The sequence below is a fragment of the Hyperolius riggenbachi genome, chromosome 4 (assembly GCF_040937935.1).
Source record: "Hyperolius riggenbachi isolate aHypRig1 chromosome 4, aHypRig1.pri, whole genome shotgun sequence".
Taxonomy (NCBI): Eukaryota; Metazoa; Chordata; class Amphibia; order Anura; family Hyperoliidae; genus Hyperolius; species Hyperolius riggenbachi.
This window is the reverse complement of record NC_090649.1, coordinates 440,555,348-440,627,436: the sequence shown is the minus strand read 5'-3', so window position 1 is coordinate 440,627,436 and position 72,089 is coordinate 440,555,348. Positions and strand designations below refer to the sequence as shown.

Genomic DNA, 72,089 nt, shown 5'->3' with positions numbered 1-72,089 from the left:
TTCTTTTGTTTTTTACTGAGCTTTCCCTCTAGGATATTCTGTTTTTTTCTGCTGGTGTTTGTTGCCGCTCCTCTTCTTTATCCTCAACCTGAAACCTCACTTTTTTATTTGTCTTTTTCTTTCCTCCAGCTGTTTCTTTGTGTGGCTTTGGTTCAGTGGTTTTCTGAACAGGAGTGTTTTTACGCTCCCTTTTAACCATCTCTGTCTGCTGGACAGAGATCTGATCTTTCTTCTATCTTTTGTGCCCTCTTTCATCTTCCTCGTCAGTTCCTCGCTCTACACCAGGCTCCATTCTCCTGGCTCTCCTTGTATGAGCGATCGCAGTATGTCAACCAGCATAAGGTCCATCTCTAGGCCTTTGGGGACACCTGCTTTTTCCTTTTCTTTGTTTTAAATCTGCGGTTTCATCCCTCACAGATTTGATCATGGTGTCAATCTTGTTCAGTTTTGATCGGCATCAGAGGCTGTAAAAAAATGATAAATAGATCACATTATAGAACATTGAATATGCTGAATGCAAATAGAGTAAGGACATTTATAGAGCAAGAGTGTGACTCAGCCAAGTAATTAATCAGTGCAAACTAATTTTATTTTTCAATTTTTTGTTTGTTTTTATCTTTCAATCCCAGTGGCCAAAATCTATGATGGCAAAACAGCAAAGATCTGAGGCAGATCCCTTGCAGATATATGACAGTGAATAACTGTAGGTTTATAAATTGTCTGGGTTTATAAAGGGGGTTGTGTACCCAGGGCTAGTGACTATAGATACTTACTAGGTGCGGCACCAGTAGCAGCATCCAATAATCAATCCAATTAACAGACCGACTGCCAGGATTATGATGGTGGCCAAAAGCCATGTTGGAATTTCTATAAAAGAAGGAAAGAGAAAGAATTATGAGCAGAGATGATCACACTGGGTCTGTAGAAAATTGCTTTGACACCCCTTGTCACAAGAAGGCACAGCTGTCTTCTAATGTAACAAAATATTACCTGCTTCCAGAACTTCCTCCACTTTTGGCAAATCCATTGCAGAATCTGAAAAATAAGCAGAAAACATTATTAATGACAGATAGGCTAATAAGCGTGTTTCCATGATATATATTTACAATTTTTATTAACAAGAACATTCATTAAGGAAATGTATTCTGGTCAGAGCCAGTATGTAGTCACAGTCTGGAGGGCAGAATATCGTTGGTCAGAGATTGATGACCATTTGTAGTTTCAGGCTTATTGGGAATCGTTCTCCTCAAGCTTCTTGAGCTTTGCTCCGAGCGTCTTCTTTTGTTTTTTACTGAGCTTTCCCTCTAGGATATTCTGTTTTTTTCTGCTGGTGTTTGTTGCCGCTCCACTTCTTTATCCTCAACCTGAAACCTCACTTTTTTATTTGTCTTTTTCTTTCCTCCAGCTGTTTCTTTGTGTGGCTTTGGTTCAGTGGTTTTCTGAACAGGAGTGTTTTTACGCTCCCTTTTAACCATCTCTGTCTGCTGGACAGAGATCTGATCTTTCTTCTATCTTTTGTGCCCTCTTTCATCTTCCTCGTCAGTTCCTCGCTCTACACCAGGCTCCATTCTCCTGGCTCTCCTTGTATGAGCGATCGCAGTATGTCAACCAGCATAAGGTCCATCTCTAGGCCTTTGGGGACACCTGCTTTTTCCTTTTCTTTGTTTTAAATCTGCGGTTTCATCCCTCACAGATTTGATCATGGTGTCAATCTTGTTCAGTTTTGATCGGCATCAGAGGCTGTAAAAAAATGATAAATAGATCACATTATAGAACATTGAATATGCTGAATGCAAATAGAGTAAGGACATTTATAGAGCAAGAGTGTGACTCAGCCAAGTAATTAATCAGTGCAAACTAATTTTATTTTTCAATTTTTTGTTTGTTTTTATCTTTCAATCCCAGTGGCCAAAATCTATGATGGCAAAACAGCAAAGATCTGAGGCAGATCCCTTGCAGATATATGACAGTGAATAACTGTAGGTTTATAAATTGTCTGGGTTTATAAAGGGGGTTGTGTACCCAGGGCTAGTGACTATAGATACTTACTAGGTGCGGCACCAGTAGCAGCATCCAATAATCAATCCAATTAACAGACCGACTGCCAGGATTATGATGGTGGCCAAAAGCCATGTTGGAATTTCTATAAAAGAAGGAAAGAGAAAGAATTATGAGCAGAGATGATCACACTGGGTCTGTAGAAAATTGCTTTGACACCCCTTGTCACAAGAAGGCACAGCTGTCTTCTAATGTAACAAAATATTACCTGCTTCCAGAACTTCCTCCACTTTTGGCAAATCCATTGCAGAATCTGAAAAATAAGCAGAAAACATTATTAATGACAGATAGGCTAATAAGCGTGTTTCCATGATATATATTTACAATTTTTATTAACAAGAACATTCATTAAGGAAATGTATTCTGGTCAGAGCCAGTATGTAGTCACAGTCTGGAGGGCAGAATATCGTTGGTCAGAGATTGATGACCATTTGTAGTTTCAGGCTTATTGGGAATCGTTCTCCTGAAGCTTCTTGAGCTTTGCTCCGAGCGTCTTCTTTTGTTTTTTACTGAGCTTTCCCTCTAGGATATTCTGTTTTTTTCTGCTGGTGTTTGTTGCCGCTCCTCTTCTTTATCCTCAACCTGAAACCTCACTTTTTTATTTGTCTTTTTCTTTCCTCCAGCTGTTTCTTTGTGTGGCTTTGGTTCAGTGGTTTTCTGAACAGGAGTGTTTTTACGCTCCCTTTTAACCATCTCTGTCTGCTGGACAGAGATCTGATCTTTCTTCTATCTTTTGTGCCCTCTTTCATCTTCCTCGTCAGTTCCTCGCTCTACACCAGGCTCCATTCTCCTGGCTCTCCTTGTATGAGCGATCGCAGTATGTCAACCAGCATAAGGTCCATCTCTAGGCCTTTGGGGACACCTGCTTTTTCCTTTTCTTTGTTTTAAATCTGCGGTTTCATCCCTCACAGATTTGATCATGGTGTCAATCTTGTTCAGTTTTGATCGGCATCAGAGGCTGTAAAAAAATGATAAATAGATCACATTATAGAACATTGAATATGCTGAATGCAAATAGAGTAAGGACATTTATAGAGCAAGAGTGTGACTCAGCCAAGTAATTAATCAGTGCAAACTAATTTTATTTTTCAATTTTTTGTTTGTTTTTATCTTTCAATCCCTGTGGCCAAAATCTATGATGGCAAAACAGCAAAGATGTGAGGCAGATCCCTTGCAGATATATGACAGTGAATAAAGGTGGCCATACACTGGCCCGATTTGCGCCCGTTTTGACAGCAGAATCGATCACTGGGATCGAATTTGCTGCCAATCGTTCGCGCTACACGCCGAATTTCGATCCATTCCGACCGATCCCGTCAATCGCGCCGTGCGGAAAATAACCGTCGATCGCCCGCGGGTAAAGAGCGCATCGCTAGCGGCATTCGAGTGTCTGACGACCGACGCAATAGAGCTGCAATACATTACCTGCTCCGCCGGCGCGACTCCCGGGTCTCCGCTCTTCTTCTCCGCTCTGGTCTGGTCTCCGGCTTGCTTCCCTTCTTCCTGTCCCGGCAGGAAGTTTAAACAGTATAGGGCGCTCTACTGTTTAAATTTCCCCCAGACAGGAAGAAGGGAAGCATGCCGGAGACCAGACCAGAGCGGAGACCCGGGAGTCGCGCCGGCGGAGCAGGTAATGTATGCGGGCGGGGGGAGCGGCGGCAGTACCACAGATTGTGAACGGTTTCAGGCTGAAATCGGTTCACAATCTGTTTGCAGTAAAGGTAGCCATGCGATCCCTCTCTGATCAGATTCGACCAGATAGGGATCTGTCTGTTGGTCGAATCTGATGGCAAATCGACCAGTGTATGGCTACCTTAACTGTAGGTTTATAAATTGGGTTTATAAAGGGGGTTGTATACCCAGGGCTAGTGACTATAGATACTTACTAGGTGCGGCACCAGTAGCCGCATCCAATAATCCAATTAACAGACCGACTGCCAGGATTACGATGGTGGCCAAAAGCCATGTTGGAATTTCTGTAAAAGAAGGAAAGAGAAAGAATTATGAGCAGAGATGATCACACTGGGTCTGTAGAAAAATGCTTTGTCACAAGAAGGCACAGCTGTCTTCTAATGTAACAAAATATTACCTGCTTCCAGAACTTCTTCCACGTTTGGCTAATCCATTGCAGAATCTGAAAAATAAGCAGTAAACATTATTAATGACAGATAGGCTAATAAGTGTGTTTCCATGATATATATTTATAATTTTTATTATATTATTATAATTTCATAACCCTTTGCAACCTTTCATTTATATTTAAAATCATTTTTATTGTATTATATTTTTTTCCTATTATATTATTCATCTAGTAATCATCCATCTTATCATAAAGCTAAATGGGGTTCTTCAGTAGTATTTAATATTTTCATCTGTAATACATATATGCATAATTAATAATTGTTTTTCCACATTAATATGAATTTAAGTTTATAATAACTAATTTTGTACTTTGTATGCAAAATAATGTGTAACCAAAAATAGATTCACCTTCCTAAGATCTTTTTTCTATACTTAGATCCTTATATAACTCTTTGGCGCCCTCCTGTGGCCGCAAACTATAAGTTACTTAAAGGGGAACTGAAGAGAGAGGTATATGGAGGCTGTCATGTTTATTTCCTTTTAGACAATACCAGTTGCCTGGCAGCCCTGCTGATCCTCTGCCTCTAATACTATTAGCCATAGCCCCTGAACAAGCATGCAGCAGATCAGGTGCTTCAGTGGTTCAGACTTATAAGTCTGATCTGACAAGACTAGCTGCATGCTTGTTTCTGGTTTTAATCAGATACTACTGCAGAGAAATAGACCAGCAGGGCTGCCAGGCAACTGGTATTGATTAAAAGTAAATAAACATGACAGCCTCCATATACCTCTCTCTTCAGTTCCCCTTTAAGAATGGACAAAGACTATCACACCTGCCCATAACAAATATGGCTAGCGCGTTCTCAGACGTTATGCGTGATGACGTCGGAGCACCGCCCAAGGACAGCGGCATTCTGCCTCCCTGCAATTGCTCATTAGTTTACTTAAAGGGACACTTAAAGAGAACCCGAGGTGTGTTTAAAGAATGTTATCTGCATACAGAGGCTGGATCTGCCTATACAGCCCAGCCTCTGTTGCTATCCCAAACCCCACTAAGGTCCCCCTGCACTCTGCAATCCCTCATAAATCACAGCCGTACTGTGAGGCTGTGTTTACATCTGTAGTGTCAGTCTCAGCTGCTCCCCCGCCTCCTGCATAGCTCCGGTCCCTGCCCCCGTCCCTTCCCTCCAATCAGGAGGGAGGGAAGGGATGCAGGCGGGGACTGGAGCTCTGCAGGAGGCGGGGAGAGCAGCAGACTGACACTATAGAGATAAACACAGCCAGCTCTGACAAGCTGTTTGTCAGCAGCGTGGCTGTGATTTATGGAGGGATTGCAGAGTGCAGGGTTTTTTATGAAGAGAGCGACCGAGTTCAGGATTCCTGGGTAACCTGAGTGGAGTCGGGTTTTTTAAAATATTCCACGTGCCTGAAGTGGTCGGTTGCCCCCTGGTGCAACCCACCTTTGTGAGTACCTTTTTACAGAAGTATTTTTCTATACTCAATACTCGTGACATACTGCACCATTTGGACTCCCGTTTGTCTTTATTTTTTCTATCTAGTATTATATATAGGCACAGATTTCTTAGCACCCTAGACTTTGCCCTCCATGAACCTACAAACCCCCACTGAACAGCATCAGAAGTGTGCTGGCTGGCCCAGCTGTCCCCTCTCCCCTACTTCCCCTGCCCATTGTAGGTAGCTACAGGTGCCCCTTAGCATTAGGTAGCCAGTGCTATCCTCAGTATTAAATAGCTAGTGGTACCTCTGACTAAACCGAGAACTCGTCAGTGAAATGCCAATAGCAAGGTGAGGGTAACCTCTCATCTACACTCTGCTCAGGATTCTGCAAGGGGAAAGAGGGTTGGAGGCACCAGGCCTGTAGTCATGTACCTACAGTGCCTTATGGTAAATCCGGCCCTGTAGGCAACAGCATAATAACCTTTACAGAACAAAACATTTATTTGTTGCAGCCCACAGAACTGCAATAAATCTGCAGTTCATGGAAGCAGATAGAGGGTTAACATCCTGTGTTTACAAATTAGATTAGGCTGCTGAGATTCCTGTGCTGACACAGCTAAGAGCTAATATTACAATTGTGATTATTGGCAGCTGAGGGCGAATTAGATTGGCCCTTCACTCTAAACACAAACAGGGTGGATTAGTCTGTGTTTTCCTTGTGTCCTGTGCATAAATTCAGGTCCACTTTAAGGCAAACGCGAAGTGACAAAAATTTCCATACCCCTCACTTTCACTGGCCTCGCCTTTGTGGTTTGGCTATGCCTCCCATCCACTACTTAAAGTGAATCTCCATCGACAAAATAAACATCCTTCAGCGCTGCTGTAATAAAAAGATATATTAACCAGCGGAGTCTCGTCCCATGAAGCCATCCCGATGACCCCGCATCACTCCAGTTCCGGCACCTGGCCACGCCTCCCCTCTCTCCCCAGAGAAAAAATGCCCGGCTATTTACTGCAGTAAGTAGTGGGAGTTTTCTCTCTGAGGCGAGAGGGGAGGTGTGGCCACGCACCGGAATTGGAGTGATGCGGGGTCTTCGGGACGGCTTCATGGGACGAGACTCCGCAGGTAAACATAACTTTTTATTACTGCAGTGCTGAAGGATTTTTATTTTATGGATGGAGATTCACTTTAAGTGGAAGCTGAAGGACTCATGCTCCATCAAGTGTGCGCACCCTTGCATAAAACATTCCTGGCCGCCTACAGCTGCTGCTCACAGCCATTTAGGAGCACAATCTTAGAGGGTATTTGAAATGGATGGAGAACGCACACCGTTCTGATCAGATCCATTTGGAGCGGTGATCAGGAACCACAACTTGAGCACAGAAGGGAGACATGGGTGAGCTGCCACACATTACGTGGACACATAGGAAACCTTGTGGCCCTTTTATAAAGTTTGGATTGCCCTGTAACTCTTTAACTGTTTCTGGACAATTAAGATTGAAATCTACGCCGTTTGTAGCTGCTTATTCCAGCCAGGTCCGTACATTTCAGTCATCCCTGCGGCACAGTCTAGTCAATCTCGCTGCTGTTCATGTCACTGCACCTGCCCGCTCTGCTGCCATGCTGTTATTCCTAGGAGCCAATCACGGTACAAAATAGGGAGGGTTCTAGTCTTAAAGGGGCCAGCGATGTCTGGTCTAAAATAGATTAAATAAAATTTGGGAGATTTACCATACCTACCTAAGAGGGAAGCCTCTGGATTCTATAAAGGCTTCCCGCAGGGTTCTCCAGACCCCCGTTGCCCTTACAGGCCCCCAAAGATTCTACTACTCTTCAAGCACTAGTTTGACAGAAGTAGGTGATATCTTCCAGGCCAGAGCTGTCTGGTCTGAAAGAGGTTAAATAAAATAATTCAGCTGCAACTACCTTCTCCTAGGGGTCTCTCCTGTACACCCCTGAGAGAAAGCAGTTATTTTAGTCACTCAGCATCTCCATTTTACCCCCCACCACACACTGGCAGAGAGTCTTCAGGACCAAGTGGCAGAGATTGGATGGCTGTCGTGTAGAATGGGAGGCGGACCCGACTCTGGAGGGGGTAGGCTAAGTAGCATAATCAGGATCATCCAGGACCGCTGTGCCTGTATGCAAGTGTAGAAGAAGAGAAATGACACTGGTAGAAGCACAGGAGGGGTCCCCAAGGAGAGGGAGGGGAGGAATGAAACTAAAAGTTTGGACCCATCTCCCAATAGCCATAAGATGTATACCTAGCACTGTGCCTACTGGATCAGGCCTCCTTCCACCACGATTGCAGGTCTGCAAGGGTGATTGTTTCACCAGTGATTCAGATGCATTGATCAATGGAAAAAGTTAATTTGACTTTTCAATACCATTGTACTGAGTAAACTTACTTCAATTGTGTCATTCTGTCTTGAGTGACCACCTTTTAAAGCAAACCTGTGAGGTTTAAATCTCATCAGTTTAGATACATCTCATCAGCTTAGATACCTACCTACTGAAGGGAAAGCCGCTGGATCCTCCTCTGCCAGGCCGATCAAAGCTGGTAAACCCGGAGTGCAGCTGCACTGCACCTGCACAATAGCATGTAGCTGCTTGGGTTCTGGTGGAAAAAGCCAATCCTGATCAGGTCCGTGCTACTGCACAGGCAGCCCGCATCTGAACAGTAAAATTAACTTCTTCTGCCTGGCTTTTTGTGCCAGAGCCTGAGCAGGTCAGTGATACTGGGCGTTCACGAGCAGTCGACAAGTGGTTGTCAGCAGTTTTCAGAGTGACCCAGTGGAGGAACGCCAAGAAGGAGTAGTATGGGGGAATGCTCTAGATCATCCAGAGGTTACCCTCTAACTAGGTAATCACCCAAATTTGGCACTTTTTTCCCCTGGTTTCCTTTAAAGCAAATCTTTGACTTCAGGGTAAAAAAGTTAGATACTCACCTAAGGCTTTCCATGTCCTCCTTTAGACCACCGCCCAGGGCCCTCTGAAAGTTTGTGGCTCTGCTCCCATGTGTGGACAAAGCAAGAAACTTTGAATCAGGATGATGCCATTTATTGGCTAACTTAGAAGAAAAGCAATAAGCTTTCGGCATTTCCTTCATCCAACTTATTCCTGAATGAATAAACTTACTTCAATTATGTTGTTCTGTTTTGAGGAATCAGTCTGAGTAAGGCTTCATTGTTGAAAGCTTACTGCTTTTCTTCAAAGTTATCCAATAATTGGTATCATCCTGATTCAAAACTTCTTGCTTTTACTGATGGCTAACATGGTACAACACTCTACTGCTTCATCTGTGGACAAGCGAGGCCACTCTGCACAGGCGCTCATACATGGACAGAGCACAGCCACACAAACATATACAACAAGCCCTTGTCAAATAGATTCAGAAGACCCCAGTGCTGGAATGGTGAGCTTGAGGGGACGGAAGAAGCCTCTGGATCTCTACTGAGGTAAGTATTTACCCTAGGCACTTTTTCCCCTACAGATGCTCCTCTGACTGGCACAATCACGGGACACTGAATATGCACTGTTCTGGCCATGCACCCCGATTCTGCCCTTGTTGCTGGGAGCATTTTACACATGTGCAGTTGGCTGTGACTGAGCTTGTGCCCATGGCCGGCACCCAGCTGGATTGTGTACTGCACTGCAGGAGAATGGAGGAGATCGGGAGGACAACGATAAAGCAGATGGGACTACAGTGGGGCTGTAGTCCGTACTTAATGCCAAGCACTTTTGGGCACTCCAGCTGAAAAATTAGTGTGGCCATGCACCAGAATGCAGGTGTGACCATGGGTGGAGCCAAATTTACATGAACATAACAGTGGTCTAAGAGGCCTGCCCAGCAAAATGTTGGATGAAGCTCCCCTCTCCATTAATGCAAACCCCACCCACGAAAAAGTAAAAAAATGTAGAATTACCTGGCTTCTGTGCTGGCTGGTCTGGCTTACTGCTGAGTCAGCCCTCCATAGCATGCCCTGGCCTTAAAATGGACCCCTTCCCATGCTCCGATGGGCCTCCTATTGAGGCACCACAACTCCCAGCATGCCCCCATAGAAGAACCACAGCTCTCTGCATGCCCCCATAAAGCTATCACAGCAGCTAGCATGGCATCACAGAACCCAATATGCCCACATAGAGGTACCATAGCACCCTGCATACCAGTTATTGCCATAGATGTGGTGCCATGCTAGGTGCTATGGTGTCATGCTGGGCGCTATGGTGCCTTTATGGGGCTTGCAGGGTGCTGTAATGCCATGCTCTGGTGCCTCTGTGGGGCATGCTGGGTACTATGTGGTGCCCTGCTGAGTGCTGTGGTGCCTCTACTCTGCCTGGGGGACATCTGGGGCACCGCAGAATAGATCTGGGGTATGTGCCACTGATCTTTGATGCTAGCAATGTCTCTGGTGCCAAATCACGTATTACTACGCAAGAACAGGCCCAGCGGCACCCATCCTTGATGCTCTGTGCACAAGTCAATGCATAGTGCCCATGCACGGCAGCGCGATCAAGGACGCACGCTGCCAGGCCAGCAATTGTGCAGCATTTCGCAACCTGCCACAATGTATGGAGGCATTTACGAGGGAACGGCGGACAGTGGGGAGAGCAGTGGGCATGAGGACTGCTGCCCATACATGCCTGCTCCCTCTATTTATGTATGGGGTATCCTTTAGGCCCCTTTTACACTTGCAGGTTCAGTTTAAAAATGGACTAATAAATATAAAACCAGGTTTAAATTGATTGGGCAATTTTCAAACAGCATATATTTGTATACAAATGTGCATACATTTTCATCAACCTGGAAATATTTGCATCTCATTGATCATCCCTAGTTAAACCTGCTTTGTATTACCCTATATTACTACAAGGGGCCTCAAAAGCAATGGAAGACTATGGAGACTTTCACACTTATTGTAGTCCGTCGGAAGTATCTGATACGTCGCAAGAGTTACAGCACGATACCGCAAACTCCGACGCACATGCACAGACCAGCGGGAATCCCAGTGACGTACATCCTGCCCAGCATGGGGTATGTCACAGAACGGGAAGCAGCACTATGCAAATGACCCTGTTGGCACACTCTGCTGCAGGGTCATCTGATCGCAAAAAATAAGTGTAAAACTGGCTTGAAAGGACTTCCGAGTCAAGTAAAAAAATGCAGTTTTACTTACCTGATACTTCTTCAAGTGTCCCACTGGCAGCCTCTAAGGACCCCAAGGAGTTGGCGTCTTCTGCGCATGTGCGGGTGTGTGCCTGTCCCGCGGCGTCTTCTGCGCATGTGCGGGTGTGTGCCTGTCCCGCGTAAGAAATGGCAGTATTTGTATTTGTATAGCGCCTTTCTCCTGTCGGACTCAAAGCGCTTGCGAGGCAGCCACTAGAGCGCACTCAGTAGGCAGTAGCAGTGTTAGGGAGTCTTGCCCAATGAACTCCTTACTGAATTACTGGCTTACTGAACAGGCAGAGCCAAGATTCGAACCCTCGTCTCCCGTGTCAGAGGCAGAGCCCTTAACCAGTACACCATCCAGCCACCATCCAGCCACTTGTAAGAACAAGCCAATGTCAATGGGATCATACTGTGCACAGGCACTGAATGTTCCTAATGACGGCCACATTCTTGGTCGTACGTGCCCACACAGAAAACAGACGGGGTCGGCGATCCTTAGGGGCAGCCAGCGGGACAACGAAGATGACTGAACCGCAGTGAGGGACCCAAATACTTCTAAGGGCTGGAAGAAACACCAGGTAAGTAAAACTGCATCTCCTAACTCACATCGGAAGTTACAGGTTTTAAAGAGAATCTGTAAGGAAAAAAAGATGGAGTACTTACCTCGGGAGGGGCAAGCCTCTGGATCCTAATGAGTCATTCCTGTCCTCCTGTGTAGCCCTAATCCAGCGCTGGCCCCCCAAAATCTGCCAAGCTTGTCGGTGGATGCACATGAGCGCCTGCTAGAGTTGCAACGGTATGAAATTCCACAGTATGATAACTGTCTAAAAAATACCATGGTATGACGGTATTACAATATTATACAATTAATTGGACCCGGGGCCCACCGTACATTAAATAATGTGCCCCCCACCCCAGTGTGGGGAGCTCCACTCCCTTGGCATATATATGATTAAGCCACCGGGAGATTTGGGGCACCGGGTAAAACTGTAAAAAGATTCACCCTGCTCTTGCAAAAGTCCTAGTGGAGTTAGAGATCGGTGTAGCCAGTAGTAGGAGGCCGCAGCATAGGCAGCCAGGGATAGGTGTAGCCAGTGGTAGGTGGCCGCAGCATAGGCAGCCAGGGATAGGTGTAGCCAGTAATAGGTGGTTGCAGCATAGGTAGCCAGGGATAGGTGTAGCCAGTAGTAGGAGGCCGCAGCATAGGTAGCCAGGGATAGGTGTACCCAGTAATAGGTGGTCGCAGCATAGGTAGCCAGGGATAGGTGTAGCTAGTAGTAGGTGGCCACAACATAGGTAGCCAGGACAGGTGCCTGCTGTATACAGAGCCGAGGGGGAAGGGGGGACGCGGTGGCGGATATAAAGAAATACTTGCCAGTGGGCCCTGCATGTGCGTACTGGCTTCATTCTTCTTCCTGTTCTTGTGTTCCGTCTCCTTGTAACAGTGTCCAGGTTACATCGCAGCAGGAGCGCGTTTATGACAGGTGCACACATGCGCAGTAAGCGATACACAACAGGACTGACAGCGGGACCCAGGAGAAGACCGGAGCTGCAGCGAGAGACATGTGGCCTCTAGGGGCTGGGAAAAGCCCAAGGCAAGTAAACCTATATACACTTTAATCACCTCAGATATCCTTTGAGGCTAAAGGTAGCCATACACTGGTCGATTTGCCATTGGATCGTCCAGCTGACAGATCCCTATCTGATCGAATCTGATCAGAGAGGGATCGTATGGCTGCCTTTACTGCAAACAGATTGCAGTAAATCACAATCTGTTGAGCTGCTCCTGCCGCCTGTCTCCCCCCCCCCCCCCCTATACATTACCTGAAGCTGGCTCCGGGTCCTCTTCTCCGCGCTGCACCCCGCACCGCATCCCAGCGTACACTGTGTCACTCCGTGACCAGGAAGTTCAAATAGAGCGCCCTCTATTTGAACTTCCTGGTCACTGCAGTGACACAGGAAGCGCTGGGATGAAGCAGGAACAAAGCGGTGCAGCGCGGAGAAGATGCCCGGGAGCCAGCGTCAGGTAATGTATACCTGATCGGCCACCGCTAGCGACGCGCTCCCTACCCGCGCTCCCTACCCGCGGGCGATCGCCGGTCAGCTGACATTTCCACCACTTCTCATTGGTCCAGCACTTAGGGGAGGCGCTGGAGAGCGCTCTAGTATATATACTGGGTGCTGGTCATTTCTCTGGTGTCTGGCGTTGCGATCACTACGTGGTAGCACTCACACCTTGTCAGTATCTGTGTTCTAGCATAGTTTCCAAAGGTGTTGATGATCAAGGAGCTCACACCTTAGCTCTAGGAATATTGAACTGTATTATTTGTTATGACCTTCTGCCTGCCTGACTATCCCTCTGAACTCTGATTCTGTACCTTGCTATATCTGATACTCCGTTGCCAAACCCTGCCTGTTTATTGGACTCCGTATCTGTCCCCTGAATCTGTACTTTATCTGTCTGTGTGTGTACGACCTGGCTTGCCCGACCTCGAGAACTGGCCTTCCTGTTAGAGACAGTTCCCAGACCTGTTAGTGACACCCTCTCTCTGGTGTCACTCTCGCTCTGTCCTTCCCACGTCTTGTCTAGCTCCTCCCCCGGGAGAATCTAGGCTAGTGGAAGGAACATCCTCCTGTGCAGTATTCCTTACTGCTGCTGTACCTATTCCAGAGGTACAGCCCTCAAAGTGTTACTGTTACACCAAACACTCACTTCTCACTCAGGTGTCCAGAGGTTAGAGATATATCTGATTATCGGTGATACTGCAGATCACCAATAATCTGGTATATATCTGCATTCTCGGTGATACTGCAGATCACCGGTAATCAGACCCTCTGTGTTACACCGATCGTTACAGAACGCCAGACCAAAATGCAAATGGACGCACACACCGACCGTCTGGGTGCACTTGCCACTTCGGTGGAAAACATCAACCAAGTGCTGGGTAGTCACAAGACGATGATGGACGCCTTGTCTGGTTCGTTACAAACCCTCCAGACGGCAGTGGATGAGGTGCGATCCCCTCCTAGCTCTGACATGCCTGTACCTGAGAAATTTTCTGGTCACAGATCTGACTTCCGAAATTTTAGAAGTAGAGTGTTATCTTACTTTGAGTTGAGACCCCGATCTTCTGGAACTGTGGCCCAGAGGGTCACATTCATTAAGACTTTGTTAACAGGCGATTCTCAGACGTGGGCGTACAGTTTGCCCACCGGAGACTTAGCCCTCACCGCAGTGGATTAATTTTTTAAAGCTATGGCAGTAATTTACAACGACCCAGACCTTGCTGCGACTTCTGAGTGGAAGCTCAAGCTTTTGCGTCAAGGCAAGGGTAAGGTCGAGGACTACGCAGCAGAATTTAGGAGGTGGTCAGTTTCAGCCAGGTGGGACACCTATGCCCTCTTAGATTGTTTCTTATCGGGGTTATCAGATGAGGTCTCCAATCTCATGTTAAGTCTGCCTGAACCAAAGACAGTCGATGAGGCCATTTCATCGGCCATTCGAGTCGACCGCAGGCTGCGCTATCAGAAACAGACCCGGGGTAGTAGTCATGTAAGAATGGTGTCCTACGCTGCGCCTCCAGTAACTCCACCTCCTCCCGTCTCGCCTCCACCCGAACCAATGCAAATTGGTCGGTCGAAACTATCTCAAGTGGAGCGAAGACGTAGGATGTCTGAGCAGCTGTGTCTTTACTGTGCAGAGGGGGGTCATAGAGTACGTAATTGTCCTAATAATTCGGGAAGCGCTACCACCTAGGAGTTGTAGGGGGTAACACCCTAGGCGCACGACTTTTACCCCTAGAAGATAAACGGTTATTTCTTCCCTGTACTGTTATGTGGGAAGATAAAACCGAGGATTCTGAGGCCTTTGTTGATTCAGGCTCTGCAGCGAATTTTATGGACTTCGAATTTGCAAAGAAACTGGGTATTCCGCTCACCCCTGTAAAACCACCCATTCAGGTTACGGCAGTAGATGATTCCCCCCTGCAGGGTAATCATCCGCTGTCTCAGACACCAGAGGTGGAAGTCACTATAGGGGTGCTACATAAGGAGAAATTGCAGATTTTTGTTTTACACATGACCACCTCCACAATCATCCTTGGCATGCCATGGTTGCACCTTCACTCCCCACAGATCAATTGGGCCACTGGGCAGCTAACTAGCTGGTCAACTCATTGTTTCCAGCAGTGTTTAGGGAAGGTGACATTGGGTCAGACCAGGATTCAGTTGGAGGGTGTACCAGTACAATATTCCGAATATTCTGATGTGTTCTGTCCCAAGGCTGCTGATAAGTTACCTCCACATCGCCCGTTTGATTGCCCCATCGATCTCCGATCTGGTTGCATGCCCCCTAGGGGTCATCTTTACAATTTGTCTGGGCCAGAGAAATTGGCCATGCAGGAGTACATTCGTGAGAATTTAGCCAAGGGGTTCATCGCCCCTCTCGGTCGCCCGCTGGCGCAGGGTTCTTTTTCGTTAAGAAAAAAGACTGAGGCCTGCGACCATGCATTGATTACCGGGGCCTGAATAAAATCACGGTAAAGAATCGCTATCCTTTGCCCCTGATAGATGACCTGTTTACACAAGTTACCGACGCTAAGATCTTTTCAAAATTGGATTTACGGGGTGCATACAACCTGGTGCAGATTAGAAAGGGCGATGAATGGAAGACGGCCTTTAACACGCCTGACAGGCATTACGAGTACTTAGTGATGCCCTTCGGGCTGTGTAACGCCCCGGCCGTCTTCCAAGAACTCATTAACGAGGTATTCAGGGAGGTGTTGGGCAAATTCGTGTTAGTATACCTAGATGATATACTTATTTTTTCAAACAACCTCTCTGAGCACAGGACACACGTCCAGTTTGTATTGGACAAACTAAGACAAAACATGCTTTACACTAAATTGGAGAAGTGCATCTTCGAGGTAACATCTGTCGCCTTTTTAGGGTACATAATTTCCACATCGGGCCTGTCTATGGATCCTGCCAAGGTCTCTGCTGTGCTGGAATGGCCTCAACCAGTGGGGTTAAAATCTCTTCAGAGATTTTTAGGCTTTGCCAATTACTCTAGAAGGTTCATAAAGGGGTACTCCACTGTCATTGCACCCCTCACCAGTCTCACTAAAAAAGGGGCAGATACTACCCACTGGTCTCCAGAAGCGCTGCAGGCATTCTCCACTTTGAAAGACTTGTTTTGCTCTGCACCCATCCTAAGACACGTTGACACTTCTTACCCCTTTATTGTTGAGGTGGACGCCTCGGTGGTCGGGGTAGGGGCTGTGCTGTCTCAGCGGTCAGGGTTGCAGGGTAGATTGCACCCATGTGCCTATTTTTCTCATAGGTTCTCTCCGGCAGAGAGAAACTACGACATAGGCAACAGGGAGCTCCTGGCCATCAAGTTGGCCTTTGAAGAATGGCGTCACTGGTTGGAAGGCGCAGAACATACGATTACAGTTTACACTGATCACAAACATTTGGAATACATCGAGGGAGCTAAGAGATTAAGCCCCCGTCAGGCTCGATGGTCATTGTTCTTCTCGAGGTTCAGATTTATAATTACGTACACGCCAGGTAGCAAAAACGTTAAGGCAGATGCCCTGTCCAGATGCTTTGAGCCGGAGACAGCACAGCCCTCCACCCCAGAGACCATTGTCCCACAGAAACTGGTACTAGCAACAACTGAGACATGGGAAGACTGGACGGAGATGTTAGGGTCCTTTCAGCAGGACGTCCCGGAGGGGAAGCCTGATGGGGTTATGTTTATACCATTGCCATTCCGTCTTCAGATTTTACAGATGTTCCACTCACACAAAAATGCGGAACACGCTGGATCTTGTTGCCAGGTGCGCTTGGTGGCCCTCTCTGGCAACAGATTGCAAGGAGTATGTTAGAGAGTGTGCGGTGTGTGCAAAAAGTAAGCCCTCCCGGCTGGCACCTGTGGGGACGTTGCAGCCCTTGCCAACCCCGAGTGAGCCGTGGACCCACTTGTCCATGGATTTTGTGGGTGAGCTTCCCAGGTCTGAGGGCATGTCGGTCATTTGGGTGGTAGTCGACCGCTTTAGTAAAATGGCCCATTTTGTGCCCTTGAAGGGACTCCCCTCGGCCCAGGAGTTGGCCGATATGTTCATCATCCACGTTTTCCGATTGCATGGCATTCCGGAAAACATAGTGTCAGATCGGGGAGTCCAATTTGTTTCGAGATTTTGGAGGGCATTTTGTCACCAAATGGGCATGGAACTGTCATTTTCGTCGGGCTACCACCCACAGACCAATGGTCAGACGGAGAGAGTCAACCAATCATTGGAGCAGTTTTTGAGGTGTTCCGTTGCAGAGGCGCAAAATGATTGGGTCAAGTTTTTGCCCTTCGCAGAATTTGCGCACAATAATTTGAAAAGTTCTTCCTCGGGATTTTGTCCATTTCAGATAGTGACTGGGAAGCTGCCTAAATTCTTCCCGTTGCCAGTCGCCTCCACTCCGTTTCCAGCTCTGGAGGCCTGGCAAAAGTCATTTAAGGACGTGTGGTGGATCGTGAAAAATAATTTGGAGAAGGCGTTTCAAAGTCTGAAAGGTCAAGCTGACAAAAAACGTTCCTTAGAGTGGAAGTTTCAACCAGGAGATTTAGTCTGGGTGTCCACACGTCACTTGACCTTGAAACAGCCTTCAGCCAAGTTGGGGCCCAGGTTTGTGGGTCCGTTCCCAGTAACTAGAAAGATCAACAATGTTACTTATGCCATCGATCTTCCTGCCAGTATGCGTGGCGTAAGATCCTTTCATGTGTCTCTGGTTTAACCAGCAGTCCATGTGGGTCCTACTCCTCCTCCTCCTGTGATGATAGATGACCAACCTGAGTACGAAGTAGAGAAAATTTTAGACTCTCGCATAGTTCAGAACTCAGTACAATATCTGGTTCATTGGAAAGGGTATGGTATTGAGGAGAGATCATGGGTACATGAATGTCGCATGCATGCTGACAAATTAAGAAGGGAGTTTCACGCGTTGCATCCTGAGAAGCCTGGTAGGAGCTGTCCGGAGTCTACTCCTCGGGGGGGGGGGGGGGAGGGGGGGGGTACTGTGAAGAAACACGGAAAAGCCGCCGCGAGTACTCAAAGTGAGGCGGCTGTTTCCGCGTCCAACATGCCGGCTGGCATTGCGGAACGCGGAAAAATCGCCGCGTCTGACGTGGCGGTTTGCGCGCATAGGCCTGCTACTGACAGTCTGACCAAATGCGGGGAGGCCGCCGCATGTACTGATAGCGGTGCGGCCAACCTCGCGTGCAGGCCAGCAGAGACATTGCAAAACTTGACTGGTGTGGCTGGGACTGATAGTCCACACAGGTTCAGAATGAAGCTGGGCCTATATGGCAGGGCCTATATGACAGTCAGAAGAAGGTCAGCTGACCAAGCCGGTCAGCTGACATTTCCACCACTTCTCATTGGTCCAGCACTTAGGGGAGGCGCTGGAGAGCGCTCTAGTATATATACTGGGTGCTGGTCATTTCTCTGGTGTCTGGCGTTGCGATCACTACGTGGTAGCACTCAGACCTTGTCAGTATCTGTGTTCTAGCATAGTTTCCAAAGGTGTTGATGATCAAGGAGCTCACACCTTAGCTCTAGGAATATTGAACTGTATTATTTGTTATGACCTTCTGCCTGCCTGACTATCCCTCTGAACTCTGATTCTGTACCTTGCTATATCTGATACTCCGTTGCCAAACCCTGCCTGTTTATTGGACTCCGTATCCGTCCCCTGAATCTGTACTTTATCTGTCTGTGTGTGTACGACCTGGCTTGCCCGACCTCGAGAACTGGCCTTCCTGTTAGAGGCAGTTCCCAGACCTGTTAGTGACACCCTCTCTCTGGTGTCACTCTCGCTCTGTCCTTCCCACGTCTTGTCTAGCTCCTCCCCCGGGAGAATCTAGGCTAGTGGAAGGAACATCCTCCTGTGCAGTATTCCTTACTGCTGCTGTACCTATTCCAGAGGTACAGCCCTCAAAGTGTTACTGTTACACCAAACACTCACTTCTCACTCAGGTGTCCAGAGGTTAGAGATATATCTGATTATCGGTGATACTGCAGATCACCAATAATCTGGAATATATCTGCATTCTCGGTGATACTGCAGATCACCAGTAATCAGACCCTCTCTGTGTTACACCGATCGTTACATCTTTATTACACGACCAAAAACCATTTACAGGTATACACCTCTAAAGGACCAATTCACAGACAGTATTAAAATCTATTTCTGCGCAGAAAATCGTACATTAAAAGCCGAGGAGCCATCCCGCATACCCCATAGATCAATGCTCTAGGCTTGTGTGCATGGAGTCTGTCAAAAGGACTCTTATGCTCCATGCACGCAAGCCCAGTCTGCCCACCTGTCACACAGCACCTCACACCATACATACGACAGCTGCCTCCCCCTAATGGGGATAAATCCTTAGTGTTAGAAAAGCTGCAGCAAGCAAGCATTAGTCGGTTAGAGGGGATGCAATTCAATATGCTTATGGACTGTTAGATGAAGCAATGTCATTCAGGCATCATTCTCCTGTTTTATCATATTTTGCATGCATCAATAAATATATACTTGCAATAACCCAGCGATGTGGAATATTCCAGTCCGGCTTGGCATATCTTCTCCCCTCCAAGTGCCTTTGGTCTATTCCACTATGGCAGCAGATGTCCAGCTCCTATATCCCCACAGTGGGGTCTAGGCCAGCCTTAAAGAGACACTGAAGCGAGACTAAATCTCGCTTCAGCTCTCATATATAGCAGGGGCACGTGTGCCCCTGCTAAAACACCGCTATCCCGCGGCTAAACGGGGGTCCCTTCACCCCCAACCCACCCCCCACAAACCTTGGTCGGAAAGTTGGTCGTAGAATAGGGCTTCCTGGAGGCAAGGGCTAACGGCTGCAGCCCTGCCTCCAGTCGCGTCTATCAGACGCGCATCGCCGCCTCTCCCCCGCCCCTCTCAGTGAAGGAAGACTGAGAGGGGCGGGGGTGAGGCGGAGATGCGCGCTGACAGACGCGCGTGGGGCAGGGCTGCGGCGGTTAGCCCTGCCCCAACCAGGAAGCGCTCCCCCGCATTACGGAGGGGATTTGGGGGGACAGGGACCCCCGTTAAGCCGCGGGATAGCGGCGTTTTAGCAGGGGCACACGTGCCCCTGCTAGCTATGAGGTCTGAAGCGAGATCTATTCTCGCTTCAGACTCTCTTTAATCACTTCCATACTCCATGTGTGGGGAGGGTAAATCCTGGATGTTCGCATCCACATGCAGGGAAACCCGAATGTGCAGATGTCACACTCCGCCTGAACTTGGCATAGAGCGGCTAGTGCACGCTGACTGGCTGCGTCAGCATGTACACATCCGCATGCCGGGCACCCCGAGTTGGCAGTAGTTACACTCCGCCTGAGCCTAGCGGAAAGCAGCTAGCGGAGGCCGACTAGCTCTGTCAGCGTGGGCAGTGGGGACGCTGGATACACGTGGTGCGGCGACTGGCTCCTCCCACCGACACGTTTCACGTCACATGACACTTCAGGGCGTGGCTACGGGGCACTGTGTTCGCTTCTTTATAGGAGGAATGAGTCCCTTCCTCGTATGACTCACCAGCCTCCCTGGTGATGTAATTTCTTGTTCACTTGAACAAAACTTTATTGCTCCGACAATCTCTTATTAGAGTCCACATAGAATGCAGTCATTTCTTTCGGATATTAATTTACCTCCTCTCACATAATTAACCTCTTCTACTATTTCATAATTCTTTTTTGCCAAACGATGATCTATATTATTCGCAAATTAACTTATAAAGCTACAAAAATCATCTTTTGCTCCACTCTAATGCCATCTAGTGGATATTTCCATTACTACCATAGTATATTTTCCATTTCAAGTTACTTTCCCCTATTTCATTCACGCTTCCAGTCATACTCCCTACTGGTACCCTCTTATCAAGTTCACCACAATTCTAAAGCGTAGATATTATTAGGGGGTTAGCTACTTGTTAGATCTTTTTGTCATCTTTATTATTCTTTTTAATGTTAATGATTATAATGCTTTTCTTTTTTTGCGGCCACTCTTTAAATACATATCTTATTTGAAGTCCTTTTTGATATTTCATTTGTAGGCTATCTGACATAAAAAGGGGGTTAGATTCAGGTCAGAGTTAAAACCATTTGGTTCAACAGTATTCAACCTATAGATCCACATGGATTCTTTGCCTAAAAGCACATCATCGAAATATCCCCTCCTTTCTGAGAGATTCAGCTTATATATAGCTTTCACCTTTGTGCCCCTCAATGAGGCCCCGTGCTGCTCTCTATAATGCTTATATAATGGCATTTCTACTTCCCCCTCTTCAATCTCTCTAAAATGTTCCAAAATTCTTGATTTAAGAGCTCTTTTAGTTTTGCCTACATACTTCAAATTACATGGACAGTCGTTTACATAGACTGCTCTTTCTCTATCACAGTTCATAAATCCATTAATTTTATATGTACGATCTCCATATGTGTCTGAACATTTTAGTTTTATCCACGTATGGGCACATTTTACATTTGCCACACCTAAACATGCCCCTACCTGATCCACTCCTCAACTACTCACTTACTGCCCTTGTAGGTTTAAATTCGCTCCTCACTAGTCTGTCTTTTAAGTTGGGTGCCGTTTTGCCGTTAACATTGGCCGTGGTCCCACTATTCTATCAAGCTCAGGGCTCGCCCTCAGGATACCCCAATTTTTATCGAGGAGCAGTCTCAATTCTTCCCAATGAGCGCCATAGGGAGTGATTATCCTCAGATTACTCTCCTTGGGGCTATCATGCATTGGCTTGGATGACAATAGGTCAATTCTTGCATTGTTCCATGCTTTTTTAATTGCAGATTTCAGAATTCTATGCGAGTATCCCCGCTCTCTGAATCTAGAGTACATCTCCCTCGACTCATTCCAAAACTGTTCGTCAGTTGAACAATTCCTGAGAATACGCAGGAATTGACTATATGGAATAGATCGTATTAGGGCAGAGGGATGATGGCTGGCAGCATGAAGGACACTGTTCCCCGCCGTTGGGTTCCGATAGGTGGAGGTGGCGATTCTTCCTCTCCCAATGTTAGTTTGAGGTCAAGGAACGACATTTCCACATCACTTACAGTATATGTGAGACGGATATTACGCTTATTACCATTTAATTTTTGTATATAATTTGAGAGTTCACGCTCCGTGCCCCTCCACACTACCAGCACATCATCTATAAAACGAAGCCAGAGGGCGACATGCGCCCCGAAATCCGGGTCCGGGTAGACATCCTGCCTCTCCCAGAACCCGAGATGCAGACATGCATATGCCGGGGCACATGCCGCCCCCATCGACGTTCCCCTGACCTGTTTATAATATCTGCCATTGAACTTAAAACAATTCAACTTTAGCAACAGACTCAGTGCCAGTAAAAGCATGTCATTATGTTCAGCTGCCTCATGGCAGCTTTCCTCCAAAAAGAAATCAACTGCCCTGAGCCCCTCCTCGTTTGGGATCGACGTGTACAAAGACTCCACATCGATCCCCACAAGGAGGGACCCAGGGGGGACAAGGAATCCATCTAGGACCTTAAGAACGCCCCTACTATCCTTTACATAAGATGGAAGTTGCATAACCAGTGGTTTTAGTTTTTCATCAATCAGTCTGCCTAGTCTTTCACAGGGTCCCCCACACCCTGATACAATGGGGCGGCCCGGAGGACTTATATATGGTCGGTACCATGGTATATGGTCGGTACATTATAATTCGTGACAAGAAGGGAATAAAGTATACGGTCGGTACATTATAATTCGTGACCAGCAGGGAATAAAGTATATGGTCGGTACATTATAATTCGTGACCACCAGTCCTCCATGCTGCCAGGCATCATCCCCCTGCCCTAATACGATCTATTCCATATAGTCAATTCCTGCGTATTCTCAGGAATTGTTCAACTGACGAACAGTTTTGGAATGAGTCGAGGGAGATGTACTCTAGATTCAGAGAGCGGGGATACTCGCTTAGAATTCTGAAATCTGCAATTAAAAAAGCATAGAACAATGCAAGAATTGACCTATTGTCATCCAAGCCAATGCATGATAGCCCCAAGGAGAGTAATCTGAGGATAATCACTCCCTATTGCACTCATTGGGAAGAATTGAGACAGCTCCTCGATAAACATTGGGATATCCTAAGGGCGAGCCCTGAGATTGATAGAATAGTGGGACCACGGCCAATGTTGACGGCAAAACGGGCACCCAACTTAAGACAGACTAGTGAGGAGCGAATTTAAACCTATCTGTGATAGAGAAAGAGTAGTCTATGTAAACGAATGTCCATGTAATTTGAAGTATGTAGGCAAAACTAAAAGAGATCTTAAATCAAGAATTTTGGAACATTTTAGAGAGATTGAAGAGGGGGAAGTAGAAATGCCATTATATAAGCATTATAGAGAGCAGCACGGAGCCTCATTGAGGGGCACAAAGGTGAAAGCTATATATAAGCTGAATCTCTCAGAAAGGAGGGGATATTTCGATGATGTGCTTTTAGGCAAAGAATCCACGTGGATCTATAGGTTGAATACTGTTGAACCAAATGGTTTTAACTCTGACCTGAATCTAACCCCCTTTTTACGTCAGCCTACAAATGAAATATCAAAAAGGACTTCAAATAAGATATGTATTTAAAGAGTGGCCGCAAAAAAAGAAAAGCATTATAATCATTAACATTAAAAAGAATAATAAAGATGACAAAAAGATCTAACAAGTAGCTAACCCCTAATAATATCTACGCTTCAGAATTGTGGTGAACTTGATAAGAGGGTACCAGTAGGCAGGGCTGTGGAGTCGGAGTCGTGGAGTCGGGCAATTTTGGGTGCCTGGAGTCGGAGTCGGGAGAAAATGCACAGACTCCGACTCCGACTCCTAATGAATTTGTAACTGTAATTAAAATAGAAAATATGATAAAATGTTCTATTTCTCAGATAATAGTCATTAAAAATAATGTATATATACAGTAATAGCTGTGCTTAGTCCACAAACATGAAATAAACCAATCAAAATTAGTTACTTGTGCTGCTTCAATAAAGCAGTCCCCGTATTTTTAAGGTCAGATATACATATCTGATTGTGACTGTATATATGATGTGTACACAGGAATCTCTTATATATACTAAATAACATCTATGCTGTAAGAATAAAGCCTGATGTGTAGCTGTGTCACTAATAGAGATGGTCAACGAGATGGAAATAATTCTGCACTGATGCTGATTTATGCAAATGTATGCACTCTCTTTGCTGATGTAATCAAATAATTTGATATGTTGTTAAAATTTGGTTTGGTGACTACAAATTAAAGGGTACCTGAGACGGATGAAAAGTAAAGTTTTATACATAACTGGGGCTTCCTCCAGCCCCCTTCAGGCTAATCAGTCCCTCGCTTTCCTCCACCACCCGGATCTTCTGATATAAGTCCTGGTAATTCAGCCAGTCAGCGCTGTCCGGCCGCATGCCGCTCCCACAGCCAGGAACATTCTGCACCTGCGCAATAGTGCTGCACAGGTGTAGTATGCTCCTGGCGGCGGAGTGTGTGCATGCGCACTACGCCCGACTGGCTCAAGTACCTGGACTCATAGCAGAAGATCCAGGTGGTGGAGGAGGACAACGAGGGACTGATTATCCTGAAGGCGGCTGGAGGAAGCCCCAGGTATGTATAAAACTTAAATTTCATCTGTCTCAGGTTTACTTTGTTACACAGTAGTACTATACTCTACATATGCACTCCCCACAGAGCTGCAGGGAATCCACTGAGAATGCTGTGCACATTGAACACAGAGGTGTTGTCTGTTTACAATCTCCTCATTCCCCTGCAGAGTACCTGCACATCATTCTTACATGTACCCACACTTACATTGCCTAGGGCCTGATAGATGTTCTTTGTTCCGGTTTGTACCTTTTACAAGTACACTTACCAAGGACTAGTTTTAGTCTAAAGGGAATAAATATAGTAGTCTACATATCCTTCTCACTTCAGTTGTCTTGTAAAATTCCTAAGCGTTGGCAGTTAAGAGACGAATTTCATGTTACATACTTTTAATCAACAAAATTGTAATATGCAAATTAGAGGAGTCGGAGTCGAGGAGTCGGAGTCGGTGGAATCCTAAACTGAGGAGTCGGAGTCGGTGGATTTTTGGACCGACTCCACAGCCCTGCCAGTAGGGAGTATGACTGGAAGCGTGAATGAAATAGGGGAAAGTAACTTGAAATGGAAAATATACTATGGTAGTAATGGAAATATCCACTAGATGGCATTAAAGTGGAGCAAAAGATGATTTTTGTAGCTTTATAAGTTAATTTGCGAATAATATATATCATCTTTTGGCAAAAAGAATTATGAAATAGTAGAAGAGGTTAATTATGTGAGAGGAGGTAAATTAATATCCGAAAGAAATTACTGCCTTCTATGTGGACTCTAATAAGAGATTGTCGGAGCAATAAAGTTTTGTTCAAGTGAACAAGAAATGACATCACCAGGGAGGCTGGTGAGTCATACCAGGAAGGGACTCACTCGTCCTATAAAAAATCCAACACAGTGCCCCGTAGCCACGCCCTGAAGAAGCATCATGTGACGCGAAAAGCGTCGGTGGGAGGAGGCGGTCGCCGCACCACGTGTATCCAGCGTCCCCACTGCCCACGCTGACAGAGCCAGTCAGCGTCCACTAGCCGCTTTCCACCAGGCTCAGGCGGAGTGTAACTGCTGCCAACTCGGGGTGCCCGGCATGCGGATGTGTATGTGTACATGCTGACACAGCCAGTCAGCGTGCACTAGCCGCTCTATGCCAAGTTCAGGCGGAGTGTGACGTCTGCACATTCGGGTTTCCCTGCATGCGGACATCCAGGATTTACCCTCGCTACACATGGAGTATGGAAGTGATTAAGGCTGGCCTAGGAGGGGATATAGGAGCTGGACATCTGCTGCCATAGTGGAATAGACCGAAGGCACTTGGAGGGGAGAAGATATGCCAAGCCGGACTGGAATATTCCACATCGCTGGGTTATTGCAAGTATATCTTTATTGATGCATGCAAAATATGATAAAACAGGAGAATGATGCCTGAATGACATTGCTTCATCTAACAGTCCATAAGCATAATGAATTACATCCCCTCTAACCGACTAATGCTTGCTTGCTGCAGCTTTTCTAACACTAAGGATTTATCCCCATTAGGGGGAGGCAGCTGTCGTATGTATGGTGCTGTGTGACAGGTGGGCAGACTGGGCTTGCGTGCATGGAGCATAAGAGTCCTTTTGACAGACTCCATGCACACAAGCCTAGAGCATTGATCTATGGGGTATGCGGGATGGCTCCTCGGCTTTTAATGTACTATTTTCTGCGCAGAAATAGATTTTAATACGGTCTGTGACTTGGTCCTTTAGAGGTGTATACCTGTAAATGGTTTTTGATTGTGTAATAAAGACTTATATTTTTGACTGAGATGTAATAGGTGTATATGGCCAATTTGTGCATTTTTCTATTTCACTTGTCATCCTTGCCTCTCAGTGGGCCCTTGCCACTGGCAGATGGTGTACTGATAGTGGGCCCTCGCCACGATCAGCTGTTTATTATCATTGATCTGTTTCTAATCGGCTCTGTGTGTGAATGTCTGTCCTCACAAAGTCTGTAATCAGACTATTTAAGTATTGCTCATTGCTACATCTGCACTGAGCAATCTCCATTTGACATCTGTGGGACATTCAGAGGTGTTAATTCTCTGTGCTCCACAGCTCCTCCTGCTGGCTGGTCTGTTCCTCCACAGGTGCATTTGCACCATAACTGGGGTCCTCTGTCTGAGCGCTTGTGGAAGGTCCCCTCAGTGTCAGCGTACACGTGCGCTGACTGTGGAGATTATTCCCCTATCGTTACACTGCCATTCTGTTAATGGCATAGGCCTTAAACCTGGTACAGTTAATCATTGGGTGAATGGAGTTCAAATTCAGAAAAGGGGAGGGGCCAAAAACAGCCACTCAGTGGTTCACATTCAGAAAAGAGGAGAAGCCATAAATATCCAAACAGTTGGTTTGATTGATTTTAGCCATTCTTGTATTGATGACCACAAAGTTTGTAAACTTTGCAAAATCACTGGGTGACTGGGACCAATATTCTGGAAAGTGTGTGGCTCCTACAATCCAATCAAAATTTACCTATTGATTTCCAAGAAGAATGTTTAATTTTTTGTTATTCTTCCACTGTTATTGGTAGAGGTTTCAAACCTGGTACAGTTGATCATTGGGGTTCAAATTCAGAAAAGTGGCACAAACAGCCTATCACATATTTTTGATTTCAGCAATTCTTACTCTGTTAATGGCAGGGTTCTCAAACTTGGCACAGTTGGTCACTGGGTAGCTGGAATTAATATTCAGGAAAGTGGGTGGAGCCTAGAACTGCCAGTCAAAATTTACCTTTTGATTTTCAAGGGGAATATTTAAATTGATGCCATTCTTCCACTGTTAATGGTAAAGGCCTCAAACCTGGTACTTTATTTACAGTCAGTCATTCCTACTTATAAAAGGCATTTACAGAAAAACATATTGATAGTTGTCCTTTAATTCTGCGATGGAAGATAATTGTATGCAAATGTGTACAACGTGAAGCAGGATCAGTCAGATACAGCAGATGGTCCATTTTATATCTTGATAAATGTTCATAAAATAAACATAAAAACTGCATGAACTCAGAATTCTTAGCATCTCATTAAGTAGCCGGACCGAGTTGCATTTCCTCTGCTGGGATCTGATTGGTGTTTGTGGGGAAATAACTTTTTTCTTATGCTGGGAAATTTTTCATGCTCAACGCCACTAATCATTCAATTCTGTACCTTTTTGTTTTCACAGAGGTGAAGAAGATGTGGATCCGGGTGTGACTTCTGCTCCACCCCCACCATCTGGCGGTAAGTATCAAATGTCATCCTTCATTAACTTCGTTGGCCTTTTGGACGTACAGTATATATCCAAAAGGCCGCATTTGTGCTCCCACGCACTCCTGGGGACCGATTGCGCGCACACACGCTGCCGGGCCGTGGTTCGTTAGCCAGGGAATCAATGAATCGGGATATGGTGCCCTATCATTGATCCCTTTCCCCGGCAGAAAAAGCGACAGCTTCTCTCGGAAGTCTCGCTCTTTCTGCCTCTTACGTCCCTCTAAGCGTACATGTTATGCTTAGAGTGACGTTTTGTAAACAAACTCATTGTTGCCATCTTGTGGCCAAATAGTAAAACTACATCTACATTTACAAAAAAAAAATATAACACACATATTTACATTAAAAAATTACGATTTACATCTCACCCTTCCAAAAATACCCAAATAAAATGTTTAATAAAAAAACATTACAATAAGAAAAAGTAAATATTAACCTAAGGGTCTAAACTTTTTAAATATCCTCATAAAGATGAAATATTTTTTTTTTTTTTTTTTCATTATAAGCTTGTAAATAGTGATGGATGCAAAACGGAAAAAGTGCACTTTTATTTCCAAATAAAATATTGTCGCCATACATTGTGATAGGGACATAATTTAAATGTTGTAATACCCAGGACTATTAGGCAAATACAATACGTGGGTTTTAATTATGGAGTCATGTATTATTTTAAAACTATAATGGCCGAAAACTGAGAAATAATTATTTTTTTCAGTTTTCCTTTTTAAAATGCATTTACAGTAAAGTAGCTCTTAGCAAAATGTACCACCCAAAGAAAGCCTAATTGGTGGCAGAAAAAAACAAGATATAGATCAGTTCATTGTGATAAGTAGTGATAAAGTTATAGGCGAATTAATGGGAGGTGAAAATTGCTTGGATGCATAAAGTGAAACACGACTGGAGGCTGAAGTGGATAAGCTAAATACATTTACCTGCTAGGGCCTTTTCCAAAAGCAATGATTTGTGATCAGATTTTGATGGCCCGCATCGCAAAACACTAGGGGGTTGATTCACTAAGCTGCACTGCTACAGCAGCCCAATCACAACAGCCAGTGTTAATTATTCTCAACGTAACCTATGCAGTCATGGCGTGCGCTACTAAATTATGCTCTGCTCTTATAGTTTAACAAGCAATGAGCCCTAGCGGGTCCAGTGGCTTCAAAGAACGATATTCCTGCACTGTGATTGGCCCAGTAGGCAGCACTTTGAAGCCACTGAACCCGCCGGGTCTCCACGCTTGTTAAACTTTCTGAGCAGAACATAATTTAGCAGCGCATGCTATGACTGCACAGCGTGCGCTGAGAATTATTACTACGCACTGTTGTCATGAGGCTGCGCTGCTATAGCAGAGCAGCTTATTAAATCAACCCCTAGGTACATGGAAACAGTTTCCATCAGTGTGATTCATTTTCAACCGGATTTTTGCTCATCGCAATCATAGAAAGTATATCCTGTTGATTTCTGAAAGCAGGAGAGAAGAGACAGTGGAAGAATACAGTGGAACCAGTGTCTGCAGCCATCTTTAGGCTCTGCCCCTGTTCCCACACACACACTCATGAGCCCAGAGACACACACATGCCTCCTACACACAATCCCACAAGAGTAGCCATATTTAGCCTTTGCATCCACCCCCACACACTTACAGGTCCTGAGACCCTCATGCTCCACCTATCCACACTTCGATGAGAAGCGCCGCCCACCATAAAGGATCAAGTCACATTCTGTAGAGAGAGAAAAACCTGTTCCCTGCACCTGCCATCAACCCACAATACATCAATAGTCACACAACCTGCTCCCTATGCCCTGCCATCAACCCACTGTATACTATACATCAATAGACACAAAACCTGCTCCCTGTGCCTATTATCAACCCACAGTACACTCTACATCAATCAGCGCCGGAGCAAGGCCCTCCAGCACCCAAGGCTGAGACACCAAAGTGCGCCTCTCCCACATCGGCCGTCACACACTGCTTGTTATTAGACTAAAAGGCTCCCTAGGGCCCCCGACCCCCATTCAACACCTTAAGCTCTAGTTATCTGGCTTGCAGTCACTGCCATGTATTCTCTTTTCTTATTTCACGTTGCTTCAAACACAATAGGGAACTGATAGCTGAGTGAGTTGTGCACCCCCCCCTACACTGCGCCCTGAGGATGGAGCCTCTCTCGCCTCTACCCTGACATCAATAGTCACAAAACCTGCTCCCTGTGCCCTTTCATCAACCCACAGCATACTATACATCAAAAGTCACAAAACGTACAGTGTATAGCAGAAATTTTAGAAATTTTAAGATATTGCCTATAACAATATTTTTATCATTTCTTTATCTGAAATAGAATAATAAATATATTTAAATAACGGTAATAAAATTTCAATATATCGTCTATAATAATAAAAATGAAACTATATTTACAGTCGTAATAGGCATAGTAAAGCATTGGTGTAAACATTATCAAAACACTAATTCTTAAAACTAAAAATTTCGGTTGGATGGGCCCGGCGCCTGCTATTTATTGGGCACCCAAATTTCTTCTTTGGTGCCCAATAGCATACATTTTGCATTAGCGCCTATGGGGCACCTAAATAGTACATTAGCCCCAGGCCGTCAATTTCCTGATTCCACATTGCACACCCCTGCACTGTACACTTTCCTATTGCTACACCCTGTTTTATCCTCTGACTTTCATTGTGCCCAATATACACCAATCTGCTAGTAAAATATATAAAGTATAGGAAAATCGCATAGCGATCATGCCACTCTGTGAGTTTTTCATGCTCTGGCAATTTTAAATATTTTCCTGTCTTTTTTCTCTTGCGGCAAATGCACCGTGATCGCTCCATAAACCTGGAATCGCTGCACTAGAAATAAAGAGGGATTTTCCATTTTTTTAGAAAACTGCTCTGAAAGCTCTGATTGACTGTTGTAGTGAATCTGTGATAAAAATAAGCAAAGTAAATATAATTAAGGTTTTATACCATGGATATCCATCCTGGGGATGAGTTGCTCCCTAAAACTGGGGGTACATCTGGCTATCTTCTCTGGGGAGCGGGCTAGCTAATATTTTGGGCACATCTGGCTTTCTCTAACCATTCAAGTGTATGGCCTTGAAATGAGAGACTCCATGCTCCTCCTCCTGATGAAACACAATCAGCAAGAAGTTTAAAAGACCCCACCTACCCCCCTGCCTTCAGTATTCTTGTGTTTCCGGCCTACCAGGAGACACAGTCAGCATCCAGATAGTCTGGATATTGAGTTATACAGGTACCTGATTTATGGAACACTTTCCTTTCTTGGCCTGTGATCAGGCGTTGGGAGAGTGATTCCAAGCCTGTATGTAACTAAATATCTGTTTGGCTACTGAGGGCCGTGCGTGCATGAGAGAAGGACTTACGTTACATGCAGCACGGCGTTCGCCTCCTGGAGATTCCATGCGGATGCCATTGCGGAGGAACAGGCGTACAGGGCGGAAGCAGAGTGACGTAGCGCGCGCGCGTAATTTTATGCATCCAGGAGGTGAGGCTGTGTAAGTCTCAGGCTTACCTTATAAGGAAAATGCCTCAGACTCCAGCAGGGAAGTGACACGCTTAAAAAAGCACGGCTTCCGGCGCCGCCCCCCCGCACGCAGAGCTATGGAGCAGGAGACTGGTGTGGAGGCTGCAGGCAACATGAGCACTCCATCAGGCAGCGCTGCGGTGGTAAAGTATAATGCTGCTATTATGGGGACATGATGTTTTGCACACTTTAATGTTTTTTTGTTTTAAGAGGCAAGCAAAGCGTAGGTGTTGATGTCAGTTTATGTCTCTTTGTTTCCTTTAAAGGCCAAAGCTGATAGCAAGGCTAGAAGTAAACGATGTCCAAACTGCCAGACAAAGTTGGATCCAGCATGGCCAAAAAATTTGTGTAAAATGCGCAGATAAGATAATGTCTTCTGAGTCAATGATAATGGTTAAAAGGAACCAGAGATGAACGATTCGCACAAAATAAACATATCAGCTTGTAAAGAATAAATGCTGTACCTGATTATTTCGCCACTCTGGTGTGCCTTTTTGAGTGTTTTTTTATCCATTATTGCTCCAGGAAATATCCAATATGGCCGCCGGCTCATACCTGTTCTGCTTCCGGGTTATGAGTTGTTCTGGATGTGCTGTCTAGCCTCTGAGACTATAGACAAGCAGGGCTGCTGCAGCCTTTCATCTGTCTGCTTTCAACTATTATTCTGGTATGCTGTGTTGCTGCCTGTAGGAAGTGTCTCTCATAGAAATGAAACTGCAGACAGTAGATAATGACAGGCTGCACACTGCACACAGAAACACTGTTTCAGAGCTTCTTTCTCGGCAGCAGCAGCCCCTCCCATGTCAACAGCTCTGAGTAAGGAAATCTGATCCAGGAGGTGGCAGGCTTGGGCTTGAAAAGACTCCACAGAAGAGTGACTCAGCTATAATGATTCCAGGTCAAACCTCGACTGAATAGTCAGTGGATTCTTATCACAGTTGATAACAGATAGATTAGACTGAGAAGAATAAAACTAAAAGCAGGGTAGGTGTTTACTGTCATGTTCCCACTGATAAATGTAATAAAATACATGAGGGTGCTTCGTCTCTGGTTCTCTTTAAGGAGTTCATTGAAGCAATGAGACAGAAAATCAGAGGAGAACTGAGGAATTTAAAAGAAAGTCAATCTCAATCATCTGTGCAATACGAAGGTCAGGAAGTTCCTGGCCCTTCTAATGTAAATATTCCGCCACCTCCTATAAATATAGAAGAAGAGGAGGAGGAGGAGGAAGAAGAGGGGGAGGAAGAGATAGTAGTTGAATCCATAGAGGAGAAAGACTCGGGAGAAGAGTCAGAGACGGATAGTATTAAAATAAGGACACCGAAATTCATGTTTGCACCAGAGGAGACACGGGAGCTGTTAAAAGCAGTATATACTACAGAGGACATTAGAGGATACGACACAGACCTCTAAACAAGACAGAGTGTATGGCGGTCTCATTCAACAACAAAGCAGAGCATTCCCAGTACACCAGTCATTAAAGGAAATTATTTTAACTCAGTGGAAAGAGCCCAAGCGCAGGTTGTTCATACCAAAGTCAGCCAAACGCAAATTCCCCTTTAACCTGCTGGGCGGTCTGGACGAGCTCAGCTCGTCCAGTACCGCTGGAGCCTGCCGCTCAGGCCCTGCTGGGCCGATTTGGCTCAAATAAAAAGCAGCACATGCAGCCGGCACTTTGCCAGCCGCGTGTGCTACCTGATCGCCGCTGCAGCGCGGCGATCCGCCGCATGCATCGGCGAAAGAGGGTCCCCCCAGCCGCCTGAGCCCAGCGTAGCCGGAACAAAAAGTTCCGGCCAGCGCTAAGAGCTGGATCGGAGGCGGCTGACGTCCATGACGTCACTCCGCTCGTAAGCGAAACATGGAAGGCCGCTCATTGCGGCCTTCCGTGTTACTCCTGGTCGTCGGAGGCGATCAGAAGAACGCATCCGGAGCGCCCTCTAGTGGGCTTTCATGCAGCCAACTTTCAGTTGGCTGCATGAAATAGTTTTTTTTTTATTAAAAAAAAAAAAACCCTCCCTCAGCCTCCCTGGCGATCTCAATAGAACGCCAGGGAGGTTAAAGAAGAGGAGCAAAGCAAATGGATTAAATGTCCAAAGTTAGGCGCCTCATTAGCAAAGTATTTAAAGCAACCAGACTTGCCTTTTGAGGACACAGGGACATTGAAAGACCCGATGGATAAAAAAATAGAAGCATTAATAAAAAAAAGGCGTGGGAGTCAGCAGCTTTTGATTTTAAAACAAATCTGTCGGCTACATGCATCTCTAGCAATCTTAAGATATGGCTTGAAAATTTAATAGAAAAGGTAGTGTCAAAAGAGCCACTAGAGTCATATTCAGCATCAATTCCAGTGTTGTTCAAGGCAATTTCTTTCCTGGCTGATGCAACAGCACAATCCATTAGGATTACAGTGCGCACAACCGCATTATTAAATTCGGCACGGAGGGCAGTTTGGTTAAAGGCTTGGGAGAGAGACCTGACCTCAAAAAATAAATTATGCTCTCTCCCATTTGAAGGGGGTCTGCTATTCGGCCCGGAGCTGGAAAATATATTAAAACGGTCAGCGGAGAGGGGGAAGCAGTTCCCATATAGAAAGAGAAAAACCTTTTTTACTAAAACTTTTTAGCAGAAAAGAGAGAAAGGAGAACAGCGGAAAGCTACTCCCTTCCAGAGGAAATGGTTTCCCAAAGGTAGAGGGGGGGGGGGGGGGGCTTTGTCCTTGGGAAATCCGATGATCCAAAATCTTCCAAGTGACGTGGAAGTGGGAGGAAGATTGAGATATTTTTTGAAGGAATGGGAAAAGATTCACCCGGACATTTTTGTTCTAAACATTATAAAAGAGGGCTATCGCCTGGAATTTTCTGTTCTACCCCCAGACTGATTTTTTTCTCAATCCCCTCCCAAAGGATATGGAAAAGGCAATAGGGATGAGAGCCATGATCTCATCTCTATTGTCAATAAGTGATCGTAGAGGTTCTGCTACAGGAAAGAAACTGGGTTTTATTCTCATATTTTTTTGATAAAAAAGCCGACCGGCAAATTCCGTTTCATTTTGAATTTAAAGAAACTATATCCATTTTTGAGATACAAAAGGTTCCGAATGGAAAGTATTTATTCGGTTCGACAGATTCTAAATAAGGGGGACTTTTTCATAAACCTAGATTTACAGGATGCCTACCTACATGTACCAATCTGGGAGAAGCATCAAAAATATTTGAGGTTCGCAGTAAAGGTGGGCGCACAAACAAAACATTTTCAGTTTGTAGCCCTCCCTTTTGGAATAGCCTCGGCACCCCGAATATTCACAAAAGTTGTGTCAGAGATTGTGGCCCCTCTAAGACTACAGGGAATCGCACTAATTCCTTACCTGGACGATCTTTTGATACAGGCGCAACACTATCTGATTATTATCTTTTGATACATGCCCAGTCAAAGGAGGTGCTAGAAAAACACAGGGAAATAGTAATTCAGACGTTTTCCAGGCTAGGCTGGCTCATAAATTTGCAAAAATCTAATCTGGAACCAAGTCAGCAGATAAGGTTTTTGGGACACCAGATAGATTCAGCCCAAAGGAAAATTTGTCTCCCTCAGGACAAAAGAGAAAGGCTAATAGAAACAGCAGCACAAGTAAAGGAACAAAACACAGTGACGATACGCCAGGTCATGAGACTGGTAGGGATGATGACATCAGCCATTCCAGGGGTAACATGGGCCCAGTTACACAGCAGGAGATTGCAGAATTTTCTCCTAGAGAGATGGGACAAAACACAAGTCTCTCGACACGCAGTTATCAGTGACAGACGAGGTAAAAATGTCATTAGAGTGGTGGATGCAGGACAGCAACCTGCAACAGGGCAGGCTATGGTCGCAGCAGGAGGTAGTAAAAATAACGACGGACACGAGCAACACAGGTTGGGTAGCGATATGCGGCTCACGGCAGATCCAGGGGATATGGAGCAGAGAACAACAATTGCAGTCTTCAAATGCAAAAGAGATGAAAGCAGTACAGTTGGCATTACAAACATTTCAACAGCAGATTCAGGGCAGAGAGCTGCTTGTGTTATCAGACAATATAACCACAGTTTCTTACATAAACAAACAGGGGGGAACGAGAGTACAAAATCTGTTGAACATAAGTATGGAGAGGCTCGAATGGGTAGAAAAAAGAGCGATATCGATATCAGCAGTTTACCTAAAGGGCAGTTTGAATATAGAAGCCGATTACCTCAGCCGGAATCTAATAGAACAGTCAGAATGGGCTCTAAATCAAGAGGTGTTTGAGCAGATTCAGAGCAGATGGACAAAAGCGGAGGTAGACTTGTTTGCAACTCCAAAGAACAAAAAATTAGAAACGTTCATGTCTCTGTGCAAAGACGGCCACACAGCAGCCATAGATGCACTATCTTAGCCCTGGCAATACCAAACAGTGTATGCATTTCCACCAATACAACTGATAGCAAGGACAATAAGAAAGTGGGAAGAAGAAAATGTAAACATGATTCTAGTGGCACCGTGGTGGCCCAAGAGAGTGTGGTTCAGCCATCTATGGATGAAGTCAGGAGGGCAATTCATCAAACTCCCAGACAGGAGAGACCTACTACTTCAGGGTCCCATATGTCACCCAAATCAAGGAATGTTCAAATACACCGCCTGGTATCTGAGGAAGAGGTCCTAAGATCTAAGGGCTTATCGGAAAAAGTAATACAGACCCTCGTCAAATGTAGAAAACCGGTGACGCAAAAAATATACAGTAAGATGTGGAAGGCGTATTTAGTATGGTGTACAAAGAAAAATAGAGTCTCAGATTCTATTAAGGACATTTTAGATTTTCTCCAAGATGGAGTAGAAATGGGCCTCGCAGTAAGTACATTAAGGGTACAGTGCAGAGCATTATCTTTTTGTTTTTTTGGATAGACAGTTGGCTAGAGTCACATTAATCAAAGATTTTTTTAAAGGACATACGAGGCCCAGTATAGAAAAAAAAAATAAAAAAAGTTAGCTACCTGGATCAGCTTGTAAGGCACGGAGGACGCCGTCCGCGCCCTCCGTGCCTTTCTGCCTGGTCCCCGCCGCTGAACAGCCCCCCGAACGGTCCCCGACCAAGTTGGCCGCTGGAGCTGGCCGCGGCTGTGCAGTCCGCATAGCCGCGAGTGCAGGCCAACCCCCCGATCCACGCTACTGTTACGTGGATCGGGGGGTTGGCCTTAGAGCTGCGCAGCCGCACTCGCGGCTATGCGGACTGCGCAGCCGCGGCCAGCTCCAGTGGCCATCTTGGTACAGGCTGGGGAGCCCGACCCGGGCCGCGCGGTCGGGGACCGTTCGGGGGGCTGTTCAGCGGCGGGGACCAGGCGGAAGGGCGCGGACGGCGTCCTCCGTGCCTTACAAGCTGATCCAGGTAGCTAACTTTTTTTATTTTTTTTTTCTATACTGGGCCTCGTAAGACCTTTAAGGCCATTGAAAGGTCAAGACCAATTAAATTGAAACTGGCACCACAGTGGGATTTACCTTTAGTGTTACAGATGTTGATGGACAAACCATATGAACCGATAGAAGAATTAGATATCGGAAGACTGACACTCAAAGCTTTATTTTTAACGGCAATTACCACAGCAAAAAGAGTGAGTGATTTACAGGCTTTGTCCGTTAAGGAGCTGTTTTTAAGAATTTTTGAAGATAAAATAATTCTATTGCCTGATCCTAACTTCCTCCCAAAGGTGGTTTCGCAATTCCATAGAACTCAGCAGATCGTATTACCTTCATTCTGTAAAAACCCATCCAATGAAAAAGAGAAGAAGTATAGTTGCTTAGATGTTAGAAGAACTATTCTTCAGTATCTCGAAAGGACAAGGGAGTTTAGGAAATCAAGTCATCTCTTTGTGGTATATACAGGGCCCAATAAAGGCATTCAAGCCTCAAAAACAACACTGGCAAGGTGGATAAGGAAAGTTATAGGTGAGGCATATCAAATAAAAGGCTAGGAAGCGCCTCAAAAAAATACAGCTCATTCCTCAAGGGCAATGGCTACTTCATGGTCAGAGAAAGCAGGGGCATCACTTCAGCAGATATGCCAAGCAGCCACTTGGAAAACCCCGACGACATTTATGAGGCACTACAGAATAGATGTTTTATCGGGGCAAGACATGACCTTTGGGCGCAAGGTGTTGCAGGCAGCAGTCCCTCCCTGATGTAAGTTGAGATTACTTGTCTGTCTCTCATTTCAAGGCCATACACTTGAATGGTTAGAGAAAGTCCATTCTGAGCAACTTTCACCTCCCATTCATTTGCCAATAACTTTAGCACTACTCATCACAATGAATTGATCTATATCTTGTTTTTTTCCGCCACCAATTAGGCTTTCTGTGGGTGAGAATTAATTTATTCTAAATCCATTTTAACAGGAATATTAAGAAAGAAATGGAAAAAAATAATTATTGCTCAGCTTTTGGCCATTATAGTTTATTAATACATGCCACCATAATTAAAACCTATGTACTTTATTTACCAATTTGTCCTGCTTATTACACCATTTAAATTATGTCCCTATCACAATGTATGGCGCCGATATTTAATTTGGAAATAAAGGTGCATTTTTTCAATTTGCGTCCATCACTATTTAGAAGCTCATAATTTTAATAAATCATATTGATATACTCATTTGACATGAATATTTAAAAAGTTCAGACCCTTAGGTAACTATTTATGTTTTTTTTTTTTTTTTTATTATTGTAATTTTTCATTTTATTTTTTATTAAAACTTGTATGTGGGTATTTTTGGTGTGGGAGGTAAATAGAGGATTTTAAATGTTTGAAAATGTATTTATTCAATTCTAAGTGTTTTTTGGTGTAGTTTGCTATTTGGCCACAAGATGGCCACAGTCAAAAAGTCCTGGGAGCGATCGATCTCTCTCCCAGGAAGAAGTATGAAGACAGGGAACTTTTTGATCTCAGAAAAGCCGCAGCGTCTGAAGAGACGCTGTCGGCTTTTCTCCGGGGGGGTGGGGGGGATGTCCGATCAGTGAAAGGGATTTATAATCCCTTTCATTGATCGCTGAGCTAACGGCCAGCAGCAGGGGCGCGCATGGGGGGGCCGCGGGAGCGCACGCAGCCTAACTGGACGAAAATTTTCATCCAGTTAGGCTGAAGTGGTTAATATTGTTTATAGGGCATTCCTCAAGCCAAATGCTTTTTTGTTTTAATACTCTAATTCCCTATAAACTAAACAAGCCTCGTCCACAGCTTTTCAGAGTGCTTTAGCATTTTCAGAGAGTAGCAAGGGCTTATGGGGATCTCAGTATGGGCAGGAGGAGGGGGAGGCTGAGTGCTGGAGATGCAGATTAGCTTGCCTGTGTGTAATGTTTACAAACATAGCTGCTGTCATTGTTTCACAGGAAGTAATAATCCTATTCTGTTGAAGTTGTTTGCAGCTAGATTTGCTATGTAAACTATCTAAACTTTAGATAAGATAGATAGACAAGTTATTTGTTATAGTCAGTTTTTCATCTCGGATCCGCTCCCAGTGACCGTCTGTACATCCAGGCCGGAACATCTTCCTGAATCCCTCAACATTCTGGCCCCTTACTATTGATGTAACGTCACTCCACCTGTAACATGGAAACACTAATCCGCTAATTAGCTTGCACTAATAATGTTTTCTTCTTGTTTTTCAGGTTCTGCAATGGATTTGCCAGAAGTTGAGGAAATTCTGGAAAGTTTGCACTAAAAATGTTTTCTGCTTGTTTTTCAGGTTCTGCAATGCATTTGCCAGAAGTTGAGGAAATTCTGGAAAGCTTGCACTAATAATGTTTTCTGCTTGTATTTCAGATTCTGCAATGGATTTGCCAGGAGGTGAGGAAATTCTGGAAGCAGGTAATATTTTGTTACATTAGAGGACAGCCGTGCCTTCTTCTCCTTCTTGTAACGAGGTGTGAAAGCATTTTTCTACAGACCCAGTGTGATCATCTCTGCTCATAATTCTTTCTCTTTTCTTCTTTTCAGAAATTCCAACATGGCTTTTAGCCATCATCATAATCCTGGCAGTCGGCCTTTTAATTGGATTGATTATTGGAGGCTGCTACTGTTGCTGCACCTAGTAAGTTTCTATAATCACTAGCCCTGAGTACACAACCCATTCCCTCAGCTGTAATAGTAAAGAGGGTGAGTGGCAGTTTAGACACGACCCCTCCCAGAAGGCTTCCATGATGCATTGTCCAGCCTCTAGAGGGAGGTAGGGAGTGGTTAGAATGTGCTAACACGTTGTGGTGTAGTCTTTAAGTTTTGAGGACTCCACCCCAGCTTCACTCACTCCTCCTCCCCCCTCCCCTCCACCTCCTCCCCCACAACTTTACTCCCCTACTCCAGCCCTACCCCTCTTCCACCCCAGCTGCACTCACTCCCGAACTTCACTCACTCTCCCGTTTCATCTTTTACTGCCACAGTATACTTTAAATAATTTTTCCCCAAACAATAGTCATCATGTTGGACAATGCAGTACAGTGTACATCCTGCAGCTTGTATGCATGCCTTGATCAGCGGATTGAGGGTGTTTACTGTTGCCCTGGGTGTGTGCGTTGCTCAGTTAGAGGCGGAAGTCGCAGAGCTAAATAAGCATCTCGCAACACTGAGACGCATACACAACATGGAGATGAGCTTGGATCTCACGATCCAGACACTGGATGGAACCGTTGAAGATGAGGTGGGTGGAGTAAAGCCGTAGCAAGAAGCAGAGGTAGCCGCTACTTGGGTCACAGTTAGAAGGGGTAGGGGAAAAAGTGGCAGGGAGGCTAGTCCCGAGTTGTCCCTCACTAATAAGTATGCTTGTTTGCGTAATATTGGGGAGGATGATTCTGGAGTAGCAATGCTGCAGCAGGATGTGCTCCTTAGCAACCAAGGGGCAGGCTGCAGTAACGAGAATGGGAATAGGAGTGCAGCTAAGGCTAGGCAGGTATTGGTGGTAGGGGATTCAATTATTAGGCGCACAGATAGGGTAATCTGTCGAAGAAACCGTGAATGCCGTACAGTCTGTTTCCTCCCGGGTGCTCGGGTTCGGCATGTAGCGGAAAGAATTGACAGATTATTGGGTGGGGCTGGGGAAGACCCAGCTGTCATGGTACACATTGGCACTAATGACAAAGTTAGTGGGAGATGGAAGGTCCTCAAAAATGATTTTCAGGTACTTGGAGTTAAACTTAAAGCAAGGACCTCCAAGGTGGTGTTCTCTGAAATACTGCCAGTGCCACATGCTACATCTGAGAGACAGAGGGAGCTTAGGGAGTTAAATAAGTGGCTGAGAAATTGGTGTAGGAAGGAAGGGTTTGGGTTCCTGGAGAACTGGGCAGACTTTGCAGTCGGCTACAGGTTCTACAGCAGGGATGGGCTGCACCTCAATGGGGAGGGTGCAGCTGCATTGGGGGAGAAGATGGCTAAACGGTTGGAGGAGATTTTAAACTAGGATCTGGGGGGAGGCGGGGGATAAAGTCTCAATATGTAGACAAGATAAGGTAAAAAGACAGTGGGAGCCTAACATGGGGGGTGGGGACAGTGTAAAGATTAAGGAGGTTGGTAAAACTTCAAGTAGCCCATTTCATGTAAACAAAATTGGTAAATGTGGTGGTAAAAATATAAAGTGCATGGTAACCAATGCTCGGAGCCTTGCAAATAAAATAGACGAACGAGTTCATTCTGAATGACAAAGGCTATGACATTGTGGGAATAACCGAGACATGGGTGGATGAAAGCCATGACTGGATAGCTAATTTAAAAGGATACAATGTGTTTAGGAGGGATAGAACAGGGAAAAAAGTTGGAGGGGTTTGTCTTTGTTAAGAATTTTTTTACAGCTCTCCTCAACGATGAGATGGAGGAAGATTGCGAAGATGTGGAGTCCGTTTGGGTAAATATTCATGGTGGAAATAAAATTGCTTATTGGGGTATGCTACAGGCCACCTCATATTAATGAAGCTGCAGAACTGCGATTACTACAGCAAATTAAAAAAGCTGCAAGTAAAAATGAGTTCATAGTTATGGGCGACTTCAACTTTCCAGACATTGACTGGGGTATTGAGGCTACCCATTCTGGTAAAAGCAGCAGATTTCTGGCAGCACTACAGGACAATTACTTGACTCACATGGTAACGGAACCAACTAGGGGGAATGCGTTACTGGAGCTGATCATTTCTAATAGACCAGATAATGTATCAAATGTGCAGGTTCAAGAACATTTGGGAAATAGTGATCACAACATGATAACGTTTGATCTGGTGACTGATAGGCCACAGGGCAGCGGGACCACTAAAACTATGAATTTTAGAAAAGCAAAGTTCAATCAAATTAGGCAGGCACTAAGTTTGGTGAACTGGGATAATGTACTACAAGGGGAGGACACTGAAGGGAAATGGCAAGCTTTTAAACTTATTCTCAATCAATATTGTAGTATGTATATCTCATATGGAAACAAAATGTCTAGGAATAAAAAAAGGCCTCTATGGATGTACAGTATGTATATCCCATATGGAAACAAAATGTCTAGGAATAAAAAAAAGGCCTCTATGGATGAATAGAAAGGTTAGGGATAAAATGAACAGGAAAAAGAATGCCTATAAGGTCCTAAAACAGGAGGGGATCGAGGCTGCACTAAGCAATTATAAGGAGTGCAATAAAAATTGTAAAAAAGCAATTAGGCTGGCAAAGATCGAAGCTGAAAATCAAATCGTTAGGGATATCAAATCTAACCCCAAAAAGTTTTACAAGTACATCAACTCTAAAAAAAGAAAAGGTTGACTGTATAGGACTCCTAAAGGATGAGGGTGGGAACTCAATGGTGGATGACCAAGGTAAGACAGAGTTATTAAATGCTTTCTTTGCTTCTGTCTTCACAAAGGAAATGTAACGATCGGTGAAGCACAGAGAGGATCTGATTACCAGTGAACTGCAGAATCACTGGGAATACAGATGTATACCAGATTATACGTGATCTGCAGTATCACTGATAATCCGATATACTAGCTAACCTCTGTTCACCTGAGTAGAGTGTAGTGTTAGGTGCAACAATAACACTTAGAGGACTAGGCCTCAGTGCAGCAAGGAGTACTGCACAGATTCCTTCCGCAGACCTGAGCTCTCCAAGACGGGAGGAGTCAGACTGACAGTAGGAAGGACAGACTGAAAGTAACCTTCAGGAGGAAGGATCACTAACAGAGCGAGGAACCGCCTCTAACAGTAAGGTCGGTTCTCGAGGTCGGACAAGCCAGGTCGTACACACACGGACAGATAAAGTACAAGATCAGGAGGCAAAGGCGGAGTCAAAGTACAGGCAGGGTTCAGCAACGGGGTATCAGATATATCGGGGTACAAAATCAGGAGGCAGAAGCAGAGTCAAGGAACGAGCCGGGGTTCGGCAACAGAGTATCAGAAATATCGAGGTACAAGATCAGAGTTCAGGAGGATAGTCAAGGCAGGCAAAAGTCATAACAGATAATCACAATCAAACTAGTACTTTAGCTATCAACAGAATCTAGCTAAGTGTAGGATTACAGCTCCAGCTGGTCCCGGCACACTTGCGGATCTGACTACGGATCTGGGTGCTCCCACATATGTGATCGCACGCCAGACAAAGAGCAAGTGAACAACCAGCAGTATATATACTCTAGGACCTTTCCAGGACCTCCCTAATTGCTGGTCCAATGGGAGCAGTGGAATTTGTCAGCTGACCCAGCTGATCAGCCGACTCCCTTCTAACTGCTATTTAAACTCTGCCTCTGTGCTCGCGCGCGTGTAAGTCTGAATCTTGGTGGACTATCAGTCCCAGCCACACCAGTACTGTCATGCAATGTATCTAGTGCGGGGGCCGCCTCTGATGCGGATTCCGCCGTTACCAATGCGGATTCCGCCGTTACCAATGCGGATTCCGCCGCACTGCCTATGCGGCATGCGGCGTTTTTTCCGCGTTGTGACGCCATGCTGGACGCGGAAACAGCCGCCTCACCTCGAGAGACGGCGGCCTTTCCGCGTTTCCTTACAGTACCCCCCCCCCGAGGAGTGGACTCCGGACAACTCCCACCAGGTTTCTCGGGGTGTAAGGCATGAAACTCCCTTTTTAATTCGTCTGCATGCATGCGCGTCCCCGGTACCCATTGCCTCTCCTCAATGCCGTACCCTTTCCAGTGCACGAGGTATTGTACCGAGTTTTGTACAGAGCGTGAATCTAGAATCTTCTCCACCTCATATTCGTGTTGGGCATCTACCAAGACAGGAGGAGGAGGAGTGGGACCCACCTGGACTGCTGGCTTAAGAAGGGACACGTGGAAAGACCTCACCCCCCGCATGCTAGAGGGAAGATCAACGGTGTAAGTAACATCATTGACTTTCCTGACAACCGGGAATGGACCCACAAACCTGGGACCAAGCTTATTCGAAGGTTGTCTTAGGGTCAAGTGACGTGTGGACACCCAGACCAAGTCTCCTGGTCGGAACTTCCACTCCAGCGACCGTCTTTTGTCAGCTTGACCCTTCTGACTCAAAAAGGCCTTCTCCAGGTTACTTCTAACCGTCCCCAAAGGTCCTTCAATGACTTTTGCCAGGCCTCCAGGGCTGGGAAAGGAGTGGAGGCTATAGGTAATGGGGAAAATGTGGGTGATCTCCCCGTCACCACCTGAAAGGGAGAGAATCCGGAGGACGAGTTTTTTAAATTATTCTGGGCAAATTCTGCGAAGGGCAGAAATCTGACCCAATCGTCCTGCGCCTCTGCCACATAACACCTTAAAAATTGCTCTAAAGACTGATTTATTCTCTCAGTCTGGCCGTTGGTCTGTGGGTGATAGCCCGATGAAAAAGACAGCTTTATGCCCATGAGGTGGCAAAAAGCTTTCCAAAACTGTGAGACGAATTGGACTCCCCTGTCTGAAACTATGTCTTCGGGAATTCCGTGTAAACGGAAGACATGAGTGATAAACAACTCGGCCAATTCCTGAGCCGAGGGGAGTCCAAAGCGGTCGACTATCACCCAAATGACCGCCATACCTTCAGACCTGGGAAGCTCGCCCACAAAATCCATGGACAGGTGGGTCCACGGCTCATTCGGGGTGGGCAAAGGCTGCAACGTACCGACAGGTGCCAGCCGGGAGGGTTTACTCTTGGCACATATCAAACACTCTTTTACGTATTCCTTACAATCCGCTGCCAAGGAAGGCCACCAGGCGCATCTGGCTATCAGATCCTGTGTTCTGGATGCCCCAGGATGCCCTGCGTTCTTATGTGCATGGAACATCTCAAGAACCTGTAGGCGAAAAGGCAGAGGAACGAACAGGACCCCTGCGGGCTTCCCTTCCGTAATGTCTTGCTGAAAGGGAGCCAACGTCTCCCTCCAATCCTCCCAAGTTCCAGTGGCTGCCAGTATTCATTTCTGGGGAATAATGGTCTCTGGAATGGAGGGCTGTGCTGTCTCTGACTCAAAACATCTGGATAGAGCATCCGCCTTAACATTCTTGCTCCCTGGGGTGTACGTAATAATGAAACTAAACCTGGAGAAGAACAACGACCATCGAGCCTGGCGAGGGCTCCACCTCTTAGCCCCCTCGATGTACTCTAGGTTTTTGTGATCGGTGTAAACCGTCATGGTATGCTCAGCTCCCTCTAACCAGTGTCGCCATTCCTCGAAAGCCAATTTGATGGCCAAGAGCTCCCTGTTGCCAATATCGTAATTCCTCTCTGCAGGGGAGAACCTGCGAGAGAAATACGCACACGGGTGCATTCTACCCTGCAAGCCTGACCGCTGAGACAGCACAGCCCCCACCCCAACCTCCGAGGCATCCACCTCCACAATGAACGGGAAAGAGGCATCCACATGTCTGAGGATGGGTGCTGAACAGAATAGGCCCTTCAGGGTGGCAAAAGCATGTAAAGCCTCAGGAGACCAGTGAGTGGTATCTGCCCCCTTCTTAGTGAGGCAGGTAAGGGGAGCAATGACCGTGGAGTACCCCTTTATAAACCGTCTATAGTAGTTGGCGAAGCCAAGAAAGCGCTGAAGGGATTTCAACCCAACCGGCTGTGGCCACTCCAGAACAGCGGAGACCTTGGCAGGATCCATAGACAGGCCTGTGGTGGAAATTATGTACCCCAAGAACGCAACAGATGTTACTTCGAAGATGCACTTCTCAAGCTTTGCGTATAACGAGTTCTGCCTTAACTGATTTAACACAAACCTCACATGGTTTCTGTGTTCAGTTAGGTTGTTGAAGAAGATAAGAATATCATCAAGATAAACTAGTACAAATTTCCCCAACACCTCCCGGAATACCTCGTTAATGAGTTCCTGAAAAACGGCCGGAGCATTACATAACCCGAAGGGCATCACCAGGTACTCATAATGCCCGTCTGGTGTATTAAACGCCGTCTTCCACTCAACGCCCCTTCTTATACGTATCAGATTGTACGCGCCCAGCAAATCTAGCTTAGAAAAAATCTTAGCGTCAGTAACCTGAGTGAACAAATCATATATCAGTGGCAACGGATAGCGATTCTTTATAGTAATCTTGTTGAGACCGCGATAATCGATGCAGGGTCGCAGGCCTCCGTCTTTCTTTTTGACAAAAAAGAACCCTGCTCCAGCAGGTGACCGGGACGGGCGAATGAAACCCTTGGCCAAATTTTCACGGATGTACTCCTGCATGGCCAATTTTTCGGGCCCTGATAGATTGTACAAGTGACCCGGGGGGGGGAACACAACCTGAACGGAGATCAATGGGACAATCAAAAGGACGATGTGGGGGCAATTTATCAGCTGCCTTGGGACAGAACACGTCGGAAAATTCAGAATACTGATCTGGTACCCCTTCCACCTGAAATCTGGTTTGCCCCAAGGTCAACTTCCCCAAACACCGCTGAAAACAACGAGGTGACCAAGTGGTTAACTGACCCGTGGCCCAGTCTATTTGAGGTGAATGAAGTTGCAACCACGGCATGCCTAGGATAATAGTTGAGGTAGACATGTGCAGTACAAAAAACGATAATCGTTCCCCATGCAGTACCCCTATGGTGACCTTCACCTCCGGGGTCTGTGACAGAGCACGATTCCGTTGTAGAGGGGAATCGTCTACTGCCGTGACCTGAATGGGGGGTGTCACAGGAGTGAGCGGAATACCCAACTCCTGAGCAAACTTAAAGTTCATAAAATTGGCCGCTGAGCCTGAGTCAATGAAAGCCTCAGTGGCCACAGATTTCTTCTCCCATGTAACTGTACAAGGGAGAAGCAATTTCTTTTCTTTAAGGGGTGCAAGTGGCGTGCCTAGGGTGTCACCCCCCACTACTCCTAGGCAAATTCGTTTCCCGACTTGTTCGGGCAGTTGATCCGTCATTCTCCGCCTTCGCTCCACCTGGGTCAATTTCGAACAACCAATCTGCATTGGTTCGGGTGGAGGCAAGGCCGGAGGAGATGAGACAGACGGAGATGGCGTTACTAAGGGTGCAGCGGAGGGTGCCACATATGATGATACCCTGGCACGGTGACTGCCCCGAATCTGCCTCTGATGGCGTAATCGACGGTCGACTCGAATGGCCGATGTGATGGCCTCATCGACTGTCCTGGGCTCGGGCAAGGTTAGCATTAAATCGGAGACCTCCTCCGATAACCCAGACAAGAAGTAATCCATGAGGGCAAAATTATCAAATCTGGCCGTGACTGACCATCTGCGAAATTCTGCCGCGTAATCCTCGACTGAACCCCTGTCTTGCCGCAAAAGTTTGAGCTTCCGCTCAGAGGTTGCCGCAAGGTCAGGGTCGTCGTAAATTACGGCCATGGCCTTAAAGAATTCCTCTACCGAGGTCAGAGCAGTATCGGTAGGAGGCAGGTTGTATGCCCATGACTGGGAGTCACCAGTCAGCAAAGTTTTAATAAAGGTGACCCGTTGGATCTCAGTCCCCGAGGATCGGGGTCTCAACTCGAAGTACGATAACACTCTACTCTTAAAATTCCGGAAGTCAGACTTGTGGCCGGAAAATTTATCTGGTACGGGCATACGTATGTGAGCACTAGGAGGGGATCGCACTGAATCAACTGACGTCTGGAGGGTTCGCACAGAGCCTGATAGGACATCAATCATAGTCTTGTGGCTACCCAGCACTTGGTTGATGTTTTCCACCGAAGTGGCAAGTGCGCCCAGACGGTCAGTGTGTGCGTCCATTTGCATTTTTTGGTCTGGCGTTCTGTAACGATCGGTGAAGCACAGAGAGGATCTGATTACCAGTGAACTGCAGAATCACTGGGAATACAGATGTATACCAGATTATACGTGATCTGCAGTATCACTGATAATCCGATATACTAGCTAACCTCTGTTCACCTGAGTAGAGTGTAGTGTTAGGTGCAACAATAACACTTAGAGGACTAGGTCTCAGTGCAGCAAGGAGTACTGCACAGATTCCTTCCGCAGACCTGAGCTCTCCAAGACGGGAGGAGTCAGACTGACAGTAGGAAGGACAGACTGAAAGTAACCTTCAGGAGGAAGGATCACTAACAGAGCGAGGAACCGCCTCTAACAGTAAGGTCGGTTCTCGAGGTCGGACAAGCCAGGTCGTACACACACGGACAGATAAAGTACAAGATCAGGAGGCAAAGGCGGAGTCAAAGTACAGGCAGGGTTCAGCAACGGGGTATCAGATATATCGGGGTACAAAATCAGGAGGCAGAAGCAGAGTCAAGGAACGAGCCGGGGTTCGGCAACAGAGTATCAGAAATATCGAGGTACAAGATCAGAGTTCAGGAGGATAGTCAAGGCAGGCAAAAGTCATAACAGATAATCACAATCAAACTAGTACTTTAGCTATCAACAGAATCTAGCTAAGTGTAGGATTACAGCTCCAGCTGGTCCCGGCACACTTGCGGATCTGACTACGGATCTGGGTGCTCCCACATATGTGATCGCACGCCAGACAAAGAGCAAGTGAACAACCAGCAGTATATATACTCTAGGACCTTTCCAGGACCTCCCTAATTGCTGGTCCAATGGGAGCAGTGGAATTTGTCAGCTGACCCAGCTGATCAGCCGACTCCCTTCTAACTGCTATTTAAACTCTGCCTCTGTGCTCGCGCGCGTGTAAGTCTGAATCTTGGTGGACTATCAGTCCCAGCCACACCAGTACTGTCATGCAATGTATCTAGTGCGGGGGCCGCCTCTGATGCGGATTCCGCCATTACCAATGCGGATTCCGCCGTTACCAATGCGGATTCCGCCGCACTGCCTATGCGGCATGCGGCGTTTTTTCCGCGTTGTGACGCCATGCTGGACGCGGAAACAGCCGCCTCACCTCGAGAGACGGCGGCCTTTCCGCGTTTCCTTACAGGAAACAGCACTGTTGCAAATTACAGAGGCAGAAGAGTCTCAATCTTCTAACCGTAATATTAAATACTTAACGCAGGAAGAAGTGAAGGCAAGACTAAATAAATTAAAAATAGACAAGGCACCTGGCCCGAATGGCGTGCATCCTCGGGTCCTAAGGGAATTGAGTTCAGTTATAGATAGACCCCTTTATCTTATCTTTTGTGACTCTCAACTGGCAGAGTCCCAGCGGATTGGCGTACAGCCCACGTTTTCCCATTATATAAGAAGGGCAAAAAATCAGATCCAGGAAATTATAGACCTGTAAGCTTAACATCAGTTGTATGGAAACAATTTGAGGGGTTACTAAAAGATACTATACATGACTTCATAGTAGAAAATAATCTTATTTCTCCGCATCAACATGGGTTTACTAAAGACAGGTCCTGTTTGACTAGCATGCTCAGCTTTTATGAGGTAGTGAATGCTAATATGGATATTGGGAATGCTGTAGATGTGATATACTTGGACTTTGCAAAGGCCTTCGACACTGTTCCCCGCAAAAGTTGAGGATGCAAGGACTGGGGAAGAGTCTGTGTGCATGGATAGGGAACTGGCTAATGGACAGAAAACAAAGAGTTGTGGTCAATGGATCATACTCAAAATGGGAGACTGTTAGCAGTGGGGTCCCACAGGGGTCTGTACTGGGTCCAGTGCTCTTCAATGTATTTATTAATGACCTAGTAGATGCAGTAGTGAGAATGTTGCTGTTTTTGCAGATTATACAAAATTGTGCATAATCAACTCTCAGGAAGATAGTGTCATATTGCAACAGGATCTGGATAGGATGGCTATATGGGCACATAAATGGCAGATGAAATTCAATGTTGAAAAATGTAAAGTCATGCATTTTGGTCGTACCAATGGTCTAGCATCATACAAAATAAATGGGATACAGTTGGGGACATCAAACTTGGAGAAGGACTTAGGAGTACTCATCGACAACAAGTTAAATAATCGTACTCAATGCCAAGCCGCTGCAGCTAAAGCTAACAAAATTTTGGGATGCATTAAAAGGGAAATAAAAATTCGAGATGCTAGCATATTGCCCCTGTTTAACGCTCTAGTAAGGCCACATCTGGAATATGGAATTCAGTTCTGGGCACCACATTACAAAAAAGATATTGCAGTTTTCGAGCAGGTGCAGAGACGAGCAACAAAATTGATACGTGGTATGGAAGGTCTCGCTTACCAAGAAAGGTTAGATAAACAGGGTTTATTTAGTCTAGAGAAAAGACGCCTTAGAGGAGATCTAATTAACATGTATAAATACATCAGAGGGCAATATAATAGCTTGGCGGATGAGCTTTTTGTCCCTAGGCCTTCTCAAAGGACTAGAGGACATGATCTGCGCATGGAGGAAAAACGTTTTAGCCATTTATTTAGGAAAGGGTTTTTTACAGTAAGAGTTATTAAGATGTGGACTGCATTGCCACAGGAAGTCGTTATGGCAAACTCTATACCTGCATTTAAAGGGGGCTTAGATGCTTTCCTTGCGTTGAAAGACATCCATGGCTAAAATTACTAGGTAATGCCTAATGATGTTGATCCAGGGATTTTATCTGACGGCCATCTGGAGTCGGGGAGGAATTTTTCCCTTTTGGGGCTAATTGGACCATGCCTTGTAAGGGTTTTTTCGCCTTCCTCTGGATCAACAGGGATAAGTAAGGGAGCAGGCTGGAGTTGTACTTTGTACTGGTTGAACTCGATGGACGTATGTCTTTTTTCAACCAAAATAACTATGAGTGCAGAGATATAAATGTGGATGAAGTCATTTACCCTGCAACCTCCTGTGCTCCCCTTCTCCCTCTAGAGCAGGCTTGGGAAAAGTGCTTCCCAGGCCGCCGGCTACCAGCTGCGTCAAAGGCTCCATTCCTTTTTTTTTTTTTTTTTTAAACTTCCTCCCCCCTGCAGAGATGCAAGTGGGGTTTAAGAAGAGGGTTAACTCACCTAATCCATGCTTCCAGCATCAGGTCTCCATGGAAACAACACCGCAACATGATACACCTGCAGAACATGTCAGCGTATTACAAGGTAGAATGTCCTGAAGGTGTGTCACATGATGCCGCTGTGGCTCTGGAAACCCGACGTTGAAAGCGATGATTACTTAAGTTAACCCTCTTCTTATAGCATGTTTGCAAGGATAAAGGGAGAAGAGGAACCTGTGACGAACATTACGGAAGGTCGTGCGCGTAAACTCCAACGATTTTCGTATGGCCCCACACAGTTACTGTCAGCCCTGGGTAGAATAAAAAATGCCTTTCTTTGCTCTTCTTCTGAGAGCATGGCAGGAGTACAGCCTCCCCCACATCCTGTTCAGGTCAGGAAAGAATTCACAAGTGGCCAGACCACCTGGGGAGCAGCCATTTGGTTACATAGCTCATCTTTCCCCAAAAGGAAAACCAGCTCAAACTGGTTGAACTTCAAATTTCCCTCCAAGCTCATAGCTTCACACAATGGGAACATTTACTTTATTAATAATTCAAAATAGGTTTGGCCCAGCAAGACCAAAATCACATTTCCTGATACCCAGAAATCAGTTCTATCACTCACCTGAAGTATAATTTTCTAGCTATCAGGGATCCATGTAGAAACCACTTTATCCGGCCTGCGTAGAGCGAATGCGACAGACTAGGCATACATAGCCTCGTTTAATAGAGGGTCGCGAGCAGTTTACGAATATAGTCTCGGATTTGCGATACGCCACTCCTGGGCCGAGTCACACAAATTATTAATAAATTGGTACATTCCTTTCTCTGAGTCTGTGGGTGGCAACCTCCCTGCCAGGAGGTAACCCTGCCTCAAACACACCTACTTTCCAGGTAGTGACCGCCCCAAAACTCTGGTCAGTAAAAAGCGTTTGCAAGGAACTCCACCCAGTTCTTCAATTCCCATCTACCAGGAAGGTCTAGACATGTGCTCAAGGAGAACCGGGCGCATGTTGTGTACAAAGACTTTAACCTGAATGCCTACTTTAAACTGGACTATTTTCTTCATTTTTCAAATGGACTGCTCAGCTAACGAAGTAAGAATTTTCTGATTTTATTCCTTTTTATTTTTAAGCTCTGTGTATATGTTAATTGGTGTATATAACTGTATGTAATGCATTTTTGTTATTAAACTTTTTAAAAATCGTTTAGCGGTTATGACCTGTTGCTGAACATACACAATCGTACCTATTCTCCTGAACTCGCTACCCTGTGTTTAATAGAAGTATACATTTATAACCCGTATGCGAGAACCCGGCCCAGATATAACGATCTGACCCAGGTTCCTGCATATTGCTAGGGGTTACTAAAGTGTTCTCCAAGTCCTAGTATAATTACAGTAGCGGGCTGTGTAACTCGCTTGGTGGCAGATCTTTGAATTGTATATGTGTGTGGAGTGATTCGGTTGGTATCCCTTCGCGAGTCAGTTCATCAAATTGCGAACACGGGTTACCCTTCGTGATGAACAAGTGACCGTGTAAGAGGATTTCTGACGCTGATCGATTTACCCCATCCGCAGACCGGCCTAGCGGTCTGTGACAGAACCCAGCTACCCAGCAGTGGTTTTTTTTTTTTGGGGGGGGGGGGGGGTTGAGGGGAGCTGTCAAAAAACTTCCTCTGACCAATTCATGAATCTACAGTTATTCACTGTCTCATATCTGCAAGGGATCTGCCTCAGATCTTTGCTGGTTTAGTATCATAAATTGGGGTTGTAAGATGAAAGAAAAACTTGCAAAATCATGTGACATATAGAAAATTTCCACTGACTAATTACTTGACTGAGTCACACTCTTGCTCCATCAATGTACCGTACTCTTATTTGCATTGACCATGTCTTGTATTACATAATGTGATATATTTATTATCTTTTACAGCCTCAGATGCCGATCAAAATTAATCAAGATCGACAGCATGATCAAATCCGTGAAGGAGGAAACTGCAGCTTTAATAAAAGAAAAGGAAAAAGCAAAAGTCCCCAAAGGCCTAGAGATGGACCTTATGCTGGCTGACATTTTGCGTTCGCTCATCCCAGGGAAAGCCAGGAGAATGGACCCTGATGTAGAGCATGGAATGGAGGAGGAAGATGCAAGAAAGGACAAGAGGCAGAAGAAAATACAGATCTCTGCCCAGCAGAAAAAGGAGCGTAAAAGCCATCCTATTCTGAAGAAAACTGATCCAGCTGGAGGAAAGAAAAAAACAAAGAAAATAGTGAGGTTTCAGGCCGAGGATAAAGAAGAGGTGCGGCAACAAAAAACAGTAGAAGAACCAAATATCCTTGAGGGAAAGCTGAGTCAAGAAAAAAAGAAGCTCAGAGCAAAGCTCAAGAAGCTTTAGCAGAATGCTTCCCAATAAGCCTGCCCTCCAGACTGTGGCCACATACTGGCTTTGACAAAAATAGATCTCCTCATTATTGTAAATAAAAATGTATATGTATATATAAATTGTTCAATCTTTCCTTTAGACTCTTTTACACACTATGGGAATCTGTTACAGTGTGATTACTCTTCAAGTGCAGCGCAACATTGCCTGTATGTATTTAGAGAGTTTATCCCGGGGTTCTCAAACTGGGTTCCGTGGCACCCAGGTGCGCTTCAAGCACCTCCCAGGGGTGCTTCGGTGTTCATCCCAATCTTTTGTGTATTGCCCATCAGGATTTTATCAGGGGCACTAAATTGTCAGTATGAACCAGGTTTTATACCACCAAAAAAGTATTTTAAAAGCGTTTTCTTTGCTTCTACCAGAAATGGAAGCCTTGTTCACAAAAACACTTTATCCCATTTTTCCTCAGTGAATTCCGTATTTAGCTAGGTCAGATGGTTTGGCATCATACATGACATCCAAGAGCAGTTTATAATAGATGGACAGCGGCTTCCTATCCAGAAAATATTTGTATCTCAACATTCCTAAGATCCCTCACATCATATCCCTTCCTCAGACACTGCCTAAGAAAATGAATCAATTGGAGGTGTTCAAACTGGGTAAGATGAGAACCCTGCCCCTTATTTAGTAACTCTTGCCTAGTTGGAAGTACTCCCAATGGCAACATGTTTTTGAGCGTTATATCTTCACCTAAGAGTTTCTTACCTGAAACGTATAATTATCCCAAATCAGAGTAAGAGGGCCTAGGTAAGAGGACATTCAATGCTGACACAAAAAGCATGTGTCAACATGAATATGAATGGGCAGTGTCTGAAGAGGGTACAGCAAGCGAGGCGTCAGATTCATCTTACAGGATACCCGATGTGACATGATGAGATGGACATGTGTATGTAAGGTGCCTAGCACACAAATAACTATGCTGTGTTCCTTTTTTTTCTTTATTTGCTTGAAATAGTTAAATATAAGGTATGTACGTGGCTGACTCAGTCCTGACTCACTGATAAGAAATTCCAACTATAACTTCCTTGCAGAAATGGCTTCTAAGAGCAAGAAAGAGATAAAAATGGGAAGTTCTTATCAGTGAGGTTCACACTGTAGTCACTTCCTGTCTGAGTCAGGACTAAGTCAGCCATTTACATACCTGTCTGAGTCAGGACTAAGTCAGCCATTTACATACCTGATATTTAACTCTTTCAGGCAGAGAGAGAGACACAGCATAGTTATTTGTGTGCTATGCACTATACATACCCATGTCTATCTCATCATGTCACTTCAGGTATCCTTTAAGGATGTTGATGTGGCCTGTCCATGAATGGACCATCCCATCCCACCTTTGCAGATCCTCCGCAAACCTACTCAGTAGGGACAAGAAATTCTCCTTATATAGCCTAGCTGGATCTTTAGTAATCTTCAGTCCAAGATAAGTGATCTGATCTTCCCTCCAATGAAAGGGAAGGAAATGTTATTGCCACACCTCTTGATTTCCTACCCTCGTAGTTACCGCACACCCAGTTACAATAATTTCTATTATGCAACATTTCAGAAGCCTTACCCACCAGGAAATGCATTTCTTGCAACAAAATTATTTTTACTCCTTGTTACACCGATACAGAATATTTGCCCGTTTGGTTGGTTTATTAAAACCTTTTACATTTATAGAGCATAATTTAATGGCCATAGATATTTACACAACCACACCATAGCATATCCATCAAAGTCCACTGAGAGAGAAAGTACCACCCCCCAGCCATCCACCTGACACCAAACCCAACCACACCCCAAACAAGCCTGAACCTCAAGGCTAAGGGGAGAGAGTGATAAAAGCTCACCACAGTCCTTCCAACCACCTACAGACTCTGTGTCAGACTGGGAGCTGGAAAATCTGAGGAAATCCACTTGCTGGACAAGCAGCAGTAATCAGGTGTTGTTGCTCACAGTGAATACTTGCCGCAGGTCTCTGTTGGGAGTGATAACACAGGGTTACTGCTGCTTGGCCAGCAGGTGAATTTCCTCAGTTTTTCCACCTCCCAGTCCGACACTGTACAGACTGTCTCACCACCCTGAGGGGAAGTTGAAAGCAATGGCAATCCCGGACAACTCCTCCACAGCACTCTGCTCCTAAATCTAACAAACTTTAAACATTGAGCATTGCTGCTAATGGTCACACACATTGGAGAAATAACACACCCAATCCTGCCTATACATATTAAGACTACTTGTAGCGCTGCCCTCTATCCGACACCTTTGGGAGGGCACATCTCCTGTAAAAATAAGGTATTAGGTGTACATTCTCAAAGGGAAGGTTCAGGGAGTCTGGAAAAAAAAATAAAAATCCATATCCACTTACCTGGGGCTTCCTCCAGCCCGTGGCAGGCAGGAGGTGCCCTCGCCACCGCTCCGCAGGCTCCCGGTGGCCGACCCGACCTGGCCAGGCCGGCTGCCAGGTCGGGCTCTTCTGCGCTCCGACGGGCTCTTCTGCGTCCCACGCAGGCGCGCTAACGTCATCGGACGTCCTCCGGGCTGTACTGCACAGGCGCAGAACTACTGCGCCTGCGCAGTACAGCCCGGAGGACGTCCGATGACGTCAGCGCGCCCCCGTGAGGCGCAGAGGAGCCCGACCTGGCAGCCGCGCCGGGTCGGCCACCGGAGACGACCGGGAGCCTCTGGAGCGGCGGCAAGGGCACCTCCTGCCTGCCACGGGCTGGAGGAAGCCCCAGGTAAGTGGATTTTTATTTTTTGGGGCTTCACCCTGAACCTTCCCTTTAAAGTAGACATATAACTATTCAAGAGTTTTTCTCCTATCGGTCACTTATACCTCCTCCCCATGAACCAGAACACATGAAAGGGAGGGGCACAACAACCATAACGTTGCATAGAAACCCCAGAAAAATATCTCCAGAGTCATATGAACCAACAGTACAAAGTCACGAAAATAGAATAACAGGTTAACTTAATAAATCTTAGAGTTAGCAGTGGAAACATATATGTGTCCCGACCATCATCATGGCCCACAACTTGCATTAGCAAACAAAAGCATAGTAAAGAAATAAGAAAGGATGATGGATAATGAACCGAAAAAAAGAAGTTTGCCTTCCTAAAACAGAAGGCATTTACAATTATTCAGGTTGGAGTGAGCTCTGAGGTGTCTCCCAGTGCATCACTGCTGAATATGCAAATCATCTCTTTGATGTCCCTAAAAGCTAAACACACCTCCAGAACCGCTGGAATGCAATGATGTGTCAGTTTAATATTACAGAGCCACATTAATCGAACATTCATACAGACTTTTTCAGGCTGGTTGGTCGTCATCATCAGTGCATGGTATGGATTAAAGCAGAATATAACCCAGCATTTCAACATTATTTACAGCATATTATATGCAACCAGCATTTTTTTTTTTTACTAGACCAGCATTGGAAGGGTTACACACAGAGCTTTAAAGTTCCATGGAGAGAAATGCTGCCACATCCGAAGTTTAGATAGATACAGTTAAGTAAACACAATGTAACAAGTGAGGAATGTGACACACACACTCTGACTGTGCAGGAGCTCCTGCACAGTCATAGTGTCACATTCACCACTTGTTACATTGTGTTTACTTAAATGTATCTATCTAAACTTCAGCTGCTGCAGCATTTCTCTCCACGGAACTTTAAAGCTCTGTGTGTAACCCTTCCAATGCTGGTCTAGTAAAAAAAAAAAAAAATAATGGTGGTTGCATATAATATGCTGTAAATAATGTTGAAATGCTGGGTTATATTCCGCTTTAATGTGGATCTATGGGGAAGGACTTGAAACACCAAGAGTTAGGGAGTACTCAGCAAGCTCACGGTGAACCAGGGCTCCTAGGAGTGTGTAAGGGGCTAAAAGAGAACAAAAAAAGCCCTCTTACTAAGATGATATGAAAAACAAGTTTGCCTTCTTAAAGAGAATCTGTACTCTCAAATTCTTACAATTAAAAGCATACCATTCTATTCATTATGTTCTCCTGGGCCCCTCTTTGCCATTTCCACCACTCTTTGCTGCGATCCTGGCTTTTAATCGCCAGTTTTAGGCAGTGTTTACAAAAAAACATGGCCACTAACCAGGAAGTGATGCTTGTATGTATGTACCGTATTTTTCGGACTATAAGACGCTCCTGACCATAAGATGCACCTAGGTTTAGAGGACAAAAGGCAAGGGAAAAAATATATACTAAACCTGGTGCATCCATGGGGAAGGGGTATCTTGTGGCTTATGCCCCTTTGTACCTCATGCCCCCTTGTACCTCTTGTCTCCCTGTGTCCTTCTCTATCCCCCTTGTGTCCTCCTGTGTCTGGCTCTGTCCTCCTTGTGTCCTCCTCTATGCCTCTTTGTGTCCTCCATTTGTCCCCCTGTGTCCTCCCCTGCATGTGCACAGTACAGGGAGTCCCCGACATTGTGGCGGGTTGGAGGTTCATATTAGCAGGCACACACAAGTTAGGAACTCCCTGCATTTGGACTATAAGACGCAGTCACTTTTTGTAAGAAAAGGGCAGTCTTAAAGTCCAAAAAAAATACAGTGTGTGTATATATATATATATATATATATATATATATACACAGTACAGACCAAAAGTTTGGACACACCTTCTCATTCAAAGAGTTTTCTTTATTTTCGTGACTATGAACTTTGTAGATTCACACTGAAGGCATCCAAACTATGAATTAACACATGTGGAAGTATAGTACATAACCAAAAAGTGTGAAACAACTGAAAATATGTCATATTCTAGGTTCTTCAAAGTAGCCACCTTTTGCTTTGATTACTGCTTTGAACACTCTTGGCATTCTCTTGATGAGCTTCAAGAGGTAGTCACCTGAAATGATCTTCCAACAGTCTTGAAGGAGTTCCCAGAGATGCTTAGCACTTGTTGGCCAGCGGTCCAGCTCACCCCAAACCATCTCAATTGCGTTCAGGTCTGGTGACTGTGGAGGCCAGGTCATCTGGCGCAGCACTCCATCACTCTCCTTCCTGGTTAAATAGTCCTTACACAGACTGGAGGTGTGTTTGGGGTCATTGTCCTGTTGAACAATAAATGATGGTCCAACTAAACGCAAACCGGATGGAATAGCATGCTTTCAATTTTGAATAAATTCCCAACAGTGTCACCAGCAATGCACCTCCACACCATCACACCTCCTCCTCCATGCTTCACGGTGGGAACCAGGCATGTAGAGACCATCCGTTCACCTTTTCTGCTTCGCACAGAGACACGGTGGTCTAGAACTCTGTGTGGCATTGGCCTGTTCTCTAATTTGAGCTGCTGTTAACCTGCGATTTCTGAGGCTGGTGACTCGGATGAACTTATACTCCGCAGGAGAGGTGACTCTTGGTCTTCCTTTCCTGGGGCGGTCCGCATGTGAGCCAGTTTCTTTGTAGCGTTTGATGGTTTTTGAGACTGCACTTGGGGACACTTTCAAAGTTTTTTCCCAATTTTTCGGACTGACTGACCTTCATTTCTTAAAGTAATGATGGCCACTCATTTTTCTTTACTTAGCTGCTTTTTTCTTGCCATAATACAAATTCTAACAGTCTATTTAGTAGTACTATCAGCTGTGTATCCACCTGACTTCTCCACAATGCAGCTGATGGTCCCAACCCCATTTATAAGGCAAAAAATCCCACTTATTAAACCTGACAGGGCACATGTAATGATCTGCTCTGCTGTCTGCACAGGCAGACAGCCTTTTGACCATTTTGTAGGTCTGAGTGCTGCAGGTCTCTGGAAAGGAGACCTATCTTCACTCTGCAACTTGCTGAGCTGCTGCTCTGGTGAGGAATTTGCATCCACTTGGCATGCAAATTGCTTAGCTTCTTCCTTTGATGGCTTGCATTATAAATACCATTTCCTCCCAGAATCCCTTGCTGGTCATAGAGGTTTGTTCCTGCTAACTTACCTGGAGTCTCAGCCTTTGCTAATTGTTTGCTAGGATTATCTTAGAGTAATTCCTTGGGAGTGCACTAGCATTCCTTCTAGCGTAGTCAGGTTGTTATTATCTGTATTACTTTGTACTGTCTATCTGTTGCGATTGTCTTGTCGCCAGCGGCGGTCGACAGGAAATCGTTCTGTCTGTCTGGATCGCATTTGCCCTAGCGGTAGTGGTGGTGGTTCCTTCTGTACTCTGTCTGGGAGTGTAGGCCAGAGCTGCGGTGGCTACTGGTTACTCCTTCTGTCTGTCCTGTCTGGAACAAACGCTTGCTGTAGGCTCGGTGAGGTAACCGTTTAGTAAGCGTTCGCGTTCTCTATTCATTTTCGTGTTACATTGGTTAGTTATGGTTGGGGCGTTTTGTCTCTGTTGCGCTTCTCGTGCGGAGACCATGCCATTAGCGTGTTTTGTTGCTGTTGCGCTTTTCTTGCGGCGACCGCGCTTAGCGAGTGTGTTTGTTATTTTCCTTGGCGTTCTGATCATTGTTGTTAGCTGTGTCTTTCTCGCTACACTTGTGCTCTGTCTCTACTCGGTCTTGTGTCACTGTTGGCAATCGCCACTCTTGCGATTGCGTTCCCACTTGGTTTCCGCTGTTGTGTGTTCATCGTCGCCCGGTGGCGACTAGATTGGTGGACACACATACAGAATGGGGCTTTGATTGAGGAGTTTGAGTTTGATTGGAAGGCGTTTTGCGATTTTTATATCGCAAAAAGCGAAGAGATTCTTAATGCTTGTATTGATTCTGTGTACACTTTGATTAACTCTGATGAGTGTGACGAATGTTTTGTGGATCCGGTGATTTGTGTGTGGCAGACAATTTTGGATGAATTGCACACACACCAACCAATTGACTCCAATAAAGAGACACCGTTATCAGATAATTGTTCCTGCCTTTCTGGGGTAAAGCAAGTGAGTTTAAACACTGTGCGATCTGAAATGAATGGGTGTACTAATGTGGTTGACACCTGTGTGAATTCTGAGTTTGAATCTGTGCGAGATAATGCCTGTTTTTCAGGTGTTCCTATGCGCGTGCCCTGTACCATGAGTGAAACTATGATGTCCACTCGCACTGACATTTGTGAGTCCCTTTCTTGCTCTGGGGAGGTTGCTGACTTTCCACCCTGTACTCTGGATGAGTCAATGTTGCCTTGTAGTAAGTCTCCTGCAGGGAGCCCAGAGGCTCGTCTGGGTATTGCAGCTAATTTTATCAGTTTTTCTGCCTGCAGTGAAACTAGACTCAGGGAGTCAATGTTGGTTTCACTAGATATTCCTGTGCATCCTGTTCATGAAGATGAAATTCAGTCCCAGCGTATGGTAAAACCATCCCTTGGACCTCTACCCTGTCCGCACAATGTATTTGATGTTCGGCCCTGTAACATAGATAATTCAGAATCCTGGAGTGCTTTGTCAGAAAACTTGGGGAAAGATGTTCTGGAGGTCTCCGAGTTCCTCCCAAAGGGTGCAGAACTTTTAGGAGGTGCCTCCTGCCCCGCAGGGCCATTTGAGGTATTGCCCACTTCAGCAGGCATTGCTGCTATACTGACTACTTTTGCAGCTCTTGTGAAGCTTCAGTCATGGATAGTCAATGATGAGTTTTGGTTGGATACAATTACAGTCACAGAGACTTCTAAGTCTTCTTTTGAAAGTCCAGTACTGGTGACCACTACTCGTGATCTTTCTCTGCCCGGTCCTGGTTTTGGTCTTGTCGTGACGGACTTTGAGGTTGGCAGTTCCTCGACATGTCCTGAGGTTTCTCTTGTGCTAGTATGCCCCGAGGCGCTCTGTGAGCCAGAATGCCCAAGTGTGTTTCGATTACCAGCATGCTCAGATGCTTCCTCAGTGGAGACATGTTCTGATTTTGCCTGCCTGCATGCTGCCCAGAAGTGGTCCCTGAAAGCCCTGATCTTGATGGTCGTCCTGGTAATTCTGAATCCGGAATTGTCATAGGTTCCATAGGGGTTCTTGATAGTTCTCCATGTGAGCCTGGTGAACGTTCTGGCCTCTTGATCTCTGCGGAGCTTCAAAGTGTTCTGGGAGAAATTTTTCTTGGTACCCTGGATGGGATCAACAGTGGCTTCTCTATTGTAAGGGACACTTTGAATATGTATTGTGGTAGATTTGGTATTTTTGGACGGTGCCTGGAAGGTGGTGGGTATTACTCGAAGAGTGTCGATGGGTTTTTCTCCCATCGTCCTCCAGGACGGCTGCTGCTGAGACATTGCTGTCTCCTGTCACGCTGGAAACACCTGAAATAAATTCTAATGTTAATTAGCTCTGAGCCCATAAATGGAGCCCCTCCTCCCTCTCATCCTCAGTTTTTTGTTGTTTCCCATTCATGCTGGACGCCTGACTAGTTAGCAGTTTGTTATTTTGACTGATATGGGGGTTTTGCCTGGGGCACCCATGTCTTAGTTAGGATTTATTGCCTTATGGTGGCTGGGGCTGGTAACTGATGTTTCGGCCTGGTGGGAGATGGAAAGGGGGTTGTTTTTTACCTGATCTCCTGGTCTCCTTACACTCTCAAGCGAGAAGCCGCCATAACCGCCTTTGGAGCGTGCGGTGAAGTGCGCAGCCGGAAGGAAAATAGCCGAGAACGAATCTCGCGGGGAGACGTCGGGCGTGTGACGTCATTTCCGTTTCTGGCTACTGGTACAGGACGGGAGGGCGGCGCCCGAAACCAGGAAGTGCGGCTATAGAAGCCGCTCTTAGGCGCATGAGGAACGCCACTCAAGCTGCAACATGGAGCAGATGCAGTCCTCCAACACAGCAGCACAGGATACCCCGGCGGCTACTTTACAACAGGCTGGCACAAGCCCGCGGGTATGTGGAAAGGAGGTTGATGCTGAATTGTTTGCTTATAACATATGAGGGCAGCATTAGAATAATGTATGGTTTCTGTTTATGTTTTCCCCACAGAAAGCCACAGCAAAGCTGAAAATAAAATGCAGGGTCTGCAATGCTAGGCTTCAGGAGGGGGCAGCTAGGGACATATGTAAAGAATGTCACTTACAGTCTAAACAGTCTACTACTTCTAAGGGAGAAAGTGCTCAGGGTACAGTGGCCTTACTACAGTTGATGCAAACTGTAAAAGATGAGATTAGAAATACTTTTACTGCATTCAGATCAGCCTTCTCTGTAAATCAGGATCAGACTCAGAGTTCAGCCTCCACCACAATAGATCAACAGGCAGACCCACACTCTGGCCAATCTGCTATTGATCTATCAGGTCAGACATCTTTGCGTTCCCAGACGTTACCTTGTGGCCAGTTGCAGGAGTCTTCTGAAGTTTCAGAGGAAGGAGAAGCCATAGAGTCAGACACCTCAGAGAAATCTAAAACAGTGAAAGCCACTCGTTATTTATTTTCTGCTGAAGATACTGAAGAGGTATTAAAAGCAGTATATGATTCAGAACAGATTAAATCTGATTTGTCGGTAAAGTCTGTTCGGGATGATATTTATAAAGGTCTGATAATGAAAACAATGAAGGTTTTTCCCATACATGACTCTATTAAGGAACTCATTAGATCCCAGTGGAAGGATCCAGAAAAATGTCTCTTTATTCCTAGATCCTTCAAAAGGAGATTTCCCTTCAATGATGAGGAGGAATCGCCTTGGACAAAGTGTCCAAAATTGGATGCTGCGTTGGCTCAGTATTCAAAAAATTCAGATTTATCATTTGAAGATGCGGGCTCCCTTAAGGATCCCATGGATAGAAAGGCAGAGGCGTTGCTCAAGAGAGCATGGGATGCAGTGTCTTTTTCCTTCAAACCGGCCATTGCATCCATTTGTTTGGCCAGAAATCTGGTTAGATGGGTGGAAGGTTTGCAGAATCATTTAATTGCAGGCACCCCCCACGAAAAGATTCTGGAATCCTTACCGGTGATTTCTAAGTCAGTGGCTTTTCTGGCAGATTCCGCATCAGAAAGTTTAAGATCATCTGCCAAAGCAGCGGCCTTAGTCAATTCCTCCAGACGGGCAGTTTGGTTAAACGCCTGGGAGGGCGATTCTGCTTCTAAACATCATTTATGTTCCAGGGAGAGTTGTTATTTGGGAAAGACCTTGATGCAGTCTTGGAAAGGTCTTCTGACAAAGGTAAAAAATTTCCAGACAAAAGAAAGAAAATCCTTAAAAAACCGTTTGTGAATAAAAGGAACCCTCCAAGGGGGGAATAATCGGCCAGGGGTACTTTTCAGTCCAAAAGATGGACATATTACGCAGGCAGGGGTAGGGGGTCCTTTCTATTTAACCGACCACAGGGACCGTCCACAAAGCCAGCAAAATGACTATCGGGAATCTGTAAGGGGGAGGTTAAAAGTCTTTCTTCCGGCTTGGAGGGAGATAACCAAAAGTCCTTATGTATTGAATTTGATTCAGTTCGGTTACCAAATCGAGTTCAATTCTGTCCCTCCTTCCAGCAGATTAGTGACGGGTATTCTGAGAGATCCTCAGTGGGCACGAGCCCTAAGGGATTCAGTAATATCATTACTAGAAAAGAATGTGATCATGAGGGATCCACCACAGGAACATTTCCAGGGGTTCTATTCAAAGGTCTTCCTGATACGCAAGCCGTCAGGGAAATTCCGTATGATCTTAAACCTAAAACCCCTGAACCCTTACATTGTGGAGAAAAAGTTCCGGATGGAAAGCATTACCTCTGTAAAAAAAACTCGATGTTTCCAGAAGCTTTTCTTGCGACTTTGGACTTAGAAGATGCGTATCTTCACGTGCCGATACATCCAAATTACCAGAGGTTCCTAAGATTTGCGATTCAGATTGGAGAGTTGATATGCCACTACCAATATCGAGCTCTACCGTTTGGAATTACGTCTGCGCCGAGAATTTTCACGAAGGTCTTAGCAGAGGTAATAGCTTTTCTACATCTCCACAATGTAAGGGTTCTACCTTATCTGGACGACTTCCTGTTTCTAGCGGAGTCCGAGGAAGTTTTAAAAAAGCAGCTAATTTTTTCAATGGAATGGTTAACAAACCTAGGTTGGATAATAAGCAAAGAAAAATCCCAGCTGGTTCCAACTCAAAGAATAGTATTTTTGGGGTTGCTATGGGACACCACAACTCAGATGGTGTACTTACCAGCGGAGAAGGTGGAAAAGATAGTATTGAAAGCTCAGGTTTTTATGAAAGAGGAAAGTGTATCCCTAAAAAATGTCATGTCTCTGCTGGGACAAATGTCCTCAACGTTCCCAGCAGTAGAGTGGGCGCAGGCTCACTCAAGGGACATCCAAACCTGGTTTCTTTCAGTCTGGGACAGAAACCAAAGGTCGTTGGACAGTTGTTCAGTGCCCAGTACAGGTGCTGAGATCCCTTCAGTGGTGGACTTGTCAAAGGCACTTGTCACAGGGGAGGAAGTGGGTCCAGACATCCCCGGCAAAAGTCTACACAGATGCCAGCTCAAGGGGGTGGGGAGCCCATTACTCAACTTTCCAGGTCAGCGGCCTGTGGGATCAGAAAATGATGGAGGCCTCATCAAACTTCAGAGAATTGATGGCGGTAAAACTGGGACTTCAACATCTACAGGTTCATGTAGCAGGAAGGGAAGTCTTAGTGTACTCAGACAACATAGTTACGGTATCCTACCTGAAGAAACAAGGGGGAACCAGAGTCTGGAATCTGCGAGATCTCGCATTATCAATAATGACTTGGGCAGAGTTGAATCTCATTTCACTAACGGCAGTTCACATTCAGGGAATCAGGAACAGATGGGCAGACTCACTCAGCAGGGGTATGTCAGTAGAGGCAGAGTGGCAGCTAAATCAGCAGATTTTTCTGCAGATTGTGCAGGAATGGGGATGCCCAATAATGGATTTATTTGCGACACCACAAAATACAAAGGTAGGGGACTTTTGTTCCTTACATCTGACGGTGCCGGAGGATCGATTGGATGCATTAGTGGTGGAGTGGCCGACAGGACTTCTCTATGCCTTTCCCCCATTCAAACTGATTCCCAGAGTTCTCAGGAAGATACAGATGTCAGATTGCACAGTGATATTTATAGGGCCATACTGGCCCAGAAGGACCTGGTTCCAATATCTACAACACCTGGTCATCAGGGGTCCATGGTATCTGGGCAACAGAGCAGATCTCTTGATGCAGGAGGGACGGCTTCACCCCAACCCTCGACTTTTAAACCTCACTGCTTGGATGCTGAGGAAAGCATCTTAAGAAAAAGGGGGTTTTCAAAAGAAGTAGTTTCCACTTTGGTTAAGTGTAGGAAACCATCAACAAAAAAGAAATATGGTAAAATTTGGAAAGCCTTCTTAAAGGGAAGGTTCAGGGAGGGGAGTAAAAAAATAAAAATCCATTTCCACTTACCCGGGGCTTCCTCCAGCCCGTGGCAGGCAGGAGGTGCCCTCGCCGCCGCTCCGAAAGGCTCCCGCTGGTCTCCGGTGCCCGACCCGACCTGGCCAGGCCGGCGGCCAGGTCGGGCTCTTCTGCGCTCCAATGGCCGGCACTTCTGCGTCCCACGCCGGCGCGCTGACGTCCGCCGGGCTGTACTGCGCATGCGCAGAACTACTGCGCATGCGCAGTACAGCCCGGCGGACGTCAGATGACGTCAGCACGCCGGCGTGGGACGCAGAAGTGCCGGCCATTGGAGAGCAGAAGAGCCCGACCTGGCCGCCGGCCTGGCCAGGTCGGGTCGGGCACCGGAGACCAGCGGGAGCCTGCGGAGCGGCGGCGAGGGCACCTCCTGCCTGCCACGGGCTGGAGGAAGCCCCAGGTAAGTGGAAATGGATTTTTATTTTTTAACCCCGCTCCCTGAACCTTCCATTTAAGCTGGAAGGAAAAAAATGATGTCAGGTCTAATGACTTAAGATTTATATTAGAATTTTTACAAAATGGGGTAAAATTAGGGTTAGCAGTTAGCTCCCTAAGGGTACAGGTATCCGCCCTCTCAGTCTTTCTTAATAGACATTTGTCCAGGAATACTTTTGTAAAGAATTTCCTTACCACGGTGGCCAGGACTCAGCCAGTCTCTGTAAAATTAGTCCCACCTTGGGACTTATCATTGGTTCTTGACTTCCTTACCTCAGAGAGGTTTGAACCTTTGTCAGAAGTATCTTTAAAATTTTTGTCCCTGAAAGTGGCCTTTTTAGTTGCAATCACTTCGGCTAGGAGAATCAGCGATATTCAGGCCTTGTCCATAAAAGACCCATACATGGTGGTGCATCCCGATAGGATAGTGTTCAGACCAGACCCGGCCTATTTACCCAAGGTAGCTACAGCCTTTCATAGAGCTCAGGAAATAGTTTTGCCTTCTTTTTCCACAAATCCAACGAATGATAGAGAAAAAAAGTGGAGTACACTGGACGTTAGAAGAGCAATTCTTATTTATCTCCAGCGTACGGCTGAGTGGCGAAGGTCGAGTCATTTGTTAGTTTCTTATGCAGGATCAAGTAAAGGATTACAGACATCTAAAGGCACCATTTCAAGGTGGGTGAAGGAGGTAATCACATTAGCTTACAAGGACTCTAAAATGGCAGCACCTTCTAAATTGACAGCACACTCTACTAGGTCTTTAGCCACTTCATGGGCAGAAAGGTCAGGGGCAAGCTTAGAGCAAATTTGCAGAGCTGCAACCTGGTCTTCATATACCACATTCATCAGACATTATCGGGTCGAACTACTTTCAAGCCAGGACCAGAGTTTTGGACGGAAAGTTCTTCAGGCCATTATTCCTCCCTAAAGGTAAATTTCTCGCTGGTCTCAGCAGCAGCCGTCCTGGAACATGCCCATCAGTACTACAAGCCTCAGCGTAACACCCATCAGAACTGTGAATGCCAGAGAAAGTCCCAGCTGCTTACCGGTAGCCGTGTTTCGGCGAGTCCTCCAGGACGGCTGCCTGAGTGCCCAACCCTAAAAAAAAAAGGGGGGGGATGATCTTATTTGTATATATTTAATATGCGTATGAATGGGTACTCGGTGAGAACTGAGGATGAGAGGGAGGAGGGGCTCCATTTATGGGCTCAGAGCTAATTAACATTAGAATTTATTTCAGGTGTTTCCAGCGTGACAGGAGACAGCAATGTCTCAGCAGCAGCCGTTCTGGAGGACTCGCCGAAACGTGGCTACCGGTAAGCAGCTGGGACTTTCTCTGGCATTCACAGTTCTGATGGGTGTTACGCTGAGGCTTGTAGTACTGATGGGCATGTTTCGGTGGCTTCTGCTTCCGATTAGTTCGGTTTTGTGAAGATTGACTCTGGAATTGAGCCTTGTCGGGCTGTCCCGACCTTCATGAGTGTTCAGTCAGATTTTTGGGAAATATCAGTTTTGAGAGACGTCTGGAAGCCGTCCCTAGAGGGGGGGGGGGGGGGGAGTACTGTAATGATCTGCTCTGCTGTCTGCACAGGCAGACAGCCTTTTGACCATTTTGTAGGTCTGAGTGCTGCAAGTCTCTGGAAAGGAGACCTGCCTTCACTCTGCAACTTGCTGAGCTGCTGCTCTGGTGAGGAATTTGCATCCACTTGGCATGCAAATTGCTTAGCTGCTTCCTTTGATGGCTTGCAGTATAAATACCATTTCCTCCCAGAATCCCTTGCTGGTCATAGAGGTTTGTTCCTGCTAACTTACCTGGAGTCTCAGCCTTTGCTAATTGTTTGCTAGGATTATCTTAGAGTAATTCCTTGGGAGTGCACTAGCATTCCTTCTAGCGTAGTCAGGTTGTTATTATCTGTATTACTTTGTACTGTCTATCTGTTGCGATTGTCTTGTCGCCAGCGGCGGTCGACAGGAAATCGTTCTGTCTGTTGGGATCGCATTCGCCCTAGCGGTAGTGGCGGTGGTTCCTTCTGTACTCTGTCTGGGAGTGTAGGCCAGAGCTGCGGTGGCTACTGGTTACTCCTTCTGTCTGTCTTGTCTGGAACAAACGCTTGCTGTAGGCTCGGTGAGGTAACCGTTTAGCAAGCGTTCGCGTTCTCTATTCATTTTCGTGTTACATTGGTTAGTTAGGGTTGGCGCGTTTTGTCTCTTGCGCTTCTCGTGCGGAGACCGCGCCATTAGCGTGTTTTGTCGCTGTTGTGCTTTTCGTGTGGCGACCGCGCTTAGTGAGTGCGTTTGTTATTTTTCTTGGCGTTCTGATCATTGTTGTTTGCTGTGTCTTTCTCGCTACACTTGTGCTCTGTCTCTACTCGGTCTTGTGTCACTGTTGGCAATCGCCACTCTTGCGATTGCGTTCCCACTTGGTTTCCACTGTTGTGTGTTCATCGTCGCCGGGTGGCGACTAGATTGGTGGACACACATACATTCTGTCTCTGTGCTCACTTTCTCTCTACAGGTGCATTGCACCAAAGCTGGGTTCTGCTATTTACACGCTTGTGGAGGATTTCCGCAGTGTCAGCACGCATCTTGTGCGCTGACCACGGAAATAATTCCCCAATCGTTACAGCACACCTGTGAAGTGAAAAACATTTCAGGTGACTACCTCTTAAAGCTCATCAAGAGAATGCCAAGAATGTGCAAAGCAGTAATCAAAGCAAAAGGTGGCTACTTTGAAGACCCTAGAATATGACCTATTTTCAGTTGTGTCACACTTTTTGTTACTTTATAGTTTGGATGTCTTCAGTGTGAATCTACAATGTTCAAAGTCATGAAAATAAAGAAAACTCTTTGAATGAGAAGTTGTGTCTAAACTTTTGGTCTGTACTATATATATATATATATATATATATATATATATATATATATATCATGTTACAGTTTACTACACATTTTTATTACATAGTGAATTATCTGCACTCAAGTCTGGATTTCTCACAGTTCTAAGCATGTAACAGGCAGCTCCCTTCCCCCTCAGAGAGCTCTGTCTGTGAGGAGTAAACAAAGCACACAGAGCCTGCAGGGGGTGTGCATAACTTCTTCCTATCACAGCAGAGGCAGCACATTCCTCCCTGGGTCGACAAAACTTCACAAAGAAAAGAAGATTAGATATATTGCAGAGACAGTGCAACTAGAAAAGGATGCAGTAATCCAGACCACATTAGAACAGGTATAGGAATTTATAGGACAGAAGAAATAAGGCTGAAACTTTTGTTAGGCCTTGAACACACCAGAGGAGTTTTTCTGAGCGTTTTGAGTTTTTAAATCTGCTGCTAATGTTATCCTATGTGTCTGTGCACACTGGAGCAATGAGGTTTTGCAAAAAACCCCATAGCATTACATTGGGAAGAGCTTTTGAAACCTCTAAAAGCTCTTCCCAATGTAATGCTATGGGGTTTTTTACAAAACCTCATTGCTCCAGTGTGCACAGACACATAGGATAACATTAGCAGCAGATTTAAAAACTCAAAAAGCTCAGAAAAACTCCTCTGGTGTGTTCCAGGCCTTAGGCCCAGTGCACACCGGGCGGTTTTTGGAGCGATCCGCCGGCCGCATCCGCCTCTAAAAACGCTTGTCTAATGTATTGCAATGGGATGGTGCACACCGGCGGTTTGCGTTTTTTGCCAAGCCGCAAACGCGCCTCCTGCTGCGCGTTTGCGGTTATCGGAAGCGTTTCGTCCTCAATGTAAAGTATAGGAAAACCGCAAACCGCTCTGAAAAACGCTAGTTCAGAGCGGTTTGCCAGGCATTTTTGTTACAGTAGCTGTTCTGTAACAGCTTTTACTGTAACAATATGTGTAATCTGCTACACAAAAACGCACGCAAAACCGCTAGGTATGTTTAGAAAACCTCTCTAAACATACCTAGAATCGCTCTGAAATCAGCTCCCAAAACCGCTAGCGTATTGCGGATCTGCTAGCGGTTTTGGTGTGCACTGGGCCTTACAGAGTCTTTTTAAAACAGAAGGTATTTACAATTATTAAGGTTGGAGTGACCTCTGAGCTGTCTCCCAGTGCATCACTGCTGAATATGCAACACTGCAAATACATACAAATGTATTCACAGGAATCAATCATCCAGGAACCACTGCAATTCCTACAGCTAAGACAAAACCTGTGATCTTAGTTACCAAAGAATTCCCTTGTGTAGTCACCTACACTGCACAGAAGTACCCAGGTATTTGTAGGTGTACCAACCAGTAACATGCATAATGCAGACATGCAAACATTAATTGCATCAAAACTATCTAAAGTTTCTTGCAATGTGGGATTTTGAAGCAGCAAGTATAGCTTTCATTCATTTATAGAAATAGGAAAATGTTAGGAGTTAAAGTACAATTATAACCAACATCTTCTTTAATTAACCTACATATTCTAAGCCCACATTTTCTAACAGTGTTAAATTGCCACCAAATGTGTTCTATGTTGCCTATGTAATTACCTCTATAGCAATTGGGAGATACATTGTTGTCTCTTTTATGGGCCAAAACTGGAGTAAAATCTGCTCTGTGGACTAGTTTCATAGATGTCTCTTTGGGAGAAAAATAAAGACTGCCCTGTGTGATCATAGAGTGAGAGAGACTCCACCTCCCTGGCAACAAAGAAAAGTTGAGATTGGTTTCCAATTTTTTCTGTTGCGTTTGTTTAACCAATTCGACAAGACCTTGTTTCCCCCTTATGGACCAGGGTAGTTTTGACATTTTAGCTATGTCCCTATTTAATCAGAAATAACTTTATCCCTACTTATGACACCAGCAGAAAATATGTATCTTTTTTTTTTTTTTAGGACAAACTTACGTAGGCTTTAATTGTAGGGCCCATTTTCCTGGAACGATTTTGTTTTCTACACATTTTAAAAAGGAAAAGAGGGGAATAATTAAAAAAAACATTGTTTTTCAGTTTTACAAATACCAGTTTAAAAATAAAAAGCACTACTGTAGATAAAAACACAAATTTTGTTTCTACCGTGTCATAAAACTTAGATTATGTTTCTGTCACAGAATTATGGTGTGGATATTTGATTCTGAAATAGTGCTACAGTGTGAAATAGTGCTACAGTATGAACTGAGAAAATAAAAGTATTTTTAATGGTAAAAATCAGTCTTATTGGCTCAGGGAACGTATATTCCCTTTCACCAATTAGTGCTGCAGCAGATAATGTCGGGGTGTGCACAGCTACAAGATGTATATCTACTTCCACGTGGCTTAGATGAAGTCACAGAGGATGTAGATATACGGTAGCTGAGGCTAAAGTGGATATAGAATATATCGGAATTGGTGCTATTGTTATAAAGTAATATTACACCTCTTTTGTATAGAGGGGAATCCATACACCACCACCAAAAGTAGTATTAATTAGTTGTTGTTTTTTATGAGTTATTTTTTATTTAAAGGGACTCCGAGCACCTCTCATAAGCATGCCTTTAACCTCCCTGGCGGTGCATTTCTGGCTGGAATTATGAGTGAAAAGCGGTACATTATGTTCTAGAATTTTCGGCCTCCAATTCGTAAATCATAATTTACCAAAATATGACAGAATAAAAGCCTGGTAGACATTACGCATATAAATAAAAGACTAGAACACAAATTTTGTGAATTAAGTTTTAAAGACCCTTACAAATTTTGAAACTGTACAAATAAGAGAGTAGTCAATATCAGGGCAGAGGTTGGTGCTGGCGGCAGGCAGAAAGTAGTCAAAATCAAGGCAAAAATCGGTAACAGTATGGCAGAAGCAGTTGGGAACCAAATGGCTATATTGTTACCATCCTGTGCTTTCAAATAAGCTTTTCTGCCATCTCTGCCATGGCAGTCAGGTGACACAGAGGAGAGATCAAATTACAACTAGTGATTAGATACAAATGAGGCTAAACTCTCTCTCTCTCTCTCTCTATATATATATATATATATATATATATATATATATATACATGTACATACATACATACAGGTACGTACGTAGATACATACATGTACGTACATGCATGTACGTACATACATGATTGTACATGTATGTATGTACGTGCATGTGTGTACGTACGTGTATGTACATGCATGTGTGTATGTACGTACGTACATGTATGCATATGCATGCATGTCCAAGCATATACATACGTGTGTGTGTGTGTGTGTATATATATATATATAAAAAACATCTATATATGTATATATATACACACACATATAGTATATATACATATATATTCACAGTATATATATATACATATATATGCAATATATATATATACACAGTATATGCATATATATACTGTATACA

General features: G+C 45.4%; 1 protein-coding gene across 1 annotated transcript; it reads left to right on the top strand.

Annotated features, from left to right (window-relative positions):
• Window positions 1-38,629: 38,629 nt before the first annotated feature.
• On the top strand, window positions 38,630-53,057 carry LOC137570948 (uncharacterized). Its single transcript, XM_068279636.1, has 3 exons — window positions 38,630-39,169; window positions 39,299-39,392; window positions 52,532-53,057. The coding sequence occupies exons 1-3, from the start codon at window positions 39,103-39,105 to the stop codon at window positions 52,989-52,991; spliced, it is 621 nt and encodes a 206-aa protein (XP_068135737.1). The 5' UTR covers window positions 38,630-39,102; the 3' UTR covers window positions 52,992-53,057.
• The last annotated feature ends 19,032 nt before the right edge of the window (window positions 53,058-72,089 follow it).

Bases quoted from the DNA above. Each gene is read 5' to 3' on its own strand.
- LOC137570948 (XM_068279636.1), top strand. From the start codon at position 39,103: ATGTTTTCTGCTTGTATTTCAGATTCTGCAATGGATTTGCCAGGAGGT. The intron at 39,170-39,298 runs GTAATATTTTGT...TCTTCTTTTCAG, and splicing joins TGAGGAAATTCTGGAAGCAG to AAATTCCAACATGGCTTTTA. The intron at 39,393-52,531 runs GTAAGTTTCTAT...TATCTTTTACAG, and splicing joins TGCTACTGTTGCTGCACCTA to CCTCAGATGCCGATCAAAAT.